Source organism: Carcharhinus amblyrhynchos, chromosome 2, assembly GCF_965287045.1.
Source record: "Carcharhinus amblyrhynchos chromosome 2, sCarAmb.v2.hapA, whole genome shotgun sequence".
Classification (NCBI taxonomy): domain Eukaryota; kingdom Metazoa; phylum Chordata; class Chondrichthyes; order Carcharhiniformes; family Carcharhinidae; genus Carcharhinus; species Carcharhinus amblyrhynchos.
This window is the reverse complement of record NC_137325.1, coordinates 73,488,494-73,560,582: the sequence shown is the minus strand read 5'-3', so window position 1 is coordinate 73,560,582 and position 72,089 is coordinate 73,488,494. Positions and strand designations below refer to the sequence as shown.

General features: G+C 42.1%; 1 protein-coding gene across 1 annotated transcript; it reads left to right on the top strand.

Annotated features, from left to right (window-relative positions):
- The first annotated feature begins 18,773 nt into the window (after positions 1 to 18,773).
- Positions 18,774 to 47,167, top strand: c2h7orf78 (chromosome 2 C7orf78 homolog). Its single transcript, XM_080216586.1, is given in 6 exon segments — positions 18,774 to 18,887; positions 34,871 to 35,367; positions 36,682 to 36,766; positions 38,179 to 38,321; positions 40,523 to 40,600; positions 45,358 to 47,167. Coding segments are annotated over 5 exon segments (1,023 nt in total). The 5' UTR covers positions 18,774 to 18,887; positions 34,871 to 34,947; the 3' UTR covers positions 45,655 to 47,167.
- The last annotated feature ends 24,922 nt before the right edge of the window (positions 47,168 to 72,089 follow it).

Sequence of the window (72,089 nt, the reverse complement as noted above, 5' to 3'; positions counted from 1 at the left end):
TGGACTAGGCTTTGTTCATGATCCTTTGTAGTTTCTTATGGTCTTGGACAGTGCAGGAGCCATACCAAGCTGTGGTACAATCAGAAAGAATGCTTTCCATGGTGCATTTGTAGACGTTGGTGAGAGTTGTAATGGACATGCCAAATTTACTTAGTCTCCTATGAAAGTAAAGGTGTTGGTCGGCTTTCTTAAATACTGTTGGCATAGAAGGACCAGGACAGGCTTTTGGTGATCTAGACACCTAAAAACTTGAAGATCTCAACCATTTCTACATGTATCAGACAAAAGGACACCTCACGAGCCAGCAGTCAGTGAAAAAGTCATAATTTTATATGAAGACAACAAAGGTAAGAATTAAACTTTAACAACTCTACTTTTAACCACCCAATTTTTTTAGAAACTTAAATACTTCCCAGATACTCATAATTTTCACCAAATTCTTTGGTCCATTCCTTTCTCTCCCTCTGTCTCGTCACTGGTTGATTCTCTCTATCTTTTGCTCTCTCTTCATGGGTTAATTCTCTCTCTTCAGTTGGAGGGCAAACTACTTTGGACTTTGCAGTGTTCAGACATACCTCCAGGTAAACTGGAGAGTGGGGGTCAGATTGAGCACAGCCAGCACCAGGTTCATACACTTTTCTGGCTACCATCTATAATTTTTCAAGGACTTGAGCAAATCAGGGGCATTGAATTAATTGGTTTTATTATCTTGAAATGTTGTTAATAGTTTTTGATGCCTTGCTAACTGTGAACCCTTTGTAAGTGAAAATGTTGGAAAATCTCAACAGGTCTGGCAGCATCTGTAAGAAGAGAAAAGAGCTAGATCAGACCTGCCTGGGTTGATTACCGTATCTGTAGGTTCTCTCTGCCCAGTAGTATGGCTTTGTACTTGCAGCTGCTCTGTAGAAGTTCTTCCACAGACCTGCCAGACTTGTTGAGATTTTCCAATGTTTTCTCTTTTGGTTTCAGATTCCAGCATCGGCAGTAATTTGCTTTTAACCCTGTGTAAGTGTCTGCTTGGGGGCCTCGGTACCCAGAATATGCACCTGGTCTTTTATTTTACTGAGGCACATCTGCCCCATGCATTTGATAATGTGTTTGTTAGGAAGTATCTAACTGGCCTTTTAGACTTGCTAATGTGTTCTGGTGCAACTCTGGTTTTTAATTATCTGAACTTGAATCTCGCAAAAGGCTGGCTTCGGGCAGAGTTGTCAATGTGTTTGGACTGAGGTATTCCCAGCATACTATGCTTTTTGGGCAATTTCTGTGCCCTGTTTTTATTTCAGCTGCTGAGATTGTATTTCTGGCTCTATGGTTGTTGTAGTCGGTTCTTTTTTACTTGAACCGTTGGAGGCTGCTACAGGCCTCATACATGGAGCCAGAAAGTGTCCTATTTTCAACATCATATGCATGGCATGTGGCACCAGCAGATACTGGAAGTGCCAGTTCAGAAAGCAAAGGCTGCAATAAATAGTACAATGTCATGACAAACCACAATGAGAGGCCAAACAGGTACAGTATTCTAAATAACAAAGAACACTTATCAAACAGCATAAAGGCAAGATCCATAAAATGTTTAACCAAACTATAGGTTAGATAATGAACACGGCCAGAACATCAACACACGAAGTGAATCATCATCAGCATGGTGAACATCAAAGAATACATTGGCACAATAGTACCAACAGAAGCTTTTGTCACTGTCCATATTACATGTCCACAGTTGAAGGGTCAGCATAACCTATATGCAAAACGGAATACTGGTGAAAGTGAAAACATCCTTCCACTTTGTAAACTGAAACGCTTTCTTGACTCACCCAACCAATGCCAACACATCGTGTGCAATGGCTCTGAGATTCCATACCTGGAATCCATTACACTCGAGTGTCTCTACGAATATTCCCACTGGTCATCCCAGATATTTTATATTGTGGACACCACAGGTCCTGTAATGGCAGGGCTAACAGCATGCAAGGACTTGGCCTTAGTCACCATCCATGATATCATCAAGACCATAGACCACAAGGGGCACCATCAGAAACCTTGTGCTTATACTAGCAGGAGACCACCTAACTCTACAACGCAACAGCTAACAGGCACACTGCTTGAACCAAGTCTGTATACACATTCCAAAATTGCCATTGCCTTAATGCAGAATTAGCGCAATTACAATTCACAGACAAATGGGAATTAACCTCCCCAGGTCATCACTCATTGATGCTCCCTGAGATACATGATGCATCATTCAAAGAACAGGGGAAGATGAAAGATGCCCAGGACTAAAATGTGGGTAATGAAGTACCCAATGTGGACATTGGGCTGAAATTCTGAGTACAATAACTAACTGGAATCCAACAGAAAACATCAGCATATGCCTAGACTCAAGTATGCACACTAAATGGCCTGAAAGTGTGATGAAACTGATGCTAAATCAGGACAATACCATAAGCCAAAACCTTGAGTAACTTTAGTGTGACTAGAAAATGGCCTAGGACACAATCCAAAAAAATCACCTCTAACCAACATTTTGAAAATGTACAAGTATATCCTGCCAGATGATCAGTAACACTAAAGCTGGATGGATAAACAAATTGCTGATACATTTCAGAGACTTGTAAATTTATTGGTCTGTGTTAAAGTACATTCAGACACATTCTCCAGCCATTTACGCTGGTGGGATTCTCTGGTCTCGCTGGCAGCGCATCCCTACCTGTGTGTTTCCTGCTGGTGTGGGGTGACCTCAATGGGAATTCCCATTGACAGCAGCAGGGCCAGAGAATCCCACCACTAGCAAATAACATGCCACCTCCCGCTGGCAGGAAACATGTGGCTGGAAGGCCGGAGAATCTTGCCCAGTATTGTGTTCCTTTGCTGTCATGTACTTAGTTTAATCCTTTAAAAGTAAGCCTTTAGTGAGAAAATGGGGGCATGTTGTGATATGATGAGATGTAACTTTAATGGATGTATTTTAAACTATTGTCAATCATTACACAATTGACAGGATAGGATATATTAGTCCCATGACTTGTAGTCAGTCGACAAGAAGCAGTGATTGAGATTAGGCATGTTTACCAATGAATATTATCTATAATGAGCCTCGTCTTCAAATAAAGAATGCACATTATTGTTTCATCAATTCCTGTGTCTGGTGCATTTACGTCAAACAGAAGAAGAATGTAACTTGGATCAGGTATTGAAGTTTTCATGCATTATGAAGGCCCTGCATCTGATATCAGGGTGAAGCTAGTCTAATTTCACCCTCAATCATCCAAACAAGATCTTGTCATTTTTGTTATTGTGATTGATCCCTAGTTCTGTGGAGTTGTGCATTCCAACACCATCGTGCTTTCATACATGTTTGAATTCAATGGTTGACAATAGATTTATTTTCATAGATAAAAGTTTAAGTTCAGTCAGATTAAGAGCATTTCGGATCACACTGACAATGGTCAGAAACCAAAAAGGGTTTTTTGTGGCTGCCTTAAATTGTCAGTCCATGGGACTACATGAGTTCAGGGTATAAAATGCAATCTCAGCTCTGTGTCTCATTGAAATTATGACGAATGGAGCAATAAGGCCTGATAAATTTGCACGTTGTTATTCAAATCCAGCTGGTGCAAATTACGCATCTGTGAACCTTTAATGGGGTGGATTTCCTTCTTGGCAGCATTACAAAACACAGTTACTGCCAGACCTTTGAACATTTTGTACCTGATTGTACAATCTACTGCCAACAAGAAAGAGTTATGGTTATTTGTGTGCATTAAAATTGATCCTTTATCTCATTTCCTCTTCACAATGGCAGTGAGAAAATATATGAATACTTGAATATGTATCCGTTGTAAGGGCAACATTGTAAAAAGAAAGGGTCGACAGGTAATTAGCACCTAAAAGTAAAAACGGTGCTTATATTTCGCTATCCCTTCTAATTGATACCCTCCATCGAACCAGATTTATTTTACAAATGAAAACTGCAGCCAAAACTGTAACATGCATACAAAATATTAATCAAAGCTTATAATGATATATCCTGGATTTCTAATCTGATTTTAAGAAATATAACTTCAAATCCTCCTCAGGGCTCAATCATTTGGTAATTTTGACAGAGAATTTAGCTTTGGGAGATGTGTACTCTCAGTCGGTAATGTTGATTCTCACTCTACTGAAGTACAAACAAATAATATTAAACATAAGAATATAAACACTAGGAGCAGGATTAGGCCATCTGGCCCTCGAGCCTGCTCCATCATTCAATAAGATCATGGCTGATCTTTTTATGGACTCAGCTCCACTTACCCCCTGGCTCACTATAATCCTTAAATCTTTTATTATTCAAAAACCTATCTTTGCCATAAAAACATTCAATGAGGTAGCCTCAACTGCTTCACTAGGCAGGGAATTCCACAGATTCACAACCCTTTGGGTAAAGAAGTTCCTCTTCAACTCAGCTCTAAACCTGTGCCCCCTTAGGTTGAGGCAAAGCCCACTAGTTCTGGTTTTACCCACCAGTGGAAATGCCTCACTATTCTATCTTATGTATTCCCTTCATAATTTTGTATGTTCCTATAGATCCCCCCAATTCTTCTAAATTCCGATGAGTATAATCTCAGTCTCTCCTTATAAGCCAACCCTCTCAACTCCAAAATCAATGTACTGAATCTCTTCTACACCCTCTCCAATGCTAATATATCCTTTCTCAAGTAAGGAGACCAAAACTGTACAGTACTCCAGGTGTGGCCTCACCAGCACTTTATATAGCTGCAACATAATCTCCCTATTTTTAACTCCATCCCTAGCAATGAAGGTCAAAATTCTATTTGTCTTCGTAATTACCTGCTGCACTTGCAAGCCAACCTTTTGTGATTCATGCACAAGGATACCCAAGTCCCTCTGCACAGCAACATGCTGCAACTTTTTTATCATTTATGTGATAGTCCATTTTGCTGTTACTCCTATCAAAATGGATGACCTCACATTGACCAATATTGTACTCCATCTGCCTGACACTCACCCACTCACTTAAACTATCTAAATCCCTTTGCAGATGTTCAGTGTCCTCTGCACACTTTGCTCTAACACTCATCTTAGTATCATTTGTGAACTTTGACACATTGCTTTTGGTTCCCAACTCCAAATCATCTATGTAAATTGTAAACAATTAAGGTACCAACACTGATTCCTGAGGCACGTCACCAGTCACTGATCGCCAACCAGGAAAGCACCCATTTATCCCTACTCTTTGCTTTTTGTTAGTTAACCAATCTTTTATCCGCGTCGATACATTACCTGTAACATCATGCACCTTTACCTTATGTAATAGTCTTTTGTGCGGCACATTGTCAAATGCCTTTTGGAAATCCAGATATACCACATCCACTTGTTCCCCGCTGTCCATGGCACTCATAATGTCCTCAAAGAATTCCATTAAATTAATTAAACATGACCTGCCTTTCTTAAACCCATATTGTGTCTTCCCAATGGGACAATTTCTATCCAGATGTCTCACAATTTCTTTCTTGATGGTAGATTCAGACATTTTCCCCACTACAGAAGTAAAGCTAACCAGCCTATAGTTACTCAGCTTTTTTAAACAGTAGCATCACATTTGCTGTTTCCAAACTGCTGGAACTGTCCCAGAGTCCAGTGAATTTTAGTAAATTACCATGACTGCATTTGCTATTTTCCCCACCATCTCTTTTAGTACCCTGGGATGCATTCCATCAGGGCCAGGAGACTTGTCTACCTTTAGTCCCATTAGTCTACCTAACACTACTTCTTTAGTGATTATTACCATTTCTAGGTCCTCACCTGCCATACTCTTTTTGTGATCAATTTTTGGCATGTTATTTGTGTCTTTCACTGTGAAGACCAACACAAAATACCTGTTCAATGCCTCAGGAATTTCCTCATTTCCCATTATTAAATCTCCCTTCTCATCCTCTAAAGGACCAATGTTTACGTTAGCCACTCTTTTTCTTTTTATATATTTGTAGAAACTTTTGCTATGTTTTTATATTCTGAGCTAGTTTACCCTCATAATATTATCTTTCTTTCCTTTATAGCTTCTTTCGTGGTATTCTGTTGACTTTTAAACATGCCCCAATCCTCTAGGTTCCCATTAATCTTTGTCAGTTCGTATGCATTTTCTTTCAATTTGGTACCCTCCTTTATTTCCTTGAGTATCCGTGGCTGATTATCCCTTTTTTCTACTGTCCTTCTTTATCACTGATAGATACTTTTGCTGAGCACTGTGAAAAATCATTTTGAAAGTCCTCCACTATTCCTCAATTGTCCCACCATAAATTTTTTCTCCTAGTCTACCTTAGCCAACTCCTCTCTTACCCCATTGAAGTCTCCTTTGTTTAAGCACAAAACACTGATATTGGATTTTACCTTCTCATGCTCCAGCTGTATTTTAAATTCAACAATACTGTGATTGCTCCTTCCAAGAGGATCCCTAACTGTGAGATCATTAATTTTTCCTGTCTGATCGCACAGGAGCAGATCTAGGATAGCTTGCTCCCTCGTATGTTCCTTTACATACTATTTCAGAAAACTATCATAGATACCTTCTATGAACTCCTCCTCAAGGCTGCCTTTACTGATCTGGTTTGACCAATCGACATGTAGATTAAAGTTCCCCATAATAATTGCTGGATCATTTTTACATGCTTCAGTTATTTCCTTGTTTATTGCTCGCCCCATCGTGATATTATTATTTGGCAGCCTATAGATTATGCCTATTAGTGATTTTTTTCCCCTATTTCAAATTTCCACCCAAATGAATTCAACGCTTTTCTCCATAGAACCTATATCATCTCTCACTACTGCCCTGATGTCACCCTTAAATATCAGAGCTATATCCCTTACTTTCCTATCTGTCCTTCCAAATAGTCTGATACCCCTGGATTTTTAACTTCCAGTTGTGACCACCCTACAATCATGCCTCTGTAGTGACCACTAAATCATATCATGTCATCCACTCAATTACTTCATTTCAAATGCTATGAGCATTGAGGTAACGTGCCCGTATGCTAGTCTTTATATCTTCTCTTTGAATGCTAACACTCCCATTAATAACATCACCTGAGTATTTCTCTCTTTTAACTTTTTTGTAGTTTTCCATGTAGTTGAAACCTTCTCCCCACATGCTAACCTGCTGCTTTGCTTCCTATTAACCATTATTCTTTCCATAGTTTTACCCTTCCCTTCCCCTCCCCCTACTTGCTAGTTAAAAGTCTTTGTGACCACTCAATTTATCCTTTCCATTAGGACACTGGTCCCAGATCGCTTCAGGTGAAGACCGCCCCAGTGGTACACATCCCTCCCGTTCCAATACTGATGCCAATGCACTATGAAATGGAACCCCTCTTTCCCGCACCATTCCTTTAGCCACATGTTCACTTCCCTAATATTCTCATCCCTATGCCAATTTGCACATGGCTTGGGTAATAATCCAGAGATTATAACCCTTGAGGGCCTGTTCTTTAATTTAGCTCCTAATGTTTGATAATTCCCTAATAGGTCCTCTTTACCAGTCCTGTCTATGTTGTTTGTCCCAACTGGACCACAACAACTGGATCCTCCACCTCCCACTTCAATATCCTTTCAAGCTGGTCAGAGACGTCCCTCATCCTGGCACCGAGCAAGTAACATACCATGAGGGACTCACAATCCGACTTATAAAGAATGCTATCAATCACCTTAATTATAGAGTCCCCTGCCACTTGTCTTTCTGCTCCCCCCTCTTGTAAATGGCCTCCAGTAACAAGGTGCAGTGATCAGCTAACTCATCCTCCCTATAGCTCTCTTCTTCATCCACAGAGAGCAAATACCCTCATACCTGTTGGACAAGGTCAGGAGCTGAGGCTCCTCTGTCCCTGAATTTAGGACCCCCCTACCTGTTTCACTTGCAGTCATACCCCCTGCTGTACCTGACTTCTAGCTGAATTTGAGGTAGTTAACCTACCGGATATGACCACCTCCTGAGACAAACTGTCCAGGTAACTCTCCCCATCCCGGATGTGCCACAGTATCTGGAGCTCAGACTCCAGCTCATTTATTCTTAGCTGAAGTTCTTCAAGCAACCAACACTTGCTGCAGATGTGATCACTGCAGCTCACAACTGGATCTGCCAGCCCCCATACCATACAGCTACAGCACATCGCCTGCCAGCCATCTCTATTTAGTTAATTTAATTTATTAACTAGTTTTGCAGTGTTCTTTTTCAAATTTAGCACAGATTTCCTGCCAGCCAATCAGGTCACAGCTTTCCTGTGGCGTCGTTTTTCAGGTATTTTCAGGAAGTTAGTTTTATTATGCTCTGCTCCACCCTCCGACTTTCAGTGGGGGAGTTGATTGACTTTGCTGTACTTTGTGGAAATCAGAAATAGCTTCCCAAATTAGTAATAGCGCGTTTGACTCCTGGTTTCTGATAACAATACAAAGATGGGTTCCAAACCCATGGGGAGCTTGTGCTCAACGTGGTGGGAGGCTTGTGCTCATGAAGCCCATAAATGAAATGTATGGATCAAATTCTTTGATGGCGACCAGATTAGATCTATTAAATTTTCCCTTCTGGGTTCTCTGTCTCCAAATCATACAGAGGGTGTGATGTGTAACTTGCATGTTGTGATTTCATGTCGACAATTTAAAAGGCCAATGGAGAAGTGGAAATTGGAAGATCCAGAAAATGTTTAGGATGGATTTACAAAGAACAAGGACAGCATCCAGATTTAATGGCACATGCCTGGAATTGCTGCAGTCAGCAGCAGGAAGGGTATAATGTTCCCCAGCCAATGGGGGAAAGAAACCTGTTGCTGTTACCAAAAAGGCATACTTGGAGATACTTGAGAATATGGCAGAAGTGTTATGCCTGTGTTGGATGCAGTACAGGAAAAAATTTAATGAACAAATCAAATCAACAGAAGTGAGCACGCTTGTTGATTCACTGATATTGGCAGAATTTTATCTCCGTCCTGCTGTTTGAATCTTCTGGTCTCCCTCATGTCAATGGACCTTTGAACAGCTCACCATATTTCCTGGCCCCAAGCCCACCAGAACCATTAAAATTCTGCTCATAATATGGTGCCAACACAACCCCTCCCACCCTGCCTTTGAAGCATGTTCCATCACTTCACCCACTCAACTCTCAATGCCTGCCAACCTTTGTTTTCAATTTACTATCTGAACCCGTCCTTACATAATCTTCAACAAATGCCACCGATCATGCCTAGCTCCACCCACAGTAGATCCTGCCCCCATGGCACTGCCCAATGCCTGGTGAGCAGTGCCAAGGTGTCCTGGGCATGAACACTTTGCCTTTTGGGCAGTGCTGGGAGCACAGGCTGGCATTGCCATGGTGCCCATGCCTAGGGGGTACCACCCCTGCAGCCCAACCCCCTGGGGGACTCTGATTGCCCCCTTTCATTCCGGCGGGGTCTCCCGCCAGTTCCCCAAACATGGGGAGCTACCTTAACCCTGCTGGAATGAAGTATTCCTGGCTGGGTGGGAGATTCAATCAGGACTGGTAAGTTCCCAATAATTACATTCAAACTACATTTCAAACAGATTAAAAACGAATTCAGATGACTTAACTGCCTTCCCGCCGGTTTCCAGTATAGTCTGATCTGTGACTGTTGCCGGCTCTGGAAGATGTGCATGCATTCCTGGTGCATGTGCAAATCCTGGAACAAGGTTAGCAATGCGCATTTCCCACCCCAACTTCCCAGAAAAGTTACGGGTCATGATAGGGGAATCATGGCCATTGTTTCTTGCGTGCTATACAGGTAAAGTACATCTTACATAGAGAAGGAAAGGAGACAGTACAGAATGGAGTATTACAATCATGACCAGGCTGTACAGAAACATTGACTTGATATAAGGTAGGTCATTTCAAAATTCTGATGGCAGCAGGGAATAAGCTGTTCTTGAGTCGGTTGGTACATGATCTTTTTCCTGACAGGAGAAGGTAGAACAGAATTTGTTCTGGGTGCATGGGATCCTTGATTGTGCTGGCTGTTTTTCTGAGGCAGTGAGAAGTGTAGACAGAGTCGATGGATGGGAGGCTGGTTTGAGAGATGGATTGGGCTACTTTTACAACCCTTTGTAATTTCTTGTGGTCTTGGGTAGAGCAGGAGCCATGCCAATCTGTGATACATTCAGAAAGGATGCTTTCTATGGTGCATCTATAAAAGTTGTGAGAGTCATAGCGGGCATGACAACTTTCTTTAGCCTTCTGAGAAAGTAGAAGTGTTGGTGGGCTTTCTTGGACAGCTAGAGAGATGCATGTAAGTGCCTCCTCATTCTGACTATCGTCCTTGCAGGAGAACTTGACGTAAGTCAACCTCCTGAAAAACAACTTACCCATGCTCTGTGGCATATATTTGTGTGCAAACTGAGAGCCCCTTGAAATATTTCTAATGGTGCACTGGAATAGACTAGAGGCAAATAAATTGAGGGCAATGGTAACTTTGACTCTTGTCGGAGTCAGTGGATGTTCATGATTCCCTGTTGTTTCAAACTGAGCCTGTGGATAAGAACATGAGAAATAGGAGCAGGAGTAGGCCATCTAGCCCTTCGAGCCTGCCCCGCCATTCAATTACATCATTGGCTGATATTGGTCAATAGAAGCTGAAAAGGCAGCCATACCGAGCAATCAGAACTTTAAACATCCCCAGGAAGTGCAATTGCCTTTTCATTGCTGAGTTTCTCAATCCCACGTGCAAAGTTTTAAATTCAAAGAAGAACTAAAATAAAAATGAAAATCTTCTCACTTCCATGAAATTATGATGTAAAATGCTGATTTTCATGCATTATTGTTTGTGCCAACTCTAAAGAGCTGATTATTTGCACATTGCCAAACATATTGGATGAAATCTTACCAAAAAATGGCAGAGTGTTGGTTCCAGCGTAAATAACAGAATCATTCCCATCGGCAGTGCGCGTGATTTCGGATTGAAACTTACGCTTGTCAGTAATAATCTTTTATGCCCACGAGAATCACGCTACACCTGTGACATGTTCCCCCTGAATTTGCTCTTCCTGCAACAACTGAACTGCTGCAGTCACTGGGGACCTCCATATAAACAACTCCCCAGCACTTGTGCCAGAATGACGGCAAGGAATGGCAGCCAAGATGTTTGCAGCTAACTTTTGGGAGGGGGCCATCACCAGGATGCTGGATGGAGTGAGTGGAGGCCAGGGTGGCTGTTCAGCCAAATGTCTGCATCTCGTAGCAGATGAGGCACAGCTGAATCGTGTGAGACCAACAGTTAGCATGTCCAGCGGGTTCCCAGAGGGCACCCTGTTTCCCCCAGGTCACAGGAGGTGCAGAGCTGAGCAGCCTTCCATAATCCACTGAGATCTATTGTTACACACAAGCAGCCCTGACAACTGTTGGGTGCTGGGTAGTATCTTCCCTTCGTCCTCACACTGCTGCCTGAGTGTGGGTTCCAATCACACTGCAGTCATCCTCCCCTGAGTACAAGGCCCTTCACATTGCCCAAAGGGAGATAAGCCCATTCCTAATTCCCCTACACTGTTCTGACAGCCTAGTCTCTCCCAGGACCCCACGCAGGTAAGTCACAGTCACTCCCAGTGCTGAGCCTCCTGTTGTCAAGCCCTCCCACCGCTTGCCAGCCCCCACTAAAGGAGAGCATTCCCTTAGCTGCGAGGAACCTAGGAAGGAGGACATGGGAAGTGGTCCCTGCAAGCCAGCTTTCATGACCCTTTTAAAGCAAGGTGCATGAAGGGAAGGTATGGGTTGCAAGCGACCCCTCCCAACAATGTTGGCAAGTGTGAGGTGGTCCACTTTGGTAGGAATAATGGTAGGAAGAATTATTACTTACGTGGCGAAAAACTGCAGCAGGCGACGGTGCAGAGGGACCTCGGGGTCCTTGTGCATGAGTCGCAAAAACCCAGCTTGCAGGTGCAGCAGGTGGTCAGGAAGGCGAATGGGATGCTGGCCTTCATAGCGAGGGGGATTGAATATAAAAGTAGGGAGGTCTTGCTGCGGCTGTATAGGGCATTGGTGAGGCTGCAGCTGGAGTACTGTGTGCAGTTTTGGGCGCCGCACCTGCGCAAAGATATTTTGGCCTTGGAGGGAGTGCAGAGGAGGTTTACTAGGCTGATACCGGAGTTGAGGAGGTTGAGCTATGAGGAGAGGCTGAATAAACTAGGCTTGTACTCGTTAGAGTTTAGAAGAATGAGGGGAGATCTCATTGAGATGTATAAGATGATGAATGGGATGGATAGGATAGAGGTGGAGAGACTCTTCGCGCTCAAAAAAGACAGTAGGACTAGGGGGCACAGCCTCCAGATAAAAGGGGGGCGGTTTAGAATGGAGTTGAGGAGGAACTTCTTCACTCAAAGGGTGGTGAATCTCTGGAATTCTCTGCCCGTTGAAGTGGTGGGGGCTGCCTCGCTAAATATTTTTAAGACGCGGGTTGATGGGTTTTTGATAAGAGAGGGGATTAAGGGTTATGGGGAGAGGGCGGGAAAGTGGAACTGAGCCACGACAGATCAGCCATGATCTTATTGAATGGCGGGGCAGGCTCGAAGGGCTAGATGACCTACTCCTGCTCCTATTTCTTATGTTCTTATGTTCTTAACCCTTCTCCCTGAAATAAAGATTCTGGAACCTCCCCTCCCTACCCCACCCTGGCCCTGAGTTGAACTTATCTGCATCCCCCAAGTCCTCTCCAGCACCCTTGAGAAGTGTGCACCACGGGGGGTGCTGGCTGCCTGCGTGCTCACCTCTGAAATCCCCTTTGGAGGTGAAGGTGACAGGTTCACACTTATGTAGAGCTGTTGTAAATGGCGCTGGTGTGATGACGTGCTGGCACCTGCTGAATATCCAGTGAGTGGGGTAGTCCTGGAGAGATAGCTCACTAAGACATGTTATTATATTAAAATGAGCTTCCTGGGGTGCCACAGCATGCTTCACACTAATCCGTCGTCAAGGGGAGGCTGGAAGATCAGAACTCAGAAACTTGCTGGCACGAATTGCGTTTTCTGAATCTCTCTGGATTTTGAGTATTGGCCACCTTCCCTGCGGATGGAGAGTGTGGGCTCAAAATCACCCCCATTAAATCTGGTAGTTGGCGTGTCGGACTCAGACTGCATTTATGCTTCAATCTTCTCCTATGTTTACTTACCTCCCATTCCCAACTCAGCCATTCATGGGTGCTAAAACTCCCCCTAGAGCAAATAAATCATATTAACTATGTATTACTCTGATAATTTGGTCAGTTTTAAATTTGTCTGGTTATGAAAATTATGCTCAAATTCATCATAATTATAAAATGTGACTAACCTCATTAAACATCCAATTAGATGTTCAATATTGCTTGTAATAAACAGACCAATTCTTACTCAAGAAAACACACTGCAATCTAACTGTGTTGAATCTGTGACATTGGGAGTATTTCCTTTCTGCAGCCACTTGCAGGTAGAGCAACCCTGGGTCAGAATGATCACACTGAGCTTTCAGCTGTCAAATAGATTTTTGAAAATTTGCATGTAGGATGAATATTAAACCCGGAACAGTCCATCAAATTATACAAGACTCAAGGGATTTTATACAGAGACTTAATCCATTGAAATATAACTACCCCTTTGAGTTCAGAAACTCATGTACTCTTTATGACTGTCTTAGTCAGTAGGCAACTGTGTCCTTCAGCACATTCTACAGATAGGTTTTCCCTGAGGTCAGGAATTACTGCTGTTGCAGTGCTCAAATTCACATGACCTTTAACACCGGTCACTGGGCTATTGCATGGCCTCAGTTACTCAAACATTTCTTTGAATGTCACTGTTAACTAAAGCCGCATGTGCGCCAGATTTCTGCTTCTAATCTGGCATGTTAAAAACATTTCTGTTTAATTATCCTTAATAGAAACTTCTTGACCTTTAGTCTCGGGCTAACTACACCTACGTAACCCAAGTTGCTGAAATTATTCAATTATAGGTAATAGACATTGTAATGTAAAAAATATGTTGTTTTCTCACAATTAAAACAACACATTGGGAATTATTCAGGTATTCCAAACACTGATGATCAAGGAAGCAGCAATTTAAGTTGAGTCATTCATTGCTCCCACACTGAAAGATTCAGGCCATTGTTCCTACCATAGTTTAAACGTTCAGAACTATTATTATGATGGTTCAACCATATAATTTAGTAAAATAAAAATGACAGTCTGGTCAAGTCACTCTATTCCTAGACAGGATATACTTTGGCATGCAATCGACAGTCATTATTAAGCTATTGCATTAAACTGTAAATCACCCATTGATGGAACCCATCCGGCTCTCTTCCGAACAGGAAGCAAGTCTTTTCAACAACTAATCTCTCCTTGCTTTTTATTCAGAGCCATCAAGTTTCACTCGTTGCCTTTAAAAATGTGATTTTTTTTGCAACTCATTGCTAAAAGTAAATCCTATTTCATTGGACTTGGACATGCAGTAACAAATTGCACTTCCAATCAGACATTAAAAACAACCTCTGGAATTAGGTTAGATGTCAGGAAGCTTTACTTTTCAGAAAATGTCATCAAATTCTGAAATAATTTGCAGGCTGGTCCAGTTTGAATGGATTCACTGTCAGTGTTCAAAAGAGAGCTGGAGGATTTCCTGAAAACATGTAAAGTTGGAGCCCATCCTTTGCAGCATTGAAGTAGTAGTCCATCCAGGAAGTACACCAATGGACCTGGCCATGATGGAGTGTCCAGTGCCATTCTCTCAGCTTCTACTGCAGTGCAGATGGAAGTGACCCAACATCTCAGCAGAAATTCAGACTGATATCATGGGATCCACACTTGTTGCCATGCAGGGTCAGACAGCTAACATCAATATTCTGCTCAAAGTGGCATGTAGGCACTTGCAGCAGTCCAGCAAACTATCATTCACCAAATGATGAGTTTTAGGTGCATTAGTGAGATGCTGTTTTATGAAAGTGGCAGTGGCATTATTAAGCTCAAATTTGCTGTCCTCTCTGAGGACAGCTGTATTTGTGCTCCCAGCACTGCCACTGTCATTCCATCATTGCCTTACTTTTATCTCTCAGCCAGCCATCCTATACTGCTAATCACCTACCGCTCCCCACCCCCCCCCCACCTTCCCTGACCCCCGGAGCCAATGCTGAGGTGCTGCAGTCTGAAGCTGAGTCAACAAGGCTCAGAGTTGCCCAAGGGTATCTACAGTCTCCCTCATTGAAAATCAACAGCATTCCACTAGCCATGCTGTCACCACTGCTCTGCACTATATCGGAGCATTAGGACAGGCAAAGACACCCACTAGGCAGGCACTAAGGGTGATTAGTTCATTAGTTTGAATAAATGGTGTGTCTTTTGATGAAGATCTTTTGGAAATGTTGATTTTGGTAGCTCTTTTCAGGATTGTCCGTGGAGGGTTGGGGGGGGGGGGGGGGGGGGGGTGCCGGTCTGTGATGCGGAGTTCTATATGAATGTTAAATATAGAATACTGCAGCTACAGTAGTAATGGGATGTTCCCCAAGTAAAGCAGACACTCTTGTACAACTTGTACTGCTCCATTCTCCCTCCTTTTCTCTTCCAGTTCCTCCCTCTGGGTACCTAAACACAAGGACTGTCATAATGATGAGGTTATTGAAGATGTTCAGAGTCACTACAAACTTGGAGACTTGTGAATATTGTAGGGCACTCCCCCCACCCAAGAAGTGCAGGCAGGAGAACTATTACATGGGAATGCCAATGGTCTCCTCTGGGGGCAGTATGGTTTTCATCATCTGCCCATTGTGCAAATCTGGCTGAGTGATGAATGGAGGTCAGCGACCATTTGCCTTCGAACGGCCAATTTTTGGTTCTTATTGTGGAAATGACACATCACGTCAGGAGGAAGGCATGGTGACTGCTGCCAGGATAACGGATATTCACCGACACGAAGATTTGTGCATAGTCACACATCAACTATACAATGGTGGGAGAGTAAGCCTCGGCATTTGAGGTCCGCAGTCATGAGTATGGTTGAAAGCTCCTTGTACTGTTGTGAATCTCGTTATACTGGAAAATTCACATGCATCTCATTCTGCTTCTAGAGAGAAAGGGATAAGTGCTCTTCTCTTCACAGAAGAACCTCCATCACCAGTGATGGATGAATACTGGGAGATGTTTGTTATGTCACTTCCTCCACTTGGAAAAATCTGGTCACGTGGAGGTTTAAAATGATGGTAATTTTGACGGCTATTGGCAGAACCATCCTTACTCTGATGTGAGGCTGTATCATTGATTCCAACATTTTTCAAACAATAAATCTTAGGCTAATCAACCTATGGTTACCTGCTTTTTTGCCTTCCTCACTTTCCGAATAGGGGTGTCACTTCGGCACTTATCCAATCCTCTGGTACTTGATGATTCCAAGTATTTTTGAAAAATTACAACCAATGCATTCACTTGCTCTGTAGCTATTTCTTTTCAGATCTTAGGATGCAAGCCAGATAAAGGATAGTTGGCCCATATACCAACCCTGCACTCCCAAAGCACAACAGTAAAATATTTCCACTCAGATCAGATATATCACCAGTGAGTTGACAGAGCTAGGGTTTGGATCTCTTCCTGTTTCCCACCAACAGAACTGTTTTTAATTACTTAATTTTTGAACTTCCCTCTTTCTGCATGAATTGCACCTGGTAAAGTGTCCTTTACCATTTACTTTTGCCCAACAGTTGTTGGTGGCACAGTGGTTAACACTGTTGCCTCACAGCGCCAAGTATTCAGGTTCGATTCCCATGTTGTGTCACTGTCTGTGTGAAGTCTGCATGTTCTTCCTGAGTGTGCATGGGTTTCCACTGGGTGCTCCAGTTTCTTCCCACAGTCTGAGAGATGTGCTTGTCAGATGCATCAGGCACTGGACTGTGGCAGCTAGGGATTTTCACAGTAACTTCGTTGCAGTGTTAATGTAAACCTATTTGAGACACTAATAAATAAACTTAAAACTTAGTGGCAATCCTGGTTGTCAGGAACATACATGAAAGATATGCTAGATGCAATACATTTATCATTGTAAACATTCTCCCTACCATAGTAATCGTCTTCCTGCAACCTTCTGAGGTGTCTGCAGTTCTCCAATTTTGGCCTCTTGCATCTCCTCAACTTTCTTTTCTTGACCATGCCTTCAACTTACTGTGACCCCAGGATCTGTATTTCCCTCCCAGAACCTCTCCACCTTTCTCTCCTCTTTTACAACTATCCATACAACTGACTTCTGTGACTAAGATTTTGGCTACCTCTCCTAGTTTCTCTTCATGTGGTTCAGGAACAGCTTGTGCTCAATAACTGTCCTGGGAAGTGCCATCTGATATTAAAGATTGTTGCTATTAACCATCAATCTCAGCTCCAATTGCTACTCTGCTGATATGGCATCCATTTGCTACACCAGCCAGTATCTAATGTATTATTTTACATCTAATTCATCTCCACATCAACTTTATCCAGCCAATGAATGAAAATAAAATTGTAGTGACTTGCTGCTACCTACTGGACAAGTTTGGTATTGCAGTTTCAGAAAAGTTGGATTAAAATGGCAGTTAATTTTGTGAATATATCAGGAAGCATGGTACATGTAAAAATAATAATAATGATTGAAAATAGCTGATCTTCTCCATAAATGATTCTTCTTGGAATATCTCATAACTTCAGTGTTGGTTATACTAATGTAAATAAAAGAAAGATGTTCATTTTTATAGCATTTTGAGAATCACTGGAAGTCTTAAAGTATTTACAGTCAATGGAATACATTTGAAGTGTAGTCATTGTTGTAATGTAAGAAGCAATACAGCCAATTTGCTTACAGCAAACTGACACAAGCAATGTGATAAATCTGGTTTTGTGATGGTAACTGAAAGAAAAAGATCGGCTAAACCACCTAAACTAATATCTCCACTCTTATTCAAAATACTGCCATGTGATCTTTTACACTCACCTAAATAGGGGCCTCAATTTAATGTCTCATCCAAACAATGGTGCTTCTGACAGTACAACACCTCCTCCGGTGCTGCACTAGTGTATCAACCTCGTTTTCGTGCTCAAGACCTGGAGAGAAGGTTGAACCCAGAGCCTTGTGACTCAACAGTGAGACAGTTACCAAGTGAGTGAGTGATAAAAATAGGAAATAAATAATTACTGAAAGGTGAGGTACCACGCAAGATGCAATTTTTTTTATCTCACACACGTGTACATCCACACATATATATCTACATATATGCATAAGTTGTATATTATTTGTGAATCATAATTTATAAACATTTGCCTTACTACTTGTTAAAGGGACAGAATTTGTCCTCCTGAACTTCAGCAAACCTTATTACGTCCACGTTACTGTCATTTGCCAGGGGTCCATCTCTTCTATAAACACCTTCCTCTTCACAACAAGAAAAGTGAAGATCATTCTCTGAAGGCAACTCAATTGCTAAGGCGAGGATTTGAACACTAGGTTAAGTGTAAGAAATGCAGTAAACCTTTGCCATTATTGCTGTGGCTGTTAACAAATTTTTCATTCCAACTTTGACCCAAAGGCAGAAATCACATTTTCACACTTGGTGGCAACAGCACACTCTTCAGCCTGTTTATATAATTGGAAAATGTGGCATAGGTTTTTCTAGAATGTGACATAAATGGGGGTACCTGTGGCTTATCATCTGTGTCCCTCATTATTAGGAAAATGTCACTTCCTCTTAGAGTCTGAGTGTAACTTTCGCATGCCTGTTTTAGTCAGCCGGGGAACTGCAGGAGGTTTGTTCCTTAGCAACACAGTGAAGGAGTATTCTTTAGTTTCTCAACTTTACTGCTTAGTTTACTGAGTTGACCTTGGTGTTCTCAGCCCAAACATCTGTTGATATCGTAATTTGTCCGGTCAGTACTAATTAAAGTTAATTATTTTCTTTAGCATTGTTTGTTATATGTGGAAGATGCAGGGATAGCGGCATGGAGTGTTGTGGGTTGGTTTCTGAATCTGCATGTTACCTTGCTTGTTGCTAGGGCTGTTATTTAGTTGTGACCTTTCAGGGAGCTGCCGATGTGCTTGTAGCAGTTTACTCGATACACAATAGTGAAGAAATTCCGTGGAAGGGAATTAAAATGAATATAGCTGTTTCTCACTGTTGATTTTAATGTTTAATGCACTTCAAATGTTTGAAGAAGGTTTGTTGAAGGTAAGATCTATTTCCCTACTTTACATTGTTATACTGATTAATCTGATTTTACAATCCATTTTCTCATATTTCAGTGTTTGTGTAATGTAATATACCATTTAGCAAATTTCCCTTAAATAAACAAATAATTATATAACAAATTAATTATAATTAAATCTGTAGTTCTTCATAAGATTGCATGACATGTTTACTCCGTTGGGCTGAAATATTTGTGATAAGAGTTTGTTGTGACATTAGCTAATTGTTGTATGCGTGTTGCACTTTTCCTCATTATTCTCCTTGAGATTTCATTCTCCTCCAATGCCTCTTCACTGTGGCCCACCTGTGGTTCAGCTTCTACCTGTTCCAAGACAGTGAGTTCACCCTTTCAAAGGGTTCTGTCCTTTCTGCCTACGTGGTCCTCTGGCGTGTCCAAGGAAATATGATTTGGACTTTTCCAAAAACTGGCGATTTTGTGTTGTCCCTTAAATTTAACAAGCCGACAGGTCCCTAACCGTTGAAAGCTGGCACCATCAGTCATTTCAGAGCTGTCTTTTTTGTGAGTTGGAATTTTTGAGGCAAGGGAGAGGAGGTTGTTGTCTCAGTAAAGTGGAAGGCCTCGGTGGAACTGATGGGTAAGAGCCTATGGTCCAGCTCTTGAGGTGCTTCAGGTTGCTGTCGTTGCCTCTCTGTGGAGCAAGCAGAGGTGCAATCCTATTGGGTTCCAAGGAGATTGAGAAAGCCAGGAACCTTCCTGCATGAGCAACACACCATAAAGGGAGATAGCACTTTTCCATTCCATTCCATTCTCTTGGAGGCCCCACGTGAGGAAGAAGTGACACAGAGGAAGGGAGGACCAGATGCTGGAGCAGGAGTGCAGCAGCAGAAGCAGTAGCAAGGAATCAGTCCCAGGCTGCATGGATAAACCACAGAAGGACACCAACTGGACAGGCATCAGAACCCTGAATCAACACAAATCCACCCGTGACCCAGAATTTTGCTGATTTGCCTAAACTACATGCAGACTTCAGAGCACTGGTGCCAATGCATATTGTGGATGTCAAGGAAGGTGACCGACCAACATTCCTCTGTCTTCATGGAGGAAAATACAGAAAATCTCCCATAAATAGTAGGGAATCAGAGGGCTTGTGAAAGTGAAGAACTGAAAATAATTAGTAATAATAAAGGGGTAGCACTCAAGAAATTGATTAAAGTTTGATGAATCCCTTAGACCTGATGATCTTCATCCCAGAGTGTTGAAGGAAGTGGCTATCGAGATATTGGATGCATTGATGTTGATCTTTCAAAATTTTATAAATTCTGGAATGGTTCCTGCAGATGGAACCCCATATCTAAGAAGGGAGAGAGATAGAAAAAGGAGAATTACAGACCTGTTAGTTTGACATTAGCAGCAGGGAAAATGTTCAAATCTATTATAAAGAATGTGATAACTGAAAATAACTTAGAAAATAATATGATTGGGTTGAGTTAACATGGAATAATTTAATGCCTGACAAAGCTGTTGGTGTTTTTTGGAGATGTTACTTGTAGCTTTGATAAAGGAGAGCCAGTGAATGTGGTATTTGGATTTTCAGAAGGCTTTTGATAAGTTCCCACACGGGAGGTAAGTTGGAGCACATGGGATTCGGGGTAATGCATTAGTGTAAATTGAGAATTGATAAACGGGCAGAAAACCATAATGCTAGCTTTATTTTTAAAATGGGAAAATGCTACACGACAAATCAAATCTGTCAGACTTTCAATTCCTTTAACATTATGGAAAAGAGACTCGCATCAAAGTAAAATGACTATCTCTTGTGTTGTGCTACCACCAAAGACCAATTTCACACCCGGGGATTTTTAGCATAGAGATCAGGGCTTCTTGAAAATTGTGCAGAGAGACAATAATGCACATTGAAAAGGAGTTGCTACGCATTTTTTCTTCACCCTGGGTGATTTTATGGAACTTCAGTGAATTAGTTATGGAGCTACTGCAGCTTGTCAGCCACTCAAACTATGAGAGACAGGCTGGTACATTGCAGCAATCATTTGATGAATAAAAGAATGAAATTCCTGGACTGGAGTATGTACACTCCAAATCTAACAGTGGTTCCGCATCTATTCCATTTGTTCCATTTGCTTTTAAATGTATTCTCAAAGTTACCACTTGCTGCTTTTAATTATTTGAAAATGTTTTCCTACAGTAGTCCCTCACACTGCCAAATAAATCAATAATCTATTGTTACAGTCTAGAAGATTTTATTACTGGACCAGTCAGATCCCAGAGTGAAACGTGGCTTGAAAGATCCTAATTTTTATTATATAGAAACCATGAAGAAAAATTACTGAACAAATTCACAGGGGTCTGCTGACAAACTTCTAACACAAAAAATAAAATATTTACTGAAACAAGAAAAAAAGAACTATATTGCACCTGACGAAAAGTTTGGAATGTTCTCAATACAAACACAAGAAGATTATTTGATTTTCCAATTTTTTTTTACCTAGCAGTATCTTTACAGACACACTATCAAGTGAAGAGTCACCACTAACTTGGTACAAAGGCTCCTTACTTGGGACTGCCACATATGCCAATGGTTTTATTCCAGTGAACTCCTGAGCATTCAGTTGATGCTTCTCACACAACTTGCATCTCTCTTCAAGACACTCAGAAATAGCTACACTTTAAATTCACTTGGGACCAGAAATTCTGCTGCAAACACAATGAACCTTTGGTTAGTACATCAAATGTTCCATCCCGCCCCTGCAATGATTCCGGAGATGGGCAAGACCAGAAAATCCTGGACATCGTTTCAGTAGTACACTGCTAAACTGATCGTATTACTGAGCCCTTTAATTGACTGTTCAGTAAACTACTTCATTAGCTTTGTACTTCAGAGAAGTGAAAAATCCCCGTCTTCATGCACTGAACTCTTTCTGATCCTTTTCTGCGTCTCTGCGTCACTTGACTGCTGTTGTGAAGCAACTATCCAGTTTGTGTTTCTTTCCTTCCAGAATCATTGCTAACCCCTTTATACACACAAAAACTATGTGTAAACAAAAATTCTACTTAAAATTATGCATCAATCATCACACTATTAACAGTTTTGGGGTGAAAGCTTTCTGAATGCTACAACAACTTGTAATTACATAGCATCTTCGAAGTAGTAAATATTCCTGGGCAATTCGTAGCAAAACTTCCAAATAAAATTTGACATAGAGTCACTTAAGGAAGTATTAGGATAGATGCTTAATCAAAATGACAGATTCTAAGGAATACCTCAGGAAGGAGAGAGAGATATGGGCTGAAGTTTTACTGCCACACCCACCCTGATTTCAGGGCAGGCACGGCTCACAAAACTGAATTCTCTGTTGGCCTCACCTGAGCGATGTCATAAAATACCGTCCATGGAAACAGAATGGTGGTTGGGGGTATAGTAACGAAAGAGTTTAAGGTCTCAGCAGCTGAAAGCATGGTCTAGCAATTGAAATTGGGCTGGGTGATTGTCCTATGCCCAGATCTCAAAGATTTGTAGAATGAGAGAAGATTACAGAGATAGTGAGGTGTGAGGCCATGGAGGGATTTGAAAGCAAGAATTATTAATAAATCATCTGTATCTTCCTTACCACACCCTTACACAATTGTCACAGTTTCTGGTAACATTTGTTACATCAAGATTTAACATTAAAATTATCTATGCACGAGTAACTTAGAACATGGCATGTTTGGGAGGAGCAAGAAACTTTGGAGCTTTCCACCACTAGAGTTAAGTTTGTATTAGATAAAGGGGAACCAGAGGGTATGATGTATTTGGATTTTCAGAAGATAAGCTTCCAGACAAGATAGTAAGCAAAATTAGAGCACATGATATAGGGGGTAATATACTGGTCTGGATTGAGAATCGGTTAATGGACAGAAAACAGATTAAGTGTGAATGGGTCATTTTCAAAATGGCAGGCTGTGACTAGTAGGGTATTGCAAAGATCCATGTCCCAGCTATTCACAATTTATATCAATGATTTGCATATGTGGACCAATTGTAATATTTAAAAGTTTGTTAATGGCACAAAATTGGGTGGGAATGTAAGTATTAAAAAGGATAGCAAGAGGTTTAAAAGGGATTTAGACAGGCTGAGTGAGTGGGTAAGAACATGGCAAATGGATTATAGTGCAGAAAATTGTGAAGTTACTGCTTTGGAAGGAAACACAGAATTTCTTAAATGATGAGTCTGAGAAGTGTTGATGTTCAAGTGAACGTGGGTGTCCTTGTTTATTTGTCACTGAAAGTTAACTTGAGGCTGCAGTAGGCAATTAGGAAGTAAAATGGTATGTTGACTCTTACTGCAAGAGAATTTGAATGCAGGAGTACATATGTCTTGCTGCAATTATAATTAGTCTTGGTCAGACCACACCTAGAGGTATTATGAATAGTTTTGGTCCCCTTACTTTAGGAAGGTTATACTTGTCTTGGAGGGAGTGTAGTGAGGGTTCACCAGACTAATTCCTGGAATGGCAGGATTGCCCTACGAGGAGAGATTGAGGAGATGCAATCTGTATTCTCTAGAGTTTAGAAAAATAAGAGGTGATCTAATTGAGACATAAAATTCTTGCAGGGTTCAACAGGATAGATACAAGGAGGATGTCTTGAACTAAGAGACACAAACTCAGAATCAAGGGTAGGCCATTTAAGACTGAAATAAAGAGCAATTTCTTCACTTAGTGAGTGGTGAATCTTTACAATTCTTTACCCCAGAGTGCTGTGGAAGATCAATCATGGAGTATGTTCAAGATAGAGATCGATAAATTCCCATCCATTATTTAGAAATCTATGACCTGGTTCATCCCAAAACTGTAAAATCCCGCCTGAGGTCAACAGACCTTTCCATGGTCTGACCCTCAACTGCTCTGATTTCAGTGGTGGCAGGACAATAGAATTTCTGGCCAATAAAGGCATCAAGGGATATTGGGATAACATGGGAAAATGGCATTGAGGTAGAAAATCAGCCATGACCTAGTTGAACAGCAGATCAGGTTTGAGGAGCTAAATGGCCTCCCTGTTCTGCATTGATTGTAGGCAAATTGATTGAAATTGATTGTTATGAAGTCAATATATTGGCATTATAATAAATTTTGAGATTTATATTTTTTGCTGGAAAGGGTTATAAAAGGATATGGAGCCATTTCAGTGGATGATTTAAGATACAGGTCAGCCATCAGAAAGGCAGAGCAGTTTGGGATTGCTAAATAGTCTACTTCTGTTCCTATAATTGTCATGTGACTATTAGGATGGTCTTTTTTCATTCAGAAATTCCCACTTTCCTCTGCAATCTGTTTTTCCCACATAAAGCAATTACTTTAAGTTTATTTATTAGTCACAAGTAAGGTTTACATTAACATTGCAATGAAGTTACTGTGAAATTCCCCTAGTCGCCATAGTCTGGCATCTGTTCAGATCACTGCATCTAACCAGAACATCTTTCAGAATGTGGGAGGAAACCAGAGTACCCTGAGGAAATCCACACAGACACAGATGGAACATGTAAACTTCACACAGACAGTGAACCAAGCTGGGAATCGAACCTGCGTCTTTGGCACTGTGAAACAGCAGAGCTCATCACTGTACTACCAAACCACCCCAACAGTAAGGTAGTTAACAGGCATTGTGCTAAACTAGACAATACTTTAGAACTGTTTCATTTCCATCATCCAGAAGTATTAGTCACATCCACAAACTAATTCTTATTCCCATGCTACAACATGTCTACTGGAACATTTTTCCCAAATTTCCCATAAAGTTTCAAACTTTGTTTTTTGTCTACTTTTCCTTTTTTTCAGTGTAGGTTTGTTTATCAAGCCAACTTAGTTTTTGGGCTGCAAATTGCCAATTGGAAGATATATGCCAAAAAGTCAAGCAAGTAAACAGGGCTCCATAACCAGAATACTCTCCTGGGTTAACAGTGGGAACATTCACATCTCTGTCAGAATCATTTTCTGGGCATGATTTTTCTCATAGCAGCCAATTTCCTTTGCTCTGCTTGCAACCATTAAATGCCTTTTAAATCGCTCCCTGCCTGTCCCTTTCCAACTGAGAGATGTTTCTATGCTTTTTGTATCTTCGGGTTCCCTTTGAAGAGTAAAGGTGGGATCACAGCAGGTGGTGCTGTTGTTCAGTGTGTGTCATTGTATATTGTTAAATGTCACCCTCTGCTGGTAGAAACTCTTTACTGCCTGGTTAGATGTTATATAAGGAATAGTGCTGTGCTGACATTGAAATTCCTTAGTTGGGTGTGCTGGCTGGAGGAGAGAGGGTGTAAAGCAGGACCTTTGCAGGGCCATATCATTCTAAAAAGAGGCCACCTAATTCAGGATAGAGCTGGTGAAGCACTCTAGCAAATATTTTGTCAGTTTCAGGGTGGGTTGGATAAGTGCCTGTAATCAGCCATGCCCAAAAAGCAGAGTGGGACAGGCTGCCTTCACTATTCTAAATGCAGAGGCTTCTGACTGGCCATTAGCTCTAATATATACTGTATGTGACAATGTTTGCCAAGCGCCATTCATATGAAAAGGAGAAACACATTATTACACTGCTCAGTTTAGATTGTGCAGAATTTAGGCCATGTCTTGGGACAATTCAAGATTGCAAAACTTTGTTTATTATCAAGAAATCTCCCCTTACTTTCGCCACTACCCGGGGAAAGTATAGGCTGCATGGTGGCACAGTAGTTAACACTGCTGCCTCACAGCACCAGGGACCTGGGTTTGATTCCTGGCTTGGGTCATGTGAGGAGGCTGCACGTTCTCCCCACCCCTGCATGGGTTATCTCTAGGTGCTCTGGTTTCCTCCCACAGTCCGAAAGACATGCTGGTGAGGTGCAATGACCATGCTACATTCTCCCTCAGTGTACCCAAACAGGTACTGGAGTGTGGCGACTAGGAGATTTTCACAGTAACTTCATTGCAGTATTAATGTAAACCTACTTCTGACACTAATAAATAAACTTTAAAGCATTCCATTTCAACAGCGCAATCTTCCTAAAATTAGGCTGTGCCACTTTTGGCATAAAACTGGAATGAATCCTGCCTGCCCCACTGTCACAATCTAGACTGGAATTATTAGACACTTGGAAAAATCTTTTTTTGAACAGGAATAAAACTGTGTTCATAGCGCAATGTGTCTGAATCGGACGCCCTGGGTTCACTTGAGTATTCAATCTGCATTTAAATGACTCCACAGCACTCACTCACAGTCCAGCCAAAAGGATAGCAGCAAGAAAGCCAGCTCTTAGGTTCACAGAAGGTGCCCGGACAAGAATATTGGAGGTTGAGCTATGAGGAGAGGCTGAATAAACTAGGCTTGTACTCGTTAGAGTTTAGAAGAATGAGGGGAGATCTCATTGAGATGTATAAGATGATGAATGGGATGGATAGGATAGAGGTGGAGAGACTCTTCCCGCTCAAAAAAGACAGTAGGACTAGGGGGCACAGCCTCAAGATAAAGGGGGGGCGGTTTAGAACGGAGTTGAGGAGGAACTTCTTCACTCAAAGGGTGGTGAATCTCTGGAATTCTCTCCCTGTTGAAGTGGTGGAGGCTGCCTCGCTGGGTATTTTTAAGACGCGGGTTGATGGGTTTTTGATAGGAGAGGGGATTAAGGGTTATGGGGAGAGGGTGGGAAAGTGGAACTGAGCCACGACAGATCAGCCATGATCTTATTGAATGGTGGGGCAGGCTCGAAGGGCTAGATGGCCTACTCCTGCTCCTATTTCTTATGTTCTTATGCTCTGGAGGAGAGGAGGTCAACCATTAACCCGTAGGTGGACAGGAGACCCTGGGATTGTCCAGTCCATCTGACTCAACCCTTCCGCAGACCAAGGCATCTCCAGCACACCTGTGCTACCCGCCAGGTCCAGGTCCTGGCCCTCCAGAGGTCACCCACTCAGGTCATCTCAGGCAGTAGACAACAGGCTGCCTCAACCTCAGATCTGGATCCGAGGGAAACACTTGGGTGTAGTGGTGGGATAAGGTGGGCTAAGAAATCATAGTCACACAGTGTGAGCACAGGTAATGTTAGGCATTTGTATATATTTGATCTTGCTATGTATTAAGACTCACTTTTGTGAACCACTGAACTCCCCAGGCACATAGGATAGGCCACATCTAGAAGGGACACCCAAATGGCACAGTGGTTAGCACTGCTGCTTCGCAACTCCAGGGACCTGGGTTCAATTCCAGCCTTGAGTGACTGTGGGGAATCACATTCTCTCTGTGTCTGGGTGGGTTTCCTCCGGGTGCTTTGGTTTCTTCTCACAGTCCAAAGATGTGCAGGTTAGGTTGACTGGCCATGCTAAATGTTCCCTTAGTGTCAAGGAGATCAGCTGGGTAAATACTTGGGGTTACAGGGATAGGACCTGGGTGGGATTAGTGTTGATGCAGGCTTGATGGGCCAAATGGCCTCTTTCTGCAGTGTAGGGATTCTATATTCTATGATGAAGTGTCCTCCCTACTTCTGAACCTCTTGAAACTGTGTCATGATGAGAGCAGTTCTAACCCTCCTGCCCATCTGCATGGAACCACTGAAGTCTCATTCAGGAGGGTCTTGGGTTTCCTTGTTGCACCTGGACATTCACATTCAGATGGTGACGTGGGTGTTGGGAAGTGGGGAGGGTGAAATCCAACAGTTCAGCTAATGCAAGGAGTGGGAGCCTGGATAGAGTTTAACCTCATGACCCTTGTTTCCGAGTCATTAGGTCTACTAGTCCTCTCAATGAAGGCTGAGACTCAGCATTGGACATGCCATTGAGGGGATCTGATGGTGCCCTACATGACATTCTTTAACAACGTTGTAAACACCATACAATACTACATTGTGCAGGTTAGGCGCAGTGGCCATGCTAAATTTCCCCTTAGTGTCAGGGAGATTAGCAGGGTAAATACTTGGATAGAGCCCTGGGTGGGATTGTTGTTGGTGCAGTCTTAATGGGCCAAATGGCCTCTTTCTGCACTGCAATTTTAATTTCTATAAATACATCCTAGGGAACTAAACATAACAAATAAAACTCTTACTAGTATTAGCCCAAAGAGAAAACTGTAAACATGTTAGTTACATTTTAACTTTAACTGACTCAGCAATATCATTCAAACATAACGGCAAACAGGTTCTTTTGCAGCTTATCCAGTATTTCTCCAAGTCCTTCGAAATCTTCCAATCCAGATTCACCCCACTTAATCTATTCCTATTTTCTATTTACCTCAGAGTGAAGGCCTTTGACTGTTTCTAACTCCCTAATATAAGTTTGTCCAAAGAGAAAGAGGAACATTATTCTTTCTCACTAAGCATTTCACAGACATCTCCAGATAGTACTGACTCAGAAACTGATGTTTTCTCAGAGGAAAGAGGGAGAAATGTGTGACTGAAGGATACTGTTTAAAATCTAATCACCTCCTATTCACAGCTGAGGGATCATCCCCATTACCAATTTTTCCCAGGTTCTTGACATAAGACCGTATCATGATACAAAAATGTGGTGTTGATTTCTCTTCCTGCCTTATAGCCTGTCCATCAGGATCTGTAACGAATTTCTTGCTGATTGTTGCAATCTGTCTTTTATCTGGTTTTCTTACTAAAGGGAGTGAAAGCATAAACACTGAATGTGAATGATCAAACTCAGTGACTAGCTGAGCACATTGCATACAAATTTTAGGGTCTAATGAACAACCTGGGGCTGCATGAATTCCATGAATAATTGCAGTAAAGACCATGCTTCACCTCACCAATTCTTCTATTAACTGACACTTGATTCACAATGAACATGATCTATCTGTTCTTGTTTCCTTCAAACACGTCCTAAAAGCAGCCTATGAGTCATGCAATTCCTGTTTAAGACACCTCAGTTTGTGCAAGTCTCTGTTTATAAACATTTTCTCTTTCACAATTGTCTCATTAACAGAGGCAATGACATGACCCGGCTGTTGCAACAAAACTGATGTACGTCCTTTCTCCTCTGCCAAATGATTCTTGTGCTCCAGCTGCTTTGAATGGAGTTGTTTCTTCTATTCCAATTCTTTCTTGAGCTCAAAGAATCTTTGCTCTTTGTCTCGGATAATAGCATCACTTTTGACTGCACAACAATACGCTCCATACACTAAAAGATTCAGATATTTTGATAACTTCCATATCTTACTGTTAACTGTCAGTGGAATAAAACCAATCACTTCCTCGAATCGAGCATATTCTGTTTTAAATATGCATTTAGAACCTGGTAGCTCAAACTCTTTATCAGATAAACAATTCAACTTGGTATTGAGTCAAAACAGAAAGATTGTGCCTCATCTTAAAGTTATTTTGTCATCACTAAAGTGCTCAATCTTAGTCACAATCCTGCCACAGCCACCAATTTAAGTTGTGTTTTTATTTATCTGAGTAATATTTATGGTGTTCACTTGTTTGCAATACAAACCCACCCCCCAATCATAAATCACAACCCCCCAACCCACCCCCCAATCATAAATCACATAAGGCTCTGGAGTCTTAACTGTTTGGCAAGAAAGAACACTTTGAAAAATGAATTCAGAAAGTTTATTAACCATTAAAAAGGACACAGGTCAGTAAGATAAAAAGCAAAACATCAATTAACAGCAATTAGCAGTATTTAACAGGAACAATGAAACAGACTTCTCACCACCCTTCTCAGACCAAGTCATGAAGTGACATTATCAAAAACAGTTCTCCATGAACATCACTCTTCTTGCCTCTCATAAAAATATCTCTCCTTCTCTTCATCTTTCTCTTTACATCTCTCTTTTCATCTTTGTGTGTGTGTGCACCCCTACCTGTCCTTACCCAAAAAAGTTTCTCAAGACCGCTTTTTCATACCTCACAAATTGAAAGTAAACCTTAGCCAATTGGTCCATAACTTGTCAATAATGAAATACAAATTAGCCCATTGGTTTTAGCTAATTATGCATGTCATCTCTTATCTTATCTCTTACCTTGAGTGTGGACAAATAATTGGTCAGCATAGCTGTCTGTCATTTGGACTTGAGATCCCTTCAGGGAAGGGCTGATTCAGTTCTCCGAGTCAAGAATAACATTCATGTTATCTCTTTATTATGTGCCCTGACAAGCACACAATAGTTTTATTCCAACAGCACATTAAGAATCTGTATTTGTAATCAAGTGTCAATAATCTGTTTATAATTACAAAGATTATAAAGATTTGTGTTCCAAATTACGTTTCCAAAATTTCTAACATATCTGTCGATGAATTACTTATTCTTTAATTGTCTCACAATTAAAGACTGTTTACTTACTATGGTTCATGAAGGGAAGGTCATGTTTGACTAATTTGGAGGAATTCTTTGAGAACATTACATGTGTAGTGGACAACGGGGAATCTGTGATTGTGGTGTATCTGGATTTCCAGAAGGCATTTGACAAGGTGCCACATGAAAGACTGCTATGTCAGATAAAAGTGCATGGTGTTACGGGTAATGTATTAACATGGTTAAAGGATTGGTTAACTAACAGAAAACAAAGTGTGGGGGTAAATGAGTATTTTTCTGGTTGGCGATCAATGACTAGTGGTGTGATTCAGGGATTGGCGTTGGGGCCGCAATTGTTTACAATTAACTTAGATGATTTTGAATTGGGGACCAAGTGTAGTGTGTCAAAATTTGCAGATGACACTAAAATGGGTGGCAGAGCAAAGTGTGCAGAGGACGCTGAAAGTCTGCAAAGGGATATAGATAGTCTAAGTGAGTGAGCGAGGGTCAGGCAGATGGAGTGCAACATTCGTAAATGTGAGGTCATCCATTTTGGTAGGCATAACAGCAAAATGGGCTATTATTTAAATGGTAAAAAATTGCAGCATGCTGCTGTGCAGAGGGACCTGGGTGTCCTTGTGCAGGAATCTCAAGGAGTTGGTTTGCAGGTGCAGCAGGTAATTTAGAAGGCAAATGGAATTTTGTCCTTCTTTGCTAGAGTGGTGGAGTTTAAAAACAGCGAGATTATGTTGCAGCAGTATAAGGTGCTGGTGAGGCCACACCTGGAGTACTGTGTACAGTTTTGGTCTCCTTACTTGAGAAAGGGTATATTGGCACTGGAGAGGGTGCAGAGGGGATTCACTAGGTTGATTCTGGAGTTGAGAGGGTTGGCTTATGAGGAGAGATTGAGTAAACTGGAGCTACACTCATTGAAATTCAGAAGAATGAGGGGAGATCTTATAGAAACATATAAAATTATGGAGGGAATAGATAAGATAGAAGCAGGGAAATTGTTTCCACAGAAGTGTGAAACTAAACCAAGGGGGCATAGCCTCAAAATAAGCGGAAGCAGATTTAGGACTGAGTTAAGGAGGAACTTCTTCATACAAAGGGTTGTGAATCTGTGGAATTCACTGCCCAGTGAAGCAGTTGAGGTTAACTTTATTGAATGTTTTTAAGGCAAGGATAGATAAATTTTTGAACAGTAAAAGAATTAAGGGTTATGGTGAGTGGGCAGGTAAGTAGAGCTAAGTCCACAAAATGATCAGCCATGATCTTATTGAATGGCGGAGCAGGCTTGAGGGGCCAGATGGCGTACTTCTGCTCCTAGTTCTTATGTTCTTAACTAATGTGGCTGGCTTTCAATAATATTGGCTTAGATTTTATAAAAATGGCTTCCATCAATTTTAGCAGAAGATGTTAAGAACATATTAATTCAAACTGCAAAACGATAGTGGTACCTAAACTAATGATTTTGAAACCACTAACAATTTCATAACAAGAGAGAAAGGCTGCTTACTGATAACCATCATCAGCTCGAAGACTTGCTTGTCACCATACCTTAGTGGTCCGTGCCTATTATATATGTTGGGGCATAGCCCCTTTAAGGGAATGGGTCAGGTGACTCTCAGTGTAGAGTGATCTGCCCAGGAACTGCCCTGAGAGGGCACTTGTAGTTTGGAGTGTGGAGCAAGTAAGACCTGCATAAATACCTGTGTCTCCTGACGCCTGTCTGTGGAATGAGTTCTTGAGGATTCCTCTCATTAGTAAATAATTTAACAACGACAATGATTGAAAGTGAAATTCCTCTGGGCCCATATATAGTAGTGCATCTGTTGTTTGAAACCATGTTGTGTTCATGTGCAAAAGGGTCATGAGAAACAAAGCAACTCACAGTCTGAAAATGAATGATCATTGAGTGTGTGCGCTATTACTACAAATAGATACTGATGGATGGAAGTCAATGCTGGGGCAGCACTTTCACTGGTGCTAGAGGCTGTATGAAAGGAAAACCTCAGACGTATTCCTTTGAAAGCTTCAAGAATAGTGTTGAAGACATACGGAAGCAAAAGTGACATTGGAATAGCTGTGCAACTTAACAGGCAAACAGCAGATTTGTCTTTACATATAGTAAAGGGCAATTATTCAACATTGATGGGTTGAATATGGTTAGAAAAGATTGGACTGAACCGGGTCGAAGTCAACCTGATGACATTGCATTATTAATGATGAAGAAATAACTATGTTTGGCATTTGACTTGTTGAAATCTTCAAAAATGAAAGAAATCATTCAACAGAAACAACAAGGACAGATAAAATGGTGGGAAGGCAAAACAGAACAGTGTGTCTTCCACCAAGGTAAAAGGAGCGCTGGCTAGGCATTACTCCACAGGAAAGAATCGGTTTCCTGCCACGATTGGCACAGTGGGACCAGCATGGCACAGTAGATAGTACTACTGCCTCAAGGCTCCAGGGACCTGGGTTCGATTCCCAGCTTAGGTCACTGTCTATGTGGAGTTTGTACATTCTCCCTGCATCTGTGTGGGTTTCCTCTGGGTGCTCCGGGTTCCTCCTCCAGTCCAAAGATGTGCAGCTTAGGTTGATTGGCCATGCTAAATTGCCGTTTAATGTCCTGGGATACGTAGGTAAGAGGGATTAGTGGGGTAAGTATGTGGAGTTATGAGTAATGGGCCTGGGTGGGATTGTTATCAGTGCAGACTCAATGGGCTGAATGGCCTCCTTCTGCACGGTGGGGGTTCTATGATGATCCTTGCACAGACTGGACCTGTCTCATATACCGTCCAATCCGGAGATACTGTCATCTGGAGGAGGCATGTGGACCAGCTGTTGGTGGGGACAACTGATCTGCTGGAGATGGAAGCTGCTGATAATTCAGATTCAACTGTACAAAGTCCTGACCTGAACCTTCCTGAAATCCTGACAGCCTTGGACACTGTTCTGGCAATCAACAATTCCCCTTCAGACCAAGCACACAGTCAACCTCAAATAACAAAATCAACACTGGTCAAAACAACCACTTATAATGTTCATACAAATGTGAAAATACAAGAAGGCTATAACTGGTGCAAAGAAGAAGACACCAGAGATTCACCGCCCACCATTCCAAGAGCGGTAACTTCAAAACCATCTGCCTAACTGATTATTGTTATTTAATTATTGTTCATGTTAAACTATTGAAAATTGTTGGACATGTTCAATTTAAGGGGAGAGGAAATGTTATATATTTATATTGAGTATTAGTAGCTGCAGTAAGCACTGTGTATTAATATATACATGTCGCTACCAGAAATTACATCTCAGGTCACTAACACAGGAAACTGCCAGAGTGAAGAAACAGCCTATAGTCAACACCCCTTATAAATAAAGCTCTGTTAGTTTTTACTCCTCCCTTCTTTCTAGCGCCAATACCACAATATCCAACATGTGGCTTTTGCTTTAAGAGCTTTCAGAATTTGAAGGTGGCATTGCCATTCTCTTGAAGACAAAGGAATTTCTCACTCTCGCTATTGTTGGTGAGCTCCATTACAATGGTAATTGCACTCAGCTTGAAATCATGTTTTCAGCAATGACTGGATCAGTTACCTGCAGATTTCTCTTGCTTAGAGTTTTACTTTAAAATCACAAATTTGTCAAATCCTGACTTTTGCTTGCTCTTGTCTGATTTTAGAAGCCAGCTTCTCCCAAGTGCTTTTTTCTGTCTGGAGTATGGCACATGTTCAGACACCAACTCAAGGATCTGACTTTTCAAAAGAGTTTTTAAGAGGGAATTTTGACCACTGAAGTGCATAAACATTTCTCAGGACTTATTAATCTTGGAATTTAAATGTTTTAGCTCATTCCTGCTAGTTCTGCTGGCTCTGTGCTCTGGGAATAGAAGTTGGACTTCCAAGAAATCCCATGGTGTTTTTTACCTAAGTGAGGAATTTTAATTTTTTGCCTTCAGCTTCCAAGCCTTACTTTAAGATGCTTTTCTGGTGATTTTTCCTCTGTGCCTCAGCTCCTCAAATTTCTTTTCATGTCAAATTACTTTGTTGAATGATCTTCCCAGTCTTCCAGCATTTTATTTCTTTTCTGCATTTTCTGTGAGGTTTGGTTTTTGTTTTCACAAGCTGTCCTTATGCTGTGGAGTTCGATTCAATTTGATAGGTCTAAAGGAATCTTCTTCATAATCATATGTAAGTTAACTAAAAATCTTTTTTGATTCTTACAGCTATTTACAAATGTACAGGAAAAGGGCACATGCTGGGAGCTGTCTCCATGCTTACTCATATACACAGCTTTGTCCAACACTGGACGGACCATGGGTACAAGTCATGTGCATTCTTACATCACTATGTCAACATCACTGTATTCAGTCCCCCATTAACCCTATCTGTGCCAGACCTTCTACTACACTCCTAACATTTTTTTTGCCCTCTTGCAGAAGAATTTCACTGCTACTCTTGAAACTTGATGCTCCAAAGTCAATTTTTATCCATGGGATGCCAATGAAATGAGGAAATGGATCCAAGGATCGCTTTGTTTCGTGAACCGTCCTTTGGATTTTTGCAAAACATCAAATTTAGTGCGAGGCAGAACCTGGCTCTGACTAGAAGCAAAAACAATGTTCATCCAAAACCAGAACCAGTGCATTCTATCTGGAAGAGAAAACCTCCAGATTTCAGTCCACAATTTTACACATCCTCAATGATATCCAGTGAGAAATTGGCTTCGGGAAAAGCAAACACATCAGAAGATTTTAAGAAGATTGAAACATGTAGGAAGGTTCTGTTTCCTGAAGTTGTTGTCAAAAAAGGGACTTCAAACTTTGTCTGCAGGTTTAAAATTCTTGATCCATTTGAAGCTAATATTATGTTTGTGAAGTACGGAAAGTATAAAGCTGGTGCCTTTAAAGATCCAAAACCACATGATTTCAGACAGGTATTTATTCATTCATATTTATTCTAATTATGAATTAGAGAGACAGCTATCCTGCAGTCAGACGGATGTATTATAATTGTAAACACACACATAAGCTCCTAAAGCATGACAGAGTGCAGAAATCCAGATGAAACATTCTCTCCTGAAAGTATTGTCATCTTTGGTGTGTAGGTCTATGATTGTCTGCAGTCTCCCACTTGCCTACTTTATGACTTTACTGTTGTAATGTCTATGTCTATCCGATTCCAAGTTATTGATGAGGGAGCATTTTTGTTGCTCAACTTTGCCAAGACTGAAATGATGCTGTACAGCCTCTGCAAGAAACTTTCTATGTTATTCCCCTGATTTCTGGCAGCCCAAATATCAGTTAAGCTCAATCCAACAGAGCAGAGCCTTGGACTGCAGCCTGACATGAACTGAACTTTAATCCTCACCTCTAATCTATCACCACATTTACTTATTACCAGCACTGAGAATACCATTCATTCCCAGCAGCACTTCATCTCAATACTGAAACTTTCATTTGTGCATTTGTCATCTGTGAACTTCAAGTTTTCAAAGCCTTCCTTTTAACCTCTTTAACTGCATAAAATCCAATTGATTCAAAAATGTATTGCTTCCATCCTATTCTGTGCAAGATCTCATTTAATTATCACTCCACCTCACCCTTCATTGCCTCCCTACCTCCTAAATAGTACATCAGTTTGCCTGTTTCCAGGAGCCCTGTAGTTCCAGTAGAGGGTGAAAGAGGGTGAGGGAGGGTGGAAGACGGTGGATCACGGTATTTCCAGGGCAGTTCGGATGAAGAAATTGTCACCTGTAATTCACCACTTCAACCTTAATTTTCCATTCAAGAAATGTGTAAAACAATGGGGGATGTACTCGTCTGAGAAAATTACAGCACAGAACACACCGTAGCATATCATGTTTGCCTTTTCAAGTCCATGCAAGTTCTTTGCTGTCCAAAACTAATCACAATGCCCTGTTCTCTTCCCACAATCCTTTATTACTTCCTACTTCACTTTTCCCTCAAGTTTCAAAAATCCTGACATAATAAGAACTCATTCCAACTGTACCAATGAGATGAGGATCTCACTGTGGGAGGAAATCCATCCGTAAACCCTTATCTTTAAGCGTATGGAAAATTGCAGTACCAAACTCCTGCCATTACACTGCATTGCTGGGTAATAATTGTAGCCGATCTTACGTTTCTCATTGTAGACACATACAAAGGTTGCCATGGTGATAAAGTATGTTTATTTCTGCAAACTCCATGCAATGGTAATAATAGCTGTCTTTTTCTTCTATTGTTAGTATGACACCAATATTCCAAACTTTGTGACCAGTTTTGACAGGGACCCATTCAATCTGAAGCTCAAATCAAAGGACTTAAACACAGGTATATTAATTGTGATAAATTAGGAAATTAATGCGGATCCACTGTAACAAATGATTGAAGGAGCAAACATTTTTAATTGTTTCTGGGCATATAGTTGAGAATAATTGCCTCCAATGCTCATGATATGTGTAATGATTTTAAAGTGCATTATCACTTAAACAAACAACTGCATATATAAAAATGTTTGATGATCACTTCCACTTCTAAGGATTTAATGGATTGCAATTTTCATACTGATGAGAATCATGTCTAAAGCTTAGCATTGAAAATATTACACTATCTGCAATCAGAAATGTGAATACTTACAGTCAGCAGACACACTCATAGCAAATAACTAATGACTTTAATTAAAGGTGGAGTAAATGGTGTGCTATTTGAAATCACACGGATTGATTTGGTTGAGGGAATTAAGACTTTTTTCACTCAGTATTATGAACAGATTGCCATTATTTTACCAAGTGTAAAAAACTGACTGAATTATTTATTCAGTACACTAAGGCTGGAATTCTCCAGCCATTCATGCCCCACTGCAAGTGAGAACAGGGAATTTGACACTCTGCCAAATCTCCATTCACTTTAGCAGGATCAAAGAATCCCAGCTGAGGCGAGGTCGGAGAATCCAGCCCTTCAAGCTTACTTTGATTTGATTTATTATTGTCACTGTGAAAAGTATTGTTTCTGGTGCACTATGCAAAACATACCATTCATAGAGAAGGAAAGGAGAGTGCAGAATGTAGTGTTACAGTCATAGCTAGGGTGTAGAGAAAGATCAACTTAGTGCGAGATAGGTCCGTTCAAAAGTTTGATGGCAGCAGGGAAGAGGCTGTTTTTGAGTCAATTGGTATGTGTCCTCAGACTTTTCAAACTATCTGTCCTACAAATCCTACCATCTGCATATCAGAACTGACATTCCCTATTTAATCATCTTTAACTCAGTTTGATTTAAACAGAGAACCATTCACCTTCTCATATTTGTTTTCCCACAATCAAACATCTCCACCTCTCTGGTAGTCATTCCCTGAGCAGAGTTGACTTAAGCCATCTTCCAACAAATAGGCTCCTTTTGCTTCTCAAGTTGTTTGTATGTTATGAGCCTTCTGTTTCATCTCCATGCTGCTGTTGGTGCTGCATGGATTTCCCCGCTTCTGAAAACTTCTGTTCTTGAAACCAGTTCTATCCTTTTAAGGTGCGAATGCCGACCTGGCCTAACTGACTGCCAGTAAACATGCATGTTTATGATATGTTGAAATAGAATTGTGGGGTATTTTAGATTCACCTGTAAGGGCTACTGGGCCTTGGTTTAACATCTCAACTGAAAGACAGCACCACTTGAGCAATGCTATGGAAAAGTTATTGGATTGACTACAGGTGAATCATACATTAACTAACTGATATTTCATTTCTTTCATTAGCTCACAAGCTTCTCCCAGATATCAAGCAGCTAAAGGGCACACGTTCTCAACGTTTTGAGACTCACAAACCTCAGGAATTGAAATGGGACCCACAGCTCAGCCTGAGGAAAGAAACCTGGCCACAGAAATCAGCTTCTTATACGGTCAGTACTTAATTTATCAGGCAGTCATTCAACACATCCCAGATATTTGGGGCTGAATTTTAGTCCTGAAGTCCCATACCTGAAGTTGGGCACATTGCGGTATCCCAGGGATATCGGTAATATCCCTGATATTACCGATGTAATATCAGGTGCATTACATTGGCACCTGACACTCGAGGTAGTTTATGACAAGCTGGCTGATTAGTGTTCAGGGAGCATGCTTGTTGTCCAATTAAGGATAACCTGAGAATAGGTGGGGCTGCAGGGCCAAAAGAAGGCCTTCCATCCTTGCTAGTCGGCACTCTCACCATCAGAGATATATTTAGGAAAGGGAGGGTGATTCAAGATGGAGGACAGATGGATTTTTTAAAAACTGGCCACAGCTGCCATTTCGTTCCAGTGGAGAGGGAACCATTCACTGGGTGGCCTCAACAATGGTTGATGCAGCACTGGCCTGCCACTGGGAGGCTGTCTTCATCCCCAGGCTGTGTTATAAGAACATAAGAACATAAGAAATAGGAGCGGGAGTAGGCCATCTAGCCCTTCGAGCCTGCCCCACCATTCAATAAGATCATGGCTGATCTGAAGTGGATCAGTTCCACTTTCCCGCTTTCTCCCCATAACCCTTAATTCCCTTGTCTACCAAAAATCTATCTACCCGTGACTTAAATATATTGAGCGAGGCAGCCTCCACCACTTCAACGGGCAGAGAATTCCAGAGATTCACCACCCTTTGAGTGAAGAAGTTCCTCCTCAACTCCATTCTAAACTGCTCCCCCCCCTTATCTTGAAGCTGTGCCCTCTAGTCCTGCTGTCCTTTCTCAGCAGGAAGAATCTCTCTACCTCTACCCTATCCATCCCTTTCATTACCTTATACATCTCTATAAGATCCCCCCTCATCCTTCTAAATTCCAACCAGTACAGACTCAGTCTATTTAGTCTCTCTTCATAGTCTAACCCCCTCATCTCTGGTATCAGCCAAGTGAACCTCCTCTGCACTCCCTCCAAGGCCAAAATATCCTTGCGCGTGCGGTGACCAAAACTGCACACAGTACTCCAGCTGCGGCCTCACCAGTGCCCTGTACAGTTGCAGCAAGACCTCCCTGCTTTTATATTCTATCCCCCTCGCTATAAAGGCCAGCATCCCATTCGCCTTCTTGATCACCTGCTGCACCTGCAGACTGGGTTTTTGCGACTCATGCACAAGGACCCCCAGGTCCCTCTGCACCGTAGCATGCTACAGCTTTTCGCCCTTTAAATGGTAATCCCTCCTACTATTATTCCTGCCAAAATGAATAACCTCACACTTGCTAACATTGTACTCCATCTGCCAGGTCCTCACCCACTCGCTCAGCCTATCTAGATCCCTCTGCAGACTTTCCACACCCTCTGCACAATTTGCTTTTCCACTCATCTTCGTGTCATCAGCAAATTTCGTCACCCTACACTCAGCCCCCTCCTCCAGATCATCTATATAAATATTAAATAGCTGAGGCCCCAGCACCGATCCCTGCGGCACTCCACTAGGTATCAACCGCCAATCAGAATAGCACCCATTGATACCAACTCTCTGCCTCCTATTAGACAACCAATCCTCTATCCACGCTAACACCTTACCCCCAACTCCATGCCCCCTAACCTTCTGAAGCAACCTTTTGTGCAGCACCTTATCAAACGCCTTTTGAAAATCGAGAAACACTACATCCCCCGGTTCCCCTCTGTCTACCGCACTAGTCACATCCTCATAGAATTCCAATAAATTCGTCAAACATGACTTCCCCTTAATGAATCCGTACTGCGTCAGCTCTATCAAACAATTCTTCTCTAGGTACCTCGCTATTTCGGACTTCATGAATGGGTTACATGTTGACTGGTAAATTCCAGTCAGCATCATTGGAGTGGGTTCAATAGACCCTTAATGAAGCATAATTAGCTACCGGTCACTTGCAGGTGGATAGTTATTCCCACCCTGTGTTGAGTTTCAAAATGGCCCAGAGGTAGAAACGTGGCAGTAAACTGGTATCAGGGAATTGAGGACCCATCAACTTCCACTCATGTCTTTTGTGGCTATTTAAAAATTCAGCCCGTAGCAGCTGTGCGAAAAGCGTTTAATTCGTCCTTCTAATGTAGCCTGAGCACAATTTTGCCGTGATATCTGTCTGGCATGAAACACGACTGTTATCATTTTAATTCCTTTCCAGAGACACAGGAGGAATCGGGATGCACACAGTGTCTTCATGGATCGAGTGGAGGAGAAAGTTACAAAGCTTTGGCAAAACATGGGTGAATGGCTGAAGTACTTCATATATATCAGGCTGTATTCTTGCACAATGCATTATTTTATATGATAATTAATCAAAAGCAAGAAAATTTTCAGACGTTGCAGATTTACCTTCACAATATAGGCATTCTCAGAGACAATTTTAAAAGTGTAGTTTGACGACATTTGACCTCGTGTTGGGGTTTAATATTAATTTTGAAAGACTTAGAGTGTGAAGATTTCTAAGACATATTCCATTACACATTTTGCAATGTATGCATTGAGAGTAGATTGTGACTTTATATACTAGGTTATAGTGAGTTGGTAGCCTGTTTTATATCTCTCTCAGTTTTATTTCCAATGGCTCCAGTGTAAATAAAAATTGAAGAGATGTAAAATAGCTGCCGATTTGCTTTTGCACATTTTATACTATCACACAAAGATACAACTAACCCCAATTCATTATGCACAGACCATTCCATCAAAATGAGGAGGGGCAAGAATGGATAAGAGGTGCTTACGCTTCATGCTTTTGCCAATCTTCCACCAAAATTATGCACTTATTAGGGTAAATCAATTGGATATTGTACCCCAAAGTGTGTGAACTGTGGTTGGAGAAGACAGCATGAGGAATTTCATGAGGCTGTTCATTTACATGTCATTTTCATCAGACTTTAATCACAGAATTGGGGTATTATCTTCCTTTTCTGCTAAGATGTGGCGTATAGGCATCTATAGTTACTTCACTCCCAAATGAATCCCATAACTTATTTGTGATTCTTGGCCCAATCTCCATCTGTCCATTGAGTCTCTATGTATTTCTGAAGTGGGCTCACTGATGTAATGTAGTGTAGGAAATTCAGGAATGAATTGGTTCATAAGGAATGTGCACATAGTTATAACCTGATCATTTGTTTTTATAATGTTATTTGAGGGATAAATATTGGCTAGGATATCGGGGGTGTTATCTATAACTCAAACCTGTTGGTAGAACTCACACCTTTGAGTTGGAAGGTTGTAGGCTCCAGTCCTACTTCAGGAATTGAACATAAAATTCTTGACTGACACTGCACTGTACTTCTGGGGGAGTACTCGGATGAGATGCTAACAGCATGTTCAACTGAAATATTCAAAAGGGAACTAAAATGTTGTCTGAAATGGAAAAGTGTGCAGGGTTACAGGGTGAAGGGAGGAGAATGGTCTTCAGGAGAATCAGTGCAGACACAATGAACCGATTGGCCTCCTTCTGCACTGTAACAATTTTATGATTCTCTGTTTCGTGCATATGTGTTTTGAATATGTTCCTCTTTCCCAATTTTGTTGGAGTGTTGCTATTATTTAATTGGCCATAAAAGGCTTTAAGGTATTGTCAGGTTGTAAAAATGCTAAATGAGTGCAAGTCATTTTTTTTCCCTCAATCAGTGCCATGGGATCTATTCCACCGACCTGCAAAGACAAGGGACGGGATTTTACAGCCTTGTTTGTCCCGAAACTGTAAAATCCCGTCCACGGTCAATGGACCTTCCCATTGTCTGCCCCTGACCCACTCTAATTCCCGTGGCAGGCAGGGTGGTAAAATTCCGGCTAAGGTCTCCATTTAACACCTCATCCAAAAAACAACACCACTGATGTTGCAGCACTTCCTCAGTGTTATACTGAAGTGCCAAACTAGAATTTGTGCTAATGGTTCTGTAATAAGACTTGATCCCATCACTTTATGCCACGGAAGTAAGAGCTCTATCACTAAGCGACAGCTAACACATACTACATAATATACAGGTCCAATCCCCAGATCCATTCCACGGGCCCAGTATCTAAGATGGACACTATTGATGAGAATGCATTGCAGACTTTGGCAAATCACATTGTTATTATTGTTTTTGGTCTTAGATGCGGTATTAGTATCAGAATTTACAAATAGTGCTGGAATAAATGCTGTTATCATACTCTATCTTTTATTGAACATTATGCTAACTGTTGACAAGGTAGATCTAGAAGACTGCACACAGAGCTATCTCTCTATGCTCTGTTATCATGTAATCTTATGTTACTGATTATGTGGATTTTATATTTATCTATTTGTTATTAAAGTGGCACAGTGGCTAGCATTGCTGTCTCACAGCACGAGGGAACCAGGTTCGATTCCACCCTTGGGTCACTGTCTGTGTGGAGTTTGGATGCTTCCACTGTGTCTCCATGGGTTTCCTCTGAGTGCTTCAGTTTCCTCCCACCATCCAAAGATGTGCAGGCTAGATGGATTGGCCATGTTAAATTACCCCTTAATGTCTAAAGATGCATAGGTTAGGGAAACTGACCCTGGTAAATGCATGCAGTTGTGGGAACAGGTGGAGGGAGTACCTGGATATTCTTCTGGAGGCTCGGTGCAAATTCAATGGGCTGAATGGCCTGTTTCTGGACTCCAGCAGTTCTATACTTATACTTCATTGTGCAATCACAAAATAGAAAATTTTTTGACAAATTGACATTATTAATAATGGGCAGAGACAAAGGCAGCTCTGGATTTGCAGCATTGATGTTTGTCTTTAGATAACCAAATTTGATTTATTTATTCTCATATGTGATGGAATACATGCCACAACGTTTATAATACACATTTTGTTCCAAGCTGTACTGAATGTAATTATTTCAGAAACTTAGACCACTCTGGTCCCTAAACACATCCCAGCAATTTTCGAAGGTCCCTCTGCTTGGAACAAAATGTCATGCACCTGTCCAGCCATACAATCAACTGGACGTCCCACCTTCAGCCATTTAAATGGTCTAGATTCAGAATGAATGCAGGCCTAGCCCCATGACATGATATTGTGCTGGCATTAAATGGACAACTGTAAACATAGAACATCTTAATTACACCTTAAAATGCTTGGAAGTTTAAAAAAATAGAATAATCACTTGTGGTTCTTTCTACAGGGATCCACCAACAATTGTTAGTACAGGCGCAGGCAACAGTGTGATTTGTTGCAGAGTCACTTTATTAACTTCTAGGCTGCATTGCCACCATACCACCCCCCCTCCCCTCCCCCTCCATTGCAGAAAACATACAGGTCATGAAATAAGACAAGTGGTGCCTCTCTTTTCATCTCCCCCCACCGCACTCCCCCAGACTCTCACTTTGTGAGAATAGGGCTGATCGATTTGTGTCTACTTCAACAACCACATTCCAGGAAAACACGAAGTCCTGGAAGTGTTAAAGGGAAAAGGCCCAATAATAAAACGCTCTGTCCCTTGTCCTGACCTTAGTGCTAAGGATTGACAACCCTCCAGGATTGGCCTGGAGTCTTCATGAATTGAAAATTAATCTCCAGGACACTGCTTGCAACAATGCCTGGAGAAAAATCATGAGGATGTTTTCTCTTTGCTCAATTTTAAAAATATTGAAAATAGGAGTAAAGACGGTTTGGTTGACAGTTAAGAATTATCCAGTTGAGTAAGGAGCCTTTTTGCTTTCCAACTGGTGTAGCAAGACAATGCATCACAAAGGTAGATGTGTAGATCGACTACTGGCAGGAGAGTGGAGAAAGTCATGTGATGAAACCTCCAGAGATTCACTTCATCACAATTGGCAACCTTATTTGTACATGAAACAAATTTCTCTCAGAACAAAAACCAAAAAAACTCATCCTGACAATTTAAATCATTTTGCCCAAAACATTGATTGTGGTCAACTGGTTGATCAAGAACTAGTTTCCAGTAGATTGTGTGTCTCTGCACACCATGTACTTGGTGCCTGCGAAGTAAATGCTTTTTATGCACTACACAGGTACAGAGCTGGTCAAATGCAGTGAACACTTTCTAGACGCACTTTCTCCATAGAATCATAGAACCCCTGTAGTGCAGAAGGAGCCATTTGGCCCATTGAGTCTGCACCGACCCCAATCCCACTCACCCTATAGCTCAACGTATTTATCCTTGCTAGACCTCTGACACTGAAGGGCAATTTAGCCTGGCCAATTAACCTAACCCGTACATCTTTGGATTTGGGAGGAAACCGGACCACCCAGAGGAAACCCACGTAGATACAGGGTAACATGCAAACTCCATAGACTGCTACCTGAGGCCAGAATTGTACCTGGGTCCCTGGTGCTGAGAGAAAGCAATGCTAACCATTGTGTTGCCGTTTGGCAAAGGCAGTTGCAAAAGTCCTACATAAGATGCTTCTCGTGTGTCGAAAATCCGGGTTAGACAATTGATTGCAGCTTTGAATTCACATTTAGCCCAGGCTGTTGAAATGTAACTCCCACCTACCCTGTTGACTGCAAAAGCCTTGTGGGATACAAATAGCCTTTACTGCGTTAGTGTAAGATTTTATCCTTGGGTCTCAACCCAATTCCGAGTACGTAAGCATCTATAGCACAAAACTGTCCTTATTTATTTGCATTCATACTAAACGTAAAAAGATACCCTGGACCAATAGAGTAAGTATCAACTGAAAATCAACTGAAATGTAAGGCCTATAATAGAGGCAAAATACTGCAGATGCTGGAATCAGAAACAGAAATTCAAAATGCTGGAAAATCTCAGCAGGTCTGACAGCCTCCGTGGAGAGAGAATAGAGCCAATGTTTCGAGTCAGGATGACCCCTCGGCAGCGTTTTCTGCTTGTGTAGTATAAGGCCTATATTGCACAACATTTTTGAATGTCCCTGTGGGGGAGGGAAGACCCCGTTGGTCTCGAGACACCGGTGATTTCATGTGTTGCTGTGCTGCAGTTCTCACAGGCACATTGCATAAATTATCTTATTCTCATCTCTTTCAGGAGCAACAGCTGAAGCATAAACAACCAGCGGAAATCAGTAATTGAGCAAGAACCAAAACAGCGCAGCAGCACTGCGACAAACCTGTATTAATGCTAAGCAATTTATTTTGGAAATCACAAAAAAATTACTCTAATCTAAATATATTTTTGGACAGTATTTTTGTGTTAACTGCAATATGTCAAGTGAGTATATTGCTTATTAGGCTAACCAGACAGTATGACAATTTTTTTTGTCTTTTTTTTTCAAGTATGAGCTATGTGGAGCTTAAGATTGGGGGGAGTAAGACATGTTTCTGATTCACTACCACCTACTTTGCGGCACTGTACAAAATTATGATATAGCTGACTGTGTTCTGAAAAGCACACTCCCGTCACAGAATAATGCTGATAATACCATTCCAATCGCTTGACCTCTGTTGCAAAAATGAGCTGTTCAAACTATTTTCCTCTCCAAGCAAGCAAATGTTGTCCTGACACTTTTTTTGAGAGAAATACCTTCAAAAATATTGCAATATTAACACAGGTGTTGAGATATGCAAATGAAAGTTGTTGTTATTAAACAGGTATCAGAACAGATACGGACAGCATTGTGGCACATGGTTAGTACTGCTGCCTCACAATGGCAGGGATCTGGGTTCAGTTCCAGCCTCAGATCACTGCCTGTGTGGAGTTTGCACATTCTCCCAGAAGGAAACTGGATTTCCTTCAGGTGCTCCAGTTTCCTCCCACAGTCCACAGGGTGAATATGTGTGATTAGGGGGTAGGGCCTGGGATTATTGTTGGTACAGGCTTGGTGGACCGAATGGCCTCCTCCTGCACTGTAGGGATTCTATGATTCCATAAGCAGCAAATTTCTGGGTGAAGGTATAACATTACAGATTTACAACCATGCAATAGAATGTTACTTGAATGGTTTTCAGGCTTCACTATAACTTGTATCATGGTGATAAAAGGGGTGGGATTTTGGATTAAGGTGAAATCAGATAATAAATGAATGCTGTGCTAATAATACTAACTTGTTGCAAATTCTGATTTTAGTATAGAATTTTGGTCCTAATTGCTTACCATAATTTGAATTTGTTTGGTGGAGCTAAGTGAGAAGAAAAGCGAAGTACAAGTGATGGAATATGCGATCTGTTGGTGAATGTTTAGTGGCTGCTAATGTTGAAGAGTTGTTGCAAGAAGTAGTTGTAAGGCTGGCTCTATTATTGGCTGTGCCAGTCATAGGGTGCATGCTAACTCCACCTGTCCCAGCAACAGATGCCACAGTTTGTGGCCGATCCAGATGCCCTGACCAGTTCCTATGATTGTTGCTAGGTAAATACATACAAATGCCTGAAGAAATGTTGTGCTGTATTTAGTTTCATTGTACATAATAAACAATTTTATTATTGAAAACTAGAAATCTATGTCAAATGCATTATTTGTCATCTTAAGCATGGTTCATAAATGTAAGCCCAGACCCTCAACTATAAATGAGTGAGTTCAGTGACCTGTTTGGCTGAACGGCCCTCACATGATTAAAAACACCCCACAGATGATTGGAGAAGTATCCAGCCTGAAGGCTTCACTTTAATAACATTGTGATTGCTGTCATAATTTTCCTTTGGAGGTTGGAGCCTCCACATGAAACAATCTGTTTGGTGAGGTATAGACACCTTGGTATAGGTATGGGGGCATTGACATGTTGGCACATAATACCTGTGACGCTACCATGGGTGGCACAGTGCCACAGTGATTAGCACTGCTGCCTCACAGCACCAGGAACCTTGGTTCGATTCCTGGCTTGGGTCACTGTCTGTGTGAAGTTTGCACATTCTTCCTGTGTCTGTGTGGGTTTCCTCCCACAGTCCAAAAGACATGCTAGTCAAGTGCATTGACCCGAATAGGCGTCAGTGTGTGGCTCTAGGGGAATTTCACAGTAACTTCATTGCAGTGTTAATGTACTTGTGATTAATAAAATAATTAAACATTACCTGACCTGCCTGGTCTTCCTCTCCTTCCTGCAAAAAGCTGAGGCCAATGAAGATTCCCAATTGGAGGCTCTCCATCATTGCAATAATGCATCAGGCCTTAGAACTTAACACTTTATTTCCCAAAATCTGTTTATGGTGGATACTTTGTGGAGGAGGGCATTGGTTGGCTTGAGTTGGTACCAAGTTCATAGGGGGTATTAAAGGTCATGGAGAGTGGTTGGAAGGGCAAAGGTTGGCATGAAGGGTATGCAGGCCATGAGGTATGGGTAGAGGGATATAGATTAGCATGGAGAGCACAATGGATTGTGGTAATTGTCCCTTTAAGAATAACACAGCAGAAGAGGGTTACCTGGGTCAAAGGACCCATTGGGTCAAGAGTTGGTAATCATCCCAGAGAGTGGAGTCTTACCTTAGGTAGAGTACATCTAAAAACCATGTAGAAGACATGTTGGGATTGGCATAGCTGGTGGGCTGCTCCAGGGCAGCCAGGGGGCTGCTGACCTCCGTACAGATTTTCCTTGTCAATAAATATCCTTTACGTTCCTGATAAAGTCTGCAGCGTGCATCATTACATGGAGTGGGTAGACTTGCATGACATGGTATTGGTTGCCATGAATGAGGCAAGGGGGTGTGGGTGTGCAGGGATGAGTCAAAGCTGGAGCTTTTTTTTGTTTTATTGTATTTTTTTTCTAAGGCCACAAAGTGCTGGATCACCGAGCAGGGATTTTCACACAGCCACCTCTGCACCTAGCAACCTCTGTGCTGCCTCTAAAATGTTTCCAAAAGTAGAGGGCTTGACTCCAACCAGAAGCTTGAGATAGCTGCAGCACAACAGCATCCCCTCATTGAAATAAATCTTACCATATGATCTATGGCAAGCATCCACCTTGCTTTTAGGGACTGCTAGAGAAAGAAAATTTATATCCTCCATGCTGCTTCTATAATCTCCCAACATGCATGATTTCTCCCTTGTCCATTTTTCAGGTCATTCCTATGTGCAAAGCACATGTAAACTTCGAGTCTTCTCTCTTCCCTGCAAACATCTGCAATAACAAAAAAACTTATTGGATACAAAACACCATTTTTATGTGTGCAAGTCAGAAAAGTGACTATTTCATCACATTACGTACAAAGTCAGAGTGATATATTTTTGTATGGTTTACATTATTGTGTTGTGTGTTTGCAAACCAATGAAGGCAATGTTCCTTCAATAAAAGCATACTATCACCTTTCAACTAGTCGCAGAGGTGAAACCGTGCACCTACTTTCAGAAAAGTTGTCAGCAGCCTCCTCAACTTTGCTCATATCTATGGTGACAAAGAGAAACAAATACCACAGCTTAGCAACCACACCTCACAAACTTCTCCAATTATTTAGTGGAGTTATTGCGATGGAAACTGCACCAGGATACGCCTTCTTCAGGCATTTAGATGGATCAGTTATACTTGCATTATTAGAATAATTGATATTGGGAAATTCATTGTAAGAATGGAATCTCTCACAAAAAGTCTCTAGGTGGCATATTCACATTCCCAGGTCATCAAAAGACACAACAGTTGAAAATTTCTTTCAGATGTGGAGATTTATGAGCAATTTATTTATACTTAATTCAATTTCCTTTGTTACGTTTAACAAAGATTACAGGGGAAAATTTTCCAAAAATTGCTCAGAATGCTAGAGCAGGTTAGAAAAACTATGGTTTCTGTCTTTTCCGGCCTGATCAAACTGCAATCGCTCTGTGCAATTTCAAACGAGGGTCACACAGCCAGCTTGGGGAGGGGAGGAGGCTTTAAGTGGCTGGCAAAGCTGGCATTGGAAATCAGGGTGAGGATGCCCCCATATCAAAGGAAAGATAAAGAACCCCTCCCATCCCTACCCACTGATGATCCCTCCACCCATCCTCCAGAACACATGGGGAACACCCCAACTCTCGAATTTAGAGGGGCAGGCCCCGAACACAACTGAAAAATCGAGGCACCCCCCCCCCCCAATGTAAGGGAACTCCCAGGGCCCCGCCCCTGATAGTGCAACCTGGGCAGTGTCTGGCCACGCCTCTCACCACCTGGGGGCTATACTTACCTCTGCATCCCCAGCACGGTCACCAGAATTGATTTTTATTTTTGAAAACTAGTGGTGATTCTTGCCGTGTGACATCATGCCAGTGGGGCAGCATTCAATAGTCCTGGAAACAATGCCATGAAGCCATTTAATGATATTTAAATGCAGTCAATTTCACGGAAATTAGGCTCACGCCTAGAAAACGTCACTGGCGGATGGCGGAGATGATCTCAGATTGAGATCTTACCATCACAAATCGCACTATGGCCTTCTTGTGAGAGTTAGCAGCCATAATGGGATTTGACCCTGCGGCAAAGAGGCTCTGAGAATCTCGCCCCAGCTCTGTCTTTGATTAGCTGAACAGCACAACAAGCTGAAGCTACTAGGTTCTGTTAACAATTGAGAAGATTCAAAGGTAAGGCACTAGGTGGCAGTAGAGGTTGATGGTTGATTCTTTTCTGTGAATCTTTTGATAAATTTGGTTTGTCAGAGAAACTTCTGGCTCATCACAGTTTCGGGGCCATATTTTCCAAAGAGCCAATGTCAAACAAAGATTTTGGTGCTTCCAACTTCATGCATCTGTTAGGAGTAAAATTTACAATTAATAATAATTGAGCTTGTGCTAATTCCCAAGGTGAGACCATCACACGGGATATGTGTTCCACACAAAGGTAGTAGTTTGACAACATTTGAAAGTGTCAGCCACAGTTTATTGGTAGCACTCTTGACCTAATATCTGGTTATGAAATGATCAAGTAATTTAAATAATTAAAACTGTGGCCAAAAAAGGAAAACAAACCAGTGAAAGTGTTTAACTTATATCTCCAATCAGTTATGTAGTAAAGTGAATGTTGCAGACACACTGATTCTGTTGATGTTCTGGTGGCTGCAGTCTGACTCATGCTTTGCATTGTTGCAAAAGTTATAATGTGGTTTGAGCCCTGGAGCCTAAGCCTGGAGTTTAAATGTTCCAGATGTTCTGTTACTCCCACTTAACAGTAGTATTATATTTTGTAAGAATGCATTGTGGCAGAATCAAAATCAAAACAAAGCATTAATGACCCAATCTATTTTTCATAAATTACCAGAAGATTATTTTCGAACATTCAGGAGTAAATTTTACGGTCCATGCCCATTGCAGGAATCGTAGCAGGCGGGTCAGAAAATTTGACAGACCGTGTAAAGGACCATTGCCCTCAGACGGGAATTTCCGGGTTTGGGGCACGGGTGGCTGGAAAATCCCACTGTCAAGGTGGGATTCTACTGCCGTTCATGCCAGCGGGATTCTCAGGTCTTCCTGCAGTGAACAGAGATTTGGCTGAGCACCAAATTCTCCATCGTCACTGGCAGCATCGACGAGGCGTTATCGGCTGGAGAATTCCGGCCTCAGCGTTTTATGGGAAGATTTTGTACCTCCATCACTAAAGTCATCTGATGGCCATGGGTTCTGTTTTCTATTTTCTTCAGAATTTTGTATTGGTTTATTGAGGTCTTGGCAGCGATTCTCCCAAATTGACAAGTGCCCACTCCAATACAAAAACCGGAGTGTATCTTGCTGGCGCTGACAACTACTATCAGGTGGGATTCTCTCATCTGATGGATGTAAATTTATTCATCCTGAGAATCCCACCAGCCAGCCCGGCTTTTCAGTAATGACCTGTGACCTATGAAAATTAGTTAGACTCGGGAAAAACATGAAGGGACAGGGAGAAGTTAAATCCCTTCGAACTCTGCCCAGAAATAGAGATTGTCTTCACTGGTTGCTTTGTACTTAAAATGAGAGGTCGACATCTTCCAGACCTGCTAGCGCCCAGTGGGAATCATGTTGGCCTGTAGAATTGGGCATTGGGCAAGAAACAGGTTTGGTCCCACCACTGATCAGGGAAGCACCACCAACCCCTTGACAAAAAGTGGTATCCTTCCCCCCCAACAAATAACTGGTCATCCTCCATGCAGGCATGAAGGTGACCTAACATTCCCGCTTAGCCCACTTCTCTCCTCAGTCCCCCACTCATCCCCTACTCAGCACCTCCTTCCACCTAAAAACCCAACTGAGCCCTTCACTCAGCCCTTCTCCTCCTTCAAACTCCCAGTCAGGCCCACTTTCAGACCCTGCACCTTGGCAGTGCCAACAATGCACTCTCCCCTGGCATCCTGGCAATGACACTCTCACCAGGCATGTTGGACTCCAAGGGGGGCTCAAGGAGTTAAATCCAGTGTCCATGTGCCCTCTACCACTGTAAAGGGAGGGGCAACAAATCTTAGAGGTTGGTTGGGAATGGGTTGAGGGCAAGGGATTGATCTCAATACTGTCCTCTGGGACGGGTGTCCTGTGGCTGGATTGCCACTTCCACCCTGGCAGACTCGAAGATCACCCATAGCATGGTGATTTCAGGTAGTCCTGTGATCAATATATTCATTCCAGCCTTTCAGCTGCCCACCAACCCCAGCACCCTCACGGGACTCTCCCTTTGCAGCATGGCAGTGGGAGCAGGCATATGGGCACTGGACTTACTTCCTTGACCCCACTAGGGGTCCCACACATCAGTTCACGATTGCCAGGACTTGTACCAAAGCCCATCAGGTGCAGCTCCCACTGTTGAGGCGAGTGAACAGTGGGAGGGAATTGAATCAGGCTTCAAGCCCATGAATGAAGTGCTAAACAGGGGTTTTACACGATTATCAGATTCCTGCCTGCTCTGGCAGGAACCTGATCGGGCAGGTATGAAGGCGGCACCAAACCCATTTCTTGCCCAATGCCCAATTCTATGGGCCAGGAGCTAGTGGGCCTGGAAAATGCCCCCTCTTATTTTAAGCACAGAGCAACCAGGGAAGACAATCTCTGTTTCTAGGCAGAGTTCCAAGGGAATTAACTTCTCCCTGCGCCTTCATGTTTTCCCAAGTCAGACTAATTTTCTTAGGCCAAAGTTCATTACTTATGCAAAATAGTCATGTGGGAGATTTCTGTTTTCAAAAGAGGCTAATCAGTGCAAAGTCAGAGAACCCCACGTGTGCCACAGCAGGGATACTGCTGCATTACTGGAAGAGGCAGTAAGATACCATAAAGGGACAACAACCTACTCGCCATTTACCAGTCATTTATAAAAAATCCAGTCACTTTCTTACTGTGCTTATTACTTACTGGGGTAGTGAATTCCATAGGCTGACCACTCTCCAGGTTAAGAAATTTCTCCTTATCTCTGTCTTACATTATCTACCCTGTATCCTCAGACTGTGACCACTGGTTCTAAATACCCCAACCATTGGGAACATCCTTCTTGCATCTACCTTGTCTAGTCCTGGTAGAATTTTATAGGTTTCTATGAGATCCCCCCCCCCCCCCTTCATTCTTCTGAACTCCTGCAAATACAATCCTAACCATAGGTGCAGCTAAGTAGAGATGAGATGAGAAATGATAAAGGCAAGAAGTCACTTCTGGCAGTGTTGTACCAGGCCTCGAACAGTCCCCACATGATAGGGTGAAGTATAGCAGAAAGGTATAGCAATGATCATGGGGGATTTTAATCTACATATAGACTGGAAAAATCATTTGGCAAAAGGTAGCCTAGATAAGAAGTTAGTAGAATGTTTATAGTTAAGTTTCCAGAGCAACATGTTCTGGAGCCAATCAGAGAGCAGGTTCTACCAGACTTGGTATACTGCAACAAGATTGAATTAGTTAGTGACCTCATAGTGAAAGTGCCCCTAGGTAGCAGCAATCATAATATGTTTGAATTTTACATTCAGTTTGAGGGAGAGAAAAGTGTATCCAAGACTAGTGTTTTAAACTTAAATTAGGGCAACTATGAGGATATGAAAGCAGAGCCAGCTAAGGTGAACTGGCAGATTAGATTACAGGATAGTTCAATGGAGATATATGTAGTGTCAGACAATTAACGGTATATTTCAGAGTCACAGAATAGATACATTCCAATGAGAGACAAATTCCAAAGGGAGGAACTACTATCCAAAGTTAACTAAAAATTTAAAGATAGTATCAAATGTAAAGAAAAAAATATAATTGCACAACAATGGGTGACAGGTCAGAAGATTGGACAGAATATCAAAAATAGAAAAGAATGACTAAAAGATTAATAGAAGGAGGAAATATATAAACAGATAGTAAGAATTTCGATAGCTATGTTTTAGAAAAGAGTTAACAAAGTAAGCATTGGTCCTATAGAAATTGAGTCTCAGGAACTAATAATGGAAAATAAGGAGATGGCAGGTGAATTTAATAGCTATTTTGCATTGGTCGGCACTGTAGAGGATACAAGCAACATTCTATAAATAGCTGTAAGTCAGGGAAAAAAAGGGGAGAAGGAACTCAAAAAAATTACAATCCCCTGAGAGGTGATACTGAACAAATTGGTGGAGCTGCAGTTCTCGGGTCCTGATGGATTTCACCTTCAAGTTTCAAAAGTGGCAAATGAAAATGTTGGTGTGTTGGTTTTAATTTTCCAAAATTCCCCAGATTTGTTAAAGGTTCCATTAGATTGAAAAATACCCCTTTTAACTCCTTTATTTAGAAAAAAGAGACCGGAATAAGAAATCTGCAGGCCAGTTACCTTAGTATCTGTCATAGGAAAAATGTTAAAAGCTATTGTTAAAGATGTTACAGCAGCGCACTTGGAAAAATTCACAATAATCAAACAATGTCAACATGGTTTTGGGAGAGGAAAATCATGTTTAACTAATTAGTTGGATAACTTTGGAGTAAAACGTGCTCTGTATGAAGGGGAACCTGTGGATATACTAAACTTAGGTTTCCAGAAGACATTTAAAAAGGTGCCATAATCAAAGATTGTTGTGGAAAATAAAAGCTCATGGTATGGAGGTAACAAATTGGCATGAATAAAAGATTGAATAGCTAACATGAAAAAGAGAGTAAGCATAAATAGGTCATTTTCTGGTTGGCAAGTTTTAACTAATGGTATGCTGGGGCCTTAACTTTTACAAATTATACAAATGACTTAGATGAAAGGACCAAAGGTATGTTTTCTAAATTAACTGATGACATGGTGGCACAGTGGTTAGCACTGATGCTCACAGCGCCAGGGACCTGGGTTCAATTCTGGCCTCAGGTCACTGTCTGTGTGGAGTTTGCACATTCTCCCCATGCCTGCGTGGGTTCTTCCAGGTGCTCCGGTTTCCTCCAATAGTCCAAAGATGAATGAATTAGGTTGATTGGCCATGCTAAATTGACCCTAGTGACAGGGAATTAGCAGGGTAAATATGTGGAGTTATGGGAATACAGCCTGGGTGAGATTGTGGTCGGTGCAGACTCGATGGGCTGAATGGCCTCCTCCTGCACTGTAGGGATACTATGATAGATAGGAATGTTGTAAAAAGGACATAAGGAGGCTACAAGAGAACTTAGATAGGTTAAAGGAGTGGGTGAAGATCAGGGAAATGGACTATCATGTGGGAAAATGCAAAATTGTCCATTTTGGCAGGAAGGATAAAAAAAAGGTGAGATATTGCAGATCTCTGAGATGCAGAGGAATCTGTGTGCTTTAATGAATGTATTGCACAAGGTTAAAATGCAGGTGCTACAAGTAAGTAGGTAAACTAATAGATTGTTATCAGTGACAGCTGGATTGAGTAGAAAAGTAGAAAAGTTATTCAGAGTATTGGTGAGACCATAATGAGACTGCAGAGAGTATTTAAGGAATGATGTAAATGCATTGGAAGCAGATCAGAGGAGGCTTTCTAAACTAATGTCTAGAATGGAAGAATAGTCTTAAGGGGAAATGTTGTAGAGGCTAGGCCTGTATCCACTGGAATTTAGAAGAGTAAGAGGCAACTTGATCGAAACATACAAGATCCTGACAGGTCTCGAGAGGGTGGATGTGGAGAGGATGTTTCCTCTTCTGGGAGAATTCAGGGTCCCTTTAAAAAAGGGGTTGCTCATTTAAGATAAAGATTAGGAGAATACTTTTCTCGGTAGAGGGTTGTGAGTCTTTGGAATTCTGTCTCTCAAATGATGGTGAAAGCCGAACTTTTAATATTTTTAAAGCAGAGCTAGATAGATTCTTAAAAAGCAAGAGCGTAAAAAGCTATTGGGGTACATGGAAATGTTGAGTTAATGTTGCAATCAGATCATAATAAATGGCAGAGTGAGGGGCCAAATGGACTTCATATGTTTGTACAAAGTATATAAGCATGTGGGGTGTCCTAGAACTTATAAGATGGGGCATAATGTACAGAATAAAAGAGGTAAATAGGTTAAAAATGCCAAATCTAGAAATACCATTGGCCAGGACAGAGTTAAAAATAGAGGGCTAAATTCTGGGAAAAGGAAAGAAGTCCTACAGCTGGGACCAGAATCAGGAGACAACTCTAAGCTGATGGACATTTGGGTCCTGGACCAGTATTTCGCCAATAATGAACAACCTACAAGCTGCTGTTGGGACCACTGCCTAATCAAGAATGACAGCTCACGTGCAAAATTCTGAGATGTTTAATAAGATAATTCTAGAAGTTATTTCAGCTGGCTAGTGAGTTGGTCATTAGAGGACATAGCTTAAGAGAGAAGTTAGGAGAAAAGTCTTGTGCAAAGTTTTGTTAGGATGTGGAATGTCCTCTCAGAAACAATGGTGGACCCACAATAGAATCCATTGTTGCATTTAAAAGGGAAGTAGATAAATATTAGAAGAAATGTTCTTTTTTAAAATTTGTTCATGAGATGTGGGTGTCTCTGGCTAGACAGCATTTATTGTCCATTTCTAATTGCCCTTGAGAAGGTAGTGGTGAGCTGCCTTCTTCAACTGCTGCAATCCATGTGATGTAGATATACCCACAGTGCCGTTGGGGTGGATATCCCAGAATTTTGACCCAGTGACAGTGAAGGAATGGAGATATCATTTCAAGACAAGGTACTTGAACGGAATCTTTCAGGTGGTGGTGTTCCCATGTTTCTTTTGTGTTTGTCCTTCTAGATGGTAGGCGTTGTGGATTTTGAACCTGCTGTCTATGGAACCATGGTTAGTTTGTGCAGTGCATCTTGTAGGTGGTACACACTGCTGTTACTGTGCATTGGTGGTGGAGGGATTGAATGTTTGTGGATGGGAAACAAATCAAGTAGCCTGCTTTGTCCTGGATGGTGTCGACCTTCTTGACTATTGTTGGAGCTTCACTCATCCAGGCAAGTAGAAATTATTCCTTCACATTTCTGACTTGTGCCTTGTAGATGGTGGTCAGGCTTTGGGGAGTCAGGAAATGAGTTATTCACCACAGGACTCCTAGCCTCTGACCTGATCTTTTAGCTACAGTATTTATATGGCTTGTCCGGTTTCTAGTCAGTGATAAACCTCCAGCAGGGTCATCATTTTTAATCCAAGTTTTCACCAGGGAATATCCTGGTTTTGGGAAAAGGGACTCTGTTAAAAACACAGACCATTGTTTCCAAGACCAGAAAGGACAAAATGGCTCAAATGCTAAACCAAAATCAACACCGCCCAAAAAGAGACACGATCACCGAATCACCGGCTCCAAATTGGCTGGGCTGACAATGATATTGATCAGTCTGGTGTGATTAAGGAGAATATAGAGTTCATTGGAAAGTAGTTCACACATCCTGCAACGTTCAAGCTCAGGAGTTCCCATTGTTCCACAATACCAGCTAAGCAAGGGGTGGGAAACAATACACATTTGAAGAAAACTTTCTCTCCAGGGGATCAATCAATACAATTTTTGGTTTGTTTTCACCACCTGAGTAGATCAGGCAGAAAATGGTATACTCGGGGCAGGCTGTAATAGGAGGGGTTTGCACAGTGATGGAATGAAAGGAAGGAACACGAGACATAAAGCTCGAAAAGATGAGTATATGAGAGCAGTATCTGGCTCTCTGTCTCTCTACAACTGGGACTGAAGAAAATTGCATTCCCCAAGGAATGGGTGTGGCCCCAAAAACTTTGTCTAGAGTGAATGCGATGGGGTAAGTGTTTCATCTGCACCCTACAGGAGACTCAGTCCAACACTGTGTGGAGAGTCACCTCACATCTCCTCACCAAACCTTACATAATTTTGGGGGTTTAACAATTGTGAGTAAGGGAACCTGGAGGGGCTCAATTCGGTGAAGTCCAAGGGGAAGTAACTTATATTGGAATAGCCATACAGGAACGCTTAGCATCGGTTGTGCCATATTTAGATGAACTGTACATAATAAAAGTTTTCTTACTCAAAACTTGAAACCTGTGTTGATTATATTATTTATCATCCTTAGCGTGGCTCATAAATGTAAGCCCAGTCCTTCGGCTATAAATGAGTGATTTCAGTTGTGACCACAAAGCAGAATGACCTTCACATGACTGGAAAACACCCTATATAGTGGGGAATTCAGAGATAGTAGTGCCATTGAATGTCAAGGGCTGATGGTTAGATTCCTTCTTTTTGGAGATGGTTATTGCCTGGTACTTGTGTGATGTGAATGTTCCTTGCCACTTGTCATCCCAAGCCTGGATATTGTCCAGGTCTTGCTGCATTTTGATGTGGATTGCTTCATTATCTGAGAAGTGGTGAATGGTGCTGAACATTGTGCCTTCATCGGCAAACATTCCCACTTCCCAATCTTATAATGAAAGGAAAGTCATCAATGAAATAGTTGAAGAGAATTGGGCCTTCAGTACTCCCCTGATGAACTCCTGCAGTGATGCCCTGGAACTGAGAAGATTGACTTCCAACAACAATAGCCAACTTCCTTTATGTAGTTACACTCACCTTACTTCTGACATTCAGCTCCTTTGTTCATGTTTGAACCAAAGCTGTAATGAGAGCAGGAGCTAAGTGGCAAGGAACCTAAATTGAGTATTAGTGAGCAGCTGAGTAAATGCTGCTTGATAGCACTGTTGATTACCTCTTTCATCTTTTGCTGATGATCGAGTGTAGACTGATGGGGCAGTAATAGGCAGGGTTGGATTTGTGTTGATTTTTGTGTACAGGATGTATGTGGGCAATTTTTCATATTGCCGGATAGATGCCAGTGCTGTAACTGCACTAGAACATCTTGGCTTGGAGTCAAATAAGTTCTGGAGTACAAGTCTTTAGTACTAATAAGGGAAAAGGGGAGTAAAGCAGAACTCAGTGGGTTAATCTTACAAAGAGTGAACATAAACACAATGGCTAAATGACCCTCTAATGTGTTATGAAGTGCTATGATTCTGTGACAGTAATTATGGGCGGCAATATTTTAGACTATACAAAGAATAACAATAGGCAAAATAGTTAATTCAATTATTTTTGCCTCCCCATTGGTCTCCAACTTCCTCCTTCTACTTTCTCTTGAGAAATATTCAACACCATTTTGTGCAAATAGCTTCAATTCAATTTTTGCATATTTAGGGTATGTTTCACTTTCATAGAACATAGAACATTTCAGCACAGTACAGGTCCTTCAGCCCTCAATGTTGTGCCGAGATATGTCCAATCCCAAGATCAAGTTATCTCCTCCCTTTCAGCATGGGGTGCTAGCAGATGAGCCTCCCATTATACAGTATACAATAATCAATTTACAATGAGTTGGCCAGATGAATAGTATAAAACTGGGAGCCAATCTATAAACCTTTTCCCGTCGGGAAAATGATACCAACGTCTGAGATCATATATCAACCGACTCAAGAACAGCACCTTCCCTGCTGCTGTAAGACTTTTGAATGGACTTGCATAAAGTTGATCTTTCTCTACACCCCAGCTCTGACTGTAACACTACATTCTGCACTCTCTCATTTCCATTTCTATGAACAGTATGCTTTGTCTGTATATCACACATGAAACAATACTTTTCACTATATACTAATACATGGGACAATAATAAATCAAATCAAAAAATATAACTACTGGTTTTACACTCAAGTCCAAAGTAAAAATTGCATTTCATGACGCTTGTTCAAGTAAGACAACCCACCTGAGAGCACAGTGTATTCATTATTTTGTACTGTCACGTGAATTAATTTGTACTGATCAAATTAAGTGAAAATAATCATCATTGCTTTTCTGTATCTTCACCATATCTGAAATAAAACCGCTATTGATTCACAACAGCGTTGGCTCACTGGTTTGCTTGGCCTCCTTCTACTTTCTCTTGAGAAATATTCAACACCATTTTGTGCAAATAACTTCAATTCAATTTTTGCATATTTAGGGTGTGTTTCACTTTCACAGACATTTCAGCACAGTACAGGCCCTTCAGCCCTCAATGTTGTGCTGAGCTATGTCCAATCCCAAGATCAAGTTATCCCCTCCCTTTCAGCATGGGGTGCTAGCAGAAGTAGATATGAAAGATACAAGTATCCAGTTCAGATCAAGGGATATGATTATTAGAATTCTCAGCTAACATTTCAGAAAAGAAAATACGAAGCTATAGGAATCAACTCCAGCAAAAGCACATGAGATACTTACAGAAGCGGCTCATACAATTCAATCCTTGAATGTATTCATGATAGATCAAAATTTGGACCAACATCATTTGTATCACAACCAAAGGGCACTTTGTGACAACAAGACGTACAAATAGAGTCTGTACCCTTTCCACCTCTCCTGTTCCTGAGCATTGAGAAGTTGGAGTATTTCAATTAAGAAAATGGGATTTTGTCAGCACTCTGGATATGAGTTTGGAGGCCCCCCTAGAGAAGCCTTCATCTCCAGGACCTCTACATACAGAAAAATAGCTCCCCAGCTTCCTTGGCCCTGACATTGCGCTGGCAGGGTTATCTGTCTGATTGCTGGGGCCCAGCACAGAAATATATTTTTCAACTTCTCTTGATGACATCCCGATATGGAGACACCCTATCTTTCCAGTTGCAGCCTCAGTGGTGGCACAACTGACACAAAATAACTGTTGACCCTCTCAGTGGTCTGGCCGCTCATACAGACACCCACCGTCCCGCAGCCTCTTAATTGACTGCAACGGGGAAGACTGCCGCTGAGTCCTGCTGAGCTCCCCCATTGCATCTTAATATCGTGGCAAAATCCCAGTTATGGTATCAAAGGGAATTCAAACACTTAGACAGTAAGACCAAAAAGCCAATTTCTCTTTACAACTCTTGGGATGAAGCTCTCAGAAAAGGAAATTAATAGAGTATTTGTGCCTTCTCTTCATTTACTTACGGCAATAATTTGTATTTGGATTATTATGCTTCGGACAGAAGAATAGTCTCATTAATGTTTAAAAAGTTAGAAGGACCAAATACATTACTGCCATTCTCTAAATTCATCCTCCTTGAAACAATTTATGAACAACTATTGATTCGGATTCAAATATAATAGTTCTAACATAACAGGAAAAACACGAGGAAAAGCAAACCTTACATCACGTGCGGTTTTGCCGAATTACATTCATGAAATGACTACTTGCAGAAAAAAGTGAACATTTTGATTAACTTTCAGCATATCAATAACAGCTGCATAGAAAATAAACCTGAAATGATGTGTGTAGATGTAGTCCAGTAAAGCTCAGCATTATTGGTCACAAATTCTTCAGACATTCCACGATCACCAAGTTTTAATTAGTTGTAGCAAATTAATAGCTCTGTCGTTCATTTGAAATCTTTAATGCTTTGGTTAACATTAACACCAATTTGGTAATCTTTTGGATTGTAAATAAACATTAAACCTTCAGAGCACGATTTGCAGCGTAGAATGCACATATCAAAGAGACTCTTCTTGCAAGGGAAATAAGTCATCACAAAAAAATGCAATGCTGTCAGCAACATTAATCCACATTTACACTGGAAAATTACCCTTCGGTCTCCTTAAGGAATAAAGAGATCTGCAATAGATGACACTCAAGAGAGCAACTCCATGACAAGTTTAAAGATACGTCTTGTCAAAAGTACTGCTCCCCTGGGCACCATCAGCATCAAAGAAGAACCCTTCATGTCAGAAGTACGCACACCCGTTCTTCACAATATCACTTCAAGCTCTTGCCAACCAGATGAGAGTTTTAACCGCGCCGGTTGTACAACTAACACTGAATACTGAAAGTGAGCTGAAGCAAACATCACAGCCCCGGCTTTATAACAGCAGCACCTGGAAGTAAACCAGTGTTGGCACTTGGTTGCTATTAGCAGTGGCACCACCAAGAAGCATTGTTTTACAATATTTCTGCTGAATGGTTTGTGAGGAACCGTCAAGAAATCCGATCTACCTTTTCATTCTGCTTGGACAACCATTGTTTGGGTTGAATGTGAGATAAGCTTTATTTACAGATTGCTAACGCCAGCTCGGGACAACAATACTTATCACTCTGGGTGAAAGCAATGAGATTGCAATACAGATTATGAACACTTTAGTCTTGATGCTTTGCTGTGCTAATTTTGAAATCAAGATTGTTGTCAGGAATAGTTCTCACTGAAGCGTGCAGAGCTTAGCAACTACAACTGGACTGGATATTTTTCTCACTATTGGCAGAATTCTTTTGTCATCTGTAAGCAAAAATTATAGCTGCTAAAACTTGTAATCAGCAACTGACCATGTAGCTGAGTTCTAAGGAGGGTGACATTGTGCAATTGTAATAAACAGACAAAGGAGGTCCACCCCAAAACTGTTTCAACATTTATCTGACTTGATAAGCAGTAAGAAATCTCACATCACCAGGTTAAAGTCCAACAGGTTTATTTGGTAGCAAACACCACTAGCTTTTGGGGCTTTGCCTCTTTGTCAGGTGAGTGGGGACTTCTGATCCCAAACAGAGCATATAAAAGCACACACTCAGTTTACAGAATACTGATTAGAATGTGAGTCTTTACAGCTAATCAAGACGACAATGTGAGTGGTGATAGCATTAAGCATACGTTAAAGAGATGTGTATTGTCTCCAACAGGACAGTAGAACATAGAATATTACAGCGCAGTACAGGCCCTTCAGCCCTCGATGTTGCACCGACCAGTGGAACCAATCTAATGACCCTCTAACCTAAACTATTCCAATGTTATCCATATGCCTATCCAATGACCATTTGAATGCCCTTAAAGTCGGCAAGTTCACTACTGCTGCAGGCAGGGCATTCCATGCCCTTACTACCCTCTGAGTAAAGAATCTACCTCTGACATCTGTCCTACATTTATCACCCCTCAATTTAAAGCTATGTCCCCTCATGTTAGCCATCATCATCTGAGGAAAAAGGTTCTCACTGTCCACCCTATCTAATCCTCTGATTATCTTGTATGCCTCAATTAGGTCACCTCTTAACCTTCTTCTCTCTAACAAAAACAACCTCAAGTCCCTCAACCTTTCCTCATAAGACCTTCCCACCATACCAGGCAACATCCTGTTAAACCTCCTCTGCACCCTTTCCAGTGCTTCCACATCATTCTTATCATGCGGCGACCAGAACTGTATGCAATACTCCAAGTGCGGCCGCACCAGAGTTTTGTATAGCTGCAACATGATCTCACAGCTCCGAAATTCAATCCCTCTACCAATAAAAGCTAACACACTGTATGCCTTCTTAACAACCTTATCAATCTGGGTGCCAACTTTCAGGGATGTACATGTACACCAAGATCTCTCTGCTCATCCACACTACCAAGAGTCTTTCCATTAGCCCTATACTCTGTAATCCTGTTACTCCTTCCAAAGTGAATCACCTCACACTTTTCCGCATTAAACTCCATTTGCCACCTCGCAGCCCAGCTCTGCAGCTTATCTATGTCCCTCTGCAAACTGTAACATCCATCCTCACCGTCTACAGCTTCTCCGACTTTAGTGTCATCTGCAAATTTACTAACCCATCCTTCTACACCCTCATCTAGGTCATTTATAAAAATGACAAACAGCAGCGGCCCCAAAACAGATCCCTGCGGTACACCACTAGTAACTGAACTCCAGGTTGAATATTTCCCATCAACCACCACCCTCTGTCTTCTATCAGCTAGCCAATTTCTGATCCAAACCACTAAATCACCCTCAATCCCATGCATCTGTATTTTCTGCAGTAGCCTACCATGGGGAACCTTATCAAACGCTTTGCTAACATCCATATACGCCACGTCAACTGCTTTACCCTTATCCACCTCTTTGGTCACCTTCTCAAAGAACTCAGTAAGGCTTGTGAGGCATGACCTACCCTTCATAAAACCGTGTTGACTATCCCTAATCAATTTATTTCTCTCTAGATGATTATAAATCCTATCTCTTATAAACCTTTCCAGAACTTTGTCCACAACAGAAGTAAGGCTCACTGGTCTATAATTCCCAGGATGGTCTCTACTCCCCTTCTTGAACAAGGGGACAACATTTGCTATCCTCCAGTCTTCCGGCACTATACCTGTAAACAATGATGACATAAAGATCAAAGTGAGTGAGATGTTGCAAGCCCAGGCAAGTCATGGGGGTTACAAATAGTGTGACATGAACCCAAGATCCCAGTTGAGGCTGACAGAAGTGGGCTGATAAGCAGTCACAGCGTTTGCTTTTCCTTTCATTTTCCAGGATTGCCATATTTTGTTGGATCCATTATTTCTCGTTCCAGATGCTGGTGGATTTCTGGTGCTTCTGTTCCCTTTCCACATTCCAGCCTCTGCAGATGATTTTCTTGTGTTTATTTTGCGTTGCACTTTGAGGTAAACCACATGCGAGTACCTTGCCTTAAAACAATTCGTTAGTCAGCTCGCAAAAACAAGTATCCCAGCGTGGCAGAGTCACTGCCGACTTTTTGTCCTTTGTGATTCAGGTGACAATACATGAATATTGTAAAGGACTTCTGCCCAAAAGCCATGAAAATAAGCAAGGTTGGTTAACCAGGCCTGACTTTAATTCATTCAAAACCCATTCACTTACACTGAATTAAAATCAGATCTGGGTGTGATATACCAGTGTGACATTCCAGTCGCGATTTTTCTGGGCTCACTCGCTGTAGGTGTGAGTCCTGTTGTGGCTGCTAATTCCCTCGAGACACCCACAACAGGATTGCAATAGTGAGATATCTCAGTTCCATCCTGGACTCACACTGAAGGTTACCTCCCAGACAAAAAAAAGACGACTTCAGGGAGCAAGATTGAGGAAGATTCGGAAGAGAAGTCTGAAGTTTATAAGCTCAACATTGTAAAGTTAAATACGACATCCCCATTGAAATCGTTCTTGTGTTTAACTGGCATCCATTAACTCTAGAGGTCGATACAGGCACTTTGACCATGCTAATAAATGAACAAACCTGTAAGTACTTGCAAGGTCTGCAACCTGTGAGACTCAGCAATACCTCGGCAAAGTTGGCAACCTACATGGGGGAGGCACTGAAGTTATTAGTCACAACTTCAACACTGGTATCTTACCAGCACCAGTCTGCTGATCCATCCCTGGTGGTAGTGAAAGGACAAGAGGTCTAGCGTTTTGGGAGGAAATTGGCTCAAACAAATCAAGCTGAACCACAGATGAGGTTTTACAGGAGCTCTTGTGTATGTATCAAGAAGTCTTTCAGAGAGAGCTGGGGTGCATATGAGGAGTAAAGACTAAAATTTCCATGAACCATGGGTCAAGACCAACATTTTTTTGAGCCAGACCTGTCCCTTATGCCCAACATCAAAAAGGTACAGTTGAAGAGGTTGGAAGACAGTCAGATAATTAAACTGGTGCAGTTCTCACAGTGAGCTGCGCCAATAGTCTATGTTAGAACCAGACTGCACAGATAGGATTTGTGTTGATTACAAGCTGACTGTAAACAGAGCTGCTCAAATAGATAGATATGATAGAAGACCTTTATGCTAAACTAGTCTCAAGTACACAAAATTGGACTTAAATCATGCATTCTGTAGTAACTTGAGATGGCTTGATATGGCAAGTAACAAACTAAAAGATTTGTTGACTGATAAGGATTTAACAATGCAACTATTCAGCTCTACTCCTGATAACGCCCTGACTCAACTGAAGCCTTCCAGCCCCAGGAATGCACATGTTCATTTGTTGTTTGGCCTGGTCTAATCACATGGCCTGCAAAGGATTGCTCATTACATGGCCACGCCACCATATGTATCAACAGCTTGTGCTGGGAGAAGACTCAAGGAACCTGTCACCATTAATATACACAAAGTTTTATTCCAATATATGAGGTTGCCCTTCGGCATGTTATCTGCATGTACTACCTTTCAGTGCACCATGGAAAGCCTGCAGCAAGGGATACCAAGAGTTGTCGTGTATCTGGATGATGTCTTAATAATAGGGATGCCACCCAAAGAGCATAGGGCCAATTTGGAGGAAGCTCTCAAAGAATTCAAAGAGGCTGGTGTATGCTTGAAAAGAGAACCCATCAAGCTGATGAGTTCATGTGTTTAGGATTGACAGTTGATATAAAACGATTGCACCCACTAGAAGAAAAGGTAAAGGCAATAAGAGAGGTGCCTGCCCTGAAGAATGTAACAGAGTTGATATCCTTCTTAGGGATGGTCAACTAATATGGCTGTTTTTTTACCACCTTGTCTACCACTTTGGCACCCTTACACTGACTTCAGCGTAAACATTTTGGTAAATCTTTCAAAACATAATCTGTCAAATAAAAGCACTGAAAATAACAATGAGCATGAATCTAAAAATCAACTAAACTTTCAAAAATTCTTCTTCAGAAATACTGTTTCCTTGCAAGCATTGATCTCCTGCCAGGCCAAAACATGGCTGCTCCAACGTGACATTAAACTGGTAAATATAAATTGCAGCTTGAATCACAGGAAATGTCATACATCCTAATTTAGATATTATCACAATATATTATAATATTAAAATGTTTCTGCTAAGAGCTTCTATAGGCCCACTTTGTGGGCTGACTAAAAGCTCATGAGCGGCACAGAATTATTGGAGACTCAATAAAGTGGATAGCCATATGATATTTCATCACCCCCCCGCCGCCCCCACCCTCTCCATCTCCACCAGTAATGGTGACTGGTTTCTTAATGCATGGAGAATAACTGTAACCAAAGTCATTGAAAAATGGCAATGAAATCCACATGGTGGCACTTGTGAGCTATTTGCAAAATCTTACATCCTACCGTGTGGAATTAATTTATTTGATGCAACAATTTAATTGCTAACTCAATGGGGGCAATTTTCTGACCTTGTCACGTATGGCATAGATTATGCTGATTCCAGAAAATAGTGTGCAAGCTGAAAAATCGCTTCCCCACCCAGCTCCGAACGGTTTGCAATTGTCCTCTCCCTTTTTACTGACACAAACTGAATCTTGCCCAAAACGGGCATGAGGCCAAATAGCATGAGAGTACTGGGCTTCAATCTCATTTGTGACTCCGCCACACAATTATCCCCTCACAAAATGCTCCCACCTCTCTGGCAAAATGTCACAAGGGTATAAATCAGTACTGGTCCCTTGAAGGTTGAGGTGCAGCAGTTGTAAGTGTGAGCAAGGAGGTGAGCGCCACTTAGCACCAACCTCCAGAGTGCAAGAGAGCAGGTCAGCTGCTGCCATAGTGCGGGGTGGGGGCTGTGGCCATGTGGGGGGCTCGGGCTTGGCTGGGAGTCGCCGATGGGTTGGAGTTTGTGTGGAGAGCATTCCCCCTGCTCCGTGAAAGACGTCTGAGAGGTTTCATATAAGACTGAGATCAAATCCCACTCATGTCACACTGGTTACCCTGCCATCTGTCTGCTGGAAAGACTGTGTGAATTATTGCTGACAATCTATCCCAGTCCCCACTAACAGTTACAAACACCAGATCTGGTAGCTGTTGCCTCAATCAAGGGAGCTCTGCAGGTGTTAATACAGCTTTTCACACTGCATGAACTCTGCAATGTTGCCTTGAATGGACACGTATGAAAGCCAGGAGGATGCTTTTCTACCACCTGTCTTGAACTGCACACTATTTCTGGTAGCTAGTTTGCACCATATGTTCAGGTGGGTGCACGCAACTTCATTCTGCAAGGGTTCCTCAATGAGGATCTTCTCACAGCCACCCTTATGCTCTACATGAGTGCCAGAGCACTGAGCCCAGTCTGCCTCATGCTGCCACCGATGCCCTATGGTATCGGGGCCTATATCGGTACATGGCACTGGGGATGTCTTGGGTGGCTAACTTCCAGGATCATGAACACCTGGGGTACTGGGTTAGATTAAAGGGCACGGGCTGGATAACCTTAATGGACTTTCCCTCCCTCTCTCTGTTTCCCCCTTCCAAAAAAACCATGAACGTTGGGATTGAGCCAGCAGAGCTGGCAGGAATCCTTATTACTACCATGGTGGTTGACATTTTTCGTTGCCTGCAGCAAGGCCAATCCAGTCTGGAGGCTGCACCAGAACAACAGGGGGCACTGGTCAGGGTCAGGACACAGCTGCCCTTTGGAGGAGGGGTCCAGAAGACTGCAGTGATGAAGACACCAGCTGTATAGAAATTAATGTCCTAAAATGAGCTGCTGGACAATTGTGCCACCAGAGACTCTGCCTGAGAGTGGAGTCAGTGCAGCAACTGTGCCACGTCCTCACAACCTGTAAAAGATCAATACCCACTCCCAGAGCCCTGAATTTCTTCGTCACTGGATCATTCCAGGGTTCGAGCTGTGTCCAGTGTGGCATCTCCCACACATCAGCCCACAAGTACATCTGGGAAGTCACAGATGCCCTGTATGCCTGAGAACCCCTTACATCTATTTTGACCTGGGTCAGGTCCAACAAGATGTCTGGGTTGCAGCCTTTGCTGTCATCACTGGTATGTCTCAGGTACAAGAGGCTTTGGATAGCATGAAAGCCCCATGTAATCAAGGATTGCCCTTCATCAACCGCAAGGGATTCCTGTATGTCCAAATTATGTGCAACTACCTGCTCAACATTGTGCACTTCCGTGTGTGCTCCATCTGAGGTGTGATAGTTCCATCCTTGGGTACTTGGAGATTCCTAAGCTGCCAAGATGGCTTATAGACGACAAGGGCTACCTATTGAGGTCATGGCCGATGACACCGGTGCAGAGGCCTGAGACCGAGGTGGAGACCCGCTACAATGAGGCCCACACTGCTACCTGCTTTGTCGACGAGTAGTACATTGGCCTGCTCAAGATGTGGGTTTCATTGCCTGGATCACTCCAGCAGTGCTCTCAGTATAACCACCAGAGTATACCCACATTGTAGTCCACTACCTGGCACAGCAGAGGAGTGACATTTTAGAGGAGGACCAAGCAGATTCTCTATGGAGAAGGCGAACTAGGAGGGTGTGGATGATAGGCAACTAGTGGTGGCAAGAGTCTGGGGGTGTGCCAAGAGAACCAGGAATGCCCCATAGCTGCAAGACTCTCCAATTAGGAGGCGTGGTGTCTGGCAGGTCTAACTACCAACTCCCCTCCACCCTCTCAGAAAACCTTCAAATGCCCTCTCCCTGACCGCTATCCACATTCCCCAACATAACACCCCCTTCAGGAGTCTCATTGGCATCACACTAGCGTGACAGACCTGGGCTGCCTGTGCCAGCAAGTGACTTGTCCAGGCAGGAGGGTGATAACAACTCTCTGTGAGTCAGGCTGTGATGCTTCCTGATGCTGCTGAGATCTATCAGTATTCTGACTGCACACAAGAGCCCAGCCCATGTCTGCATGAGGGTCGGGGACACTACAGTTCGGCTCAATGTCAGGGCTTGGGGAAGGTGAGCAGGGTAATCGGCCTCAGGTTAAGTGGGTGATGAGCATGCCATTTTAGGCTAATGGTCCATGTGGGTCTTCATGGCTCTCACTTTTGAGGTTGCTCGGGGAGTTGGTAGGAGATGAACTAGGGAATTATAGAGTCTCACATCAGTGACAGGGAAACTATTCAAGAAGATTCTGAAGAAGAGCATTAAGCTCCACTTAGAAAGACATGGATTGCTTAGTGATATTCAACATAGCTTTGTCAGAGAAAGTCACACCTAACAATTTCAAAGCGTTTTTTGAAAAGTTGATTATGTATGTGGATAAGGGAAGTGAAATTTATGTAGTTTATATGGATTTCAGCAGAAACTTTGAAAGGGTCCCACATGGGAGACCGTTTTAGACAGTTGAAACACATGGAATTCAGGGAAACTTGGTGAGATGAATCTGAAACTAGCTTAGTAACAGGACACAAAGAGTGGTGATAGAAGGCTGGTTGGATGACTGGAGGCCGGTGTCCAGTGGCATACCATAAGGTTCAGTGCTGGGTCCTTTACTGTTTATTAAATACATACATAATATGAATGACAACGTGGGTGAGATGATAAGTAAATTTGCAGATGACACTACGATTGGTAGGGTGGTTAATAGTGAAAAAGAAGGTCGTAGATTACAGGAAAATATAGATAGTTTGGTCAGATGGGCAGATCAGTGGTAGATAGTGTTTAACTCTGATAAGTGCAAGGTATTGTACTTTGGAGGAAGTAACAAGACAAGGGAAAATTTAATGAATGGCAGGACACCAGGAAGCTCAGAGGAACAAATAAATTTCGGGGTACTTATTCACAGATCCCTAAAGGTGGCAGAACAGGTGAATAGGGTAGTTATGAAGGCATATGGGACACTTATTTTCATCATGGCATGGCAAGGAGGTAATGTTGGAATTGTACAGAACATTGGTTAGGCCACAGTTGAAGTGTGCAGTTCTGGTTACCTTGCTGTAGGAAGGATTTGAGAAATAAATTTGTCACTCAGCGAGTGGTGAGAATCTGGAATGCACTGCATGGGAAGATAGTGGATGCCAGGAACCTTACAACCTTTAAAAAGTATTTGGATGAGCACTTGAAAAACTATGACATTCAATGATAAAGAACAGGTGCTGGAAAATGGGATTAGCGCAACTTTATTGGTAGTTATTGTCAGTGCAAACTCATTTGGCCAAAGGGTCTTTTCTGCACTGTACAATGCTCTATGCCTCTGTGGGTACAGATGGGGTACGAAATTCACTGTGGGAGATGAGTCAAGGATAGAGGCACTGTGGCTTTGAGGTGGAATATTCTTTAATCGTGATTATTTACAGTGCCAATTACCCTACCTTTAACTACAGTGTCTGACTTCACCTGTGCCCTCTTGGTGCCCGACAACTTCTTAATCTTTGGTGGCCTGACATTACATCTGGGTGACCCCTCCCCTCCCCCCCCCCCCCATCCAGATGCATATCAGAGGTGGAGACGGTCTGCTTGTTCCTTGCCCAATGGACTTTGAAACACTTAGCGGACGTGCTCTGGAGGGCTGGGGCCTGGAGGGCCCCATCTGACGGTCAGGTGTCACAGATGCAGCCGTGCCACTCTGTTCGACCTGCTGCCCATGAGATGCACCAGTGCCAGAAGGGGGAGGATTCAGAAGGGCTGGAGATTACTGGAATCTCCTGGGAGGGGGGCCCTTCCTCTGTGGCGCATGTCAGCACCATGCCTCGCCAGGTAAGGTTTGTGACAAGGAGTGCCAAAGGGATTTGAGGAAGATGCTGGAAGGGATTGTGTGTTGGAAGGTTGCAGGGTGTCAAGGAGTGAATTGGTGTGGACATTCCAGGTATGACAGATGTGACTGTTGCCAGATTCACCCTTGCAGCTTGAATGAGGTCAATTATTTTCATGCGGCATTGGACAGCAGTCCACAGTTCCAGGCCGCTGGCACTGACTGCCACAGCCTCTGCATTGCAGTCTGCATTCAACTCCCTGGTCTTGGGTGTCTACCCTCCCGGGGGTACAGGAAGGCCCACCTCTCCTACATGGCGGCCAGAAGTCATCCTAGATCCCCCCCCATGAAACGTGGAGCTTCTGTCTGCATAGCCGTCCTCCTGGCTTGACTGGCTATAAGTACAGAGGGAGCATTTAAATGCAGCTGTCCCTTGTTATCAGCGCACAGTTGTGAGCAAACTCAGGCAAGTCACATGCCTGGGGATTCCATACCGGTGTGTTTCATGTGAGGTTTGTTCAGTGCACTAAGTGTGGGATGGTTGCTGTTTGGATTGTGCTGGACAGACCAATGGGGATCATTCCAATTTCCTCGTCGTTTTGACACTTTAGGTTTTATTTGGGAAGATTCCACTGTAAGAACAGGAGCCATATCAAGCTGTGATATCAAGCATATCAACCAGAAAGATTGCTTTCTATGGTGCACCTGTAAAAGTTAGTGAGAGTCGTAGCTGACATGTCAAATTTCCTTAGTCTTCTGAGAACGTAGAGGCGTTGGTGAGCTTTCTTAACTATAGTGTTGGCATGGGGGGACCAGGACAGGTTGTTGGTAATCTGGACACCTGAAACTTTAAAGCTCTCGACCATTTCTACCTCTACATTTGTAATGTGAGTTCCTCATATTAAGTTACTGGCCTCAAATGTCTGTGTGTCTTCTTCCCTTCAGTTGCACACATTGCAAGCTGCATGCCATATGATCTTATAGAAATGCATGGCAAGTGAGAATGTGGAACCCACTACCTAGGAACTAGCGGAGGCAAACAACATAGACATATGTAATGTGAATAAAAGGGCCTATCCTTCACCTATTCTGCCTCAAATTCTCCAGCCCCCTCTCCAACTATATAATCCATCACATTTCTACCCATCTGAAGAAGAGTCATAAGGACTTGATAGGTTAATTCTGTTTCTCTCACCACAAACCTGCTAAGTTTTCCCAGCATTTTTCTGCTCTTGTATTTAAGGGGAAGCTAGATAAGCTTATGAGGGAGAAAGGAATATGACAGTATGTTGATAAGGCAAATAAAAGCAAGGTGGGAGAGGGCTAAGATAGAGAATAGACTCCAGGATGCACTGGGAGAGGGCTAAGATAGAGAATAGACACCAGGATACATTGGATGGGC